Here is a 72089-nt window from a genome sequence, read left to right on the forward strand (position 1 = left end):
CCTTTCAACGAAATTTCGACAGCACGCCATCTGTGAATAGATCATTTTCCCAAACCATTATATCAAAAACACATGCATCAGATATCCTAGGAGCTTCTATAGCATGCAATTCACAAGTCACTAGATCAGCCATGCAGGTGGCATTCCATACAAGTATGCATATTAGTATTTCAATCAATAATTCATATGAAATAAAAACCATCCATAAAAGAAATGTTATCATTCAGTGCATTATGGATAGTAAGTTGCAGTGCAGTTTTGATAAAGGCATATGGACATAAAATATGATTATGAGAGCATTTAATAGAATCATGAATTTATAAAGATAAATGCTCCCCCTCAGTTAAGCACTTTAGATATCTTATGCCTTCTTCATTTTCTAATTTCTTAGCCAAGAGCCCTAAATTTTCAATAATTCAAACTTGGCTTTGAATGCTTTGGCTTAGAGGACTAAAAAGTCATAAACAATATTTTTTTTAGGGTCATAAGCCTACTACACCTATTTTTTTATAAATTTCAATATATGAGAGGTTCAAGTTCAAATGGCTTTCAATCTTAGCTGCTCATGCATAGGTTTCTTAGACATTGATGAACCCATCTAGTTTAAAACCTAGTGCAATCATCTTAGACATCCAACACATTTTAAAGCTTTAAATGATTTATTTAAAGAAGAGAGCTTATTAAAGGGTTGCACATAAATACGCTTGATATTAGTTCACTATTGAGTTTAGGAGAGTATTTAGGGGACGTAGGCCATAATTTCAAATGATTTCGTGCTAGCGAATATGTCCTGACTTTATCCAAAGAGCATTTAGGAGTATACGATTTTTTACCATAGCTCTTTGGTGATTGGAATGTATCCTTTAGATATGATTACGATTTGGTGCAATGATACAAGCCAGTGAATAGATGAAACCTTACCAAATATGATCGTGATTTGGTAAAGATTTCTATGGAGGAGAAAGTGATTCAAAATTAGGGAATGTTTACAATTTAAGAACAAAGGGAATATTTTAATTTTACTTGATGAAAAACTTGATTCCCTTAGTGGATTCCTCTAATTTTGATTACTAGAAGGATGTCTCTTGATAAGCACTATAAGGTTTGGAATTTATGAAAGACAGTGCTAATAATCAGAGTGATGACTTGGCTTTGATCAAGGCTTTCATGCCCAAAAATGAGTTTAGGATTAAATGATATATCGTATGAGATGGATTTCTAAAGCTCAACTTTGTGCTATGGACAAGAGATGATTAACTTAAGATTTTCATTTTAGGCATGAATTAAACATTAAGAATTATTTGCCCAGCAAAGATGCCTTGTCCATTTGGAAGTGGATTTATTCCAGCATGCGTATGAGATTCGAATCAAGTTATTGTTGACCTTACAAGGCTTAATATTTTGTTTTAATGCTAACAAACAAGCATAACTTAACATGCTTTGTTAAGTGATGTATTTTCAGGACTTGATGATGAATGCAAGGTTAAAGAATTCATGAAAGCTTGTATTTCAAAGAAGGATGATCATATCAAAGCTTCAGGCATGGAATAAAACTTGAAGATCATGAGAGCATTGATATTAAAGAAAAAGTTTCAAGAATGAAAGCCCAAATGATCAACATGGAAAGCTCAAAGAAAGATGAAGCAAGCTTAAAGACCTCAAGGAATTCAAGAATTGCAATTTTGAAAGAATCTATAGGAAATTTCATGTAAGTACTTCAAATAATTTCAATATGGATACATAAAACTCTTAAGTTAGTTTATTAGACCTAGATACCTTTTAACATACTTGGAAAATATTTTTATAAGGTCAAAAATTATTTCAAAAAGGTTAAAATCATTTTTGGAATGAAAAGCACCAAAAAGAGGATTTTCCAAATGTTGTTAATTTTTCTACATCTGCATGGAGGTGCATTTTTCTCTATCGAAAACTCTTTATTTTAAAAAATGTTCAACATGAAAGTTGTACGATTTTCTCTTAGCTTTCATTTGATACCACGATCATCAAATTTTGACTTACACAGAAAATTTTATGACCAAAAAATAGAAGAGTACTCAAAGCTAACAGCAACCAGTAGACTGCTTGAAACAGGACAGGTGCTTGGGTGGTCAAGCCAGGCGAATAGCTGTGTCCTGGTAGGCGACTGCCACCCTACTGCACCTACTGCTCCTTTAAAAATAACATGGCAGGCGACTGGTGGATTGGGGCAGGTGACTGCCACGAACATAATTTGAAAAAAACCTCAATGGAAACATTTTTTAAATGGTTTGCTTAGGGCTCAAACTTTGTAAAAACTTGGGGGATACTCCAAGTCACTTGGGGACTAAGTTACATACTTTTTAAAGTCTATAAATAAGTCTCAAATATCATTGAGTCAACACACCAAGAATTCAAATTCAGCAAAAATTCAAAATCTCTCTCCATTGCTCTCAACACTCAAAGGCACTTTCACTCTCATCTTGTCTACGAAATTTGCTGAAGTCTTGCTGATTCTTTCACCAGAATTGTGCTATAAATTCTAAATATTTCAAACATTGAAAGAATTAATCGGTGATATACTTCATTGAGCTTCAAGTTAATTTCCATATTGTTATTTACTTTGAAGTATATTAGTTTCTAAATTGTTGTACTAATAAGCTCTTTGTCTGAGCAAGTTTTTGTACACATCTATTTGATTTTTATCTTGTAGATTGATGATTTCAAGGATTGTTTGGAACATTGGCTAAGCAAGGGGATATTGCTTAGAGAGGAGGGCTCTAGCCTATTTAAGGAGTGACCGAACGAGGAGACATCGTTTGGAGAGGCGGGCTCTAGCCTAGTGAAGGAATGATTGAATGAGGGGTATCTCTTGTAAAGGTTTTGTTCCACCTGTCAACGGAACAGGTTTAGTGAATCCTTTGGTGGTTTGCCAAAGGCGAGGACGTAGGCTGGGTATAAGCCGAACCTTGTAAAAATCTCCGTCTCACTCTTTGTTTCCCTATTCTTTATTTTCAGTACATATTTAAATTGCGTAGATGGTTTAAATTTAAAATCATATAAACTACAGAAATTTGGGAATCAAGTAAACCTTAAAGTTTGATTTTGATTTGGGTTGCGAAAACCGAAAGGGAGTACATTGGTTGAACCATTCTTTGCAGAAACCATAAGGGAGTACGTTACTTGGCTAAACACCCCAAAGACAAATTAACTTAAGAGTTTATTTGAATTCTGAAGTTTGGAAAGAGTAATTGGATTTTATATTAAACATCATATTGAAGAAGAAATTTCATGTATACAGGGCTTTGTTCAAACTCATATTTACTACAGGGCTGAACACAACATGAAAGCTGAAAGTTACATATACTAATCTTGAATGCTTCCATCAATCTTATAGCGCTGAAGTGAATTTATATTTGGCAATCAAATTGGTTGTGTTGGTTTGGAAATTGTGATTAATTGTTTGATTGTTTTTACTTTCAAAGTGTGGTTGAAGATTGAATGTTTAATTGTATTTAATTGTGTTGTTGATTGATTGTTCTTGTTTGATTGACAAAATAAATAAACAAGTCAAAGAATTGGTTAAATCACAAAAGAAGTTAAGGACTTTAAAAGAACTAAAGAGAAAGCTTCAAAAAGCCAATTCACCCCCCCTCTTGGGAAGCTATTCCTAATTTCAATTGGTATCAGAGTGGGGTTATAGTAAATCTTAACAAGTAACTATAGAAAGATCCTAATGGCTCACATAGGCGTAGCCCCCTTTAGAGAGGGACAATCTTCAACTAGGCCTCTTGTCTTTTGTGGTTTGAACTACACATTTTGGAAAAAGAGGATGCAAATCTATCTCCAAACGATGAATTGGAAAGTATGGGAAGTTGTTATAGATGGAGATCAAATTCCCACTAAGATAGTAGATGGAAAACAAATCCCAAAAGAGAAGAAAGATATGACTGATTAAGATTATAAAATGTTCCAAACAAATTCAAGTGCTATAAATGCTTTATATTGTACCTTGGATGCTAATGAATTTAATAGAGTAATGGCCTGCAAATCAGCTAAAGAGATATGGGATAAGCTAGAAGTAACATATGAAGGAACAACGGATGTTAGGGATAATAGGGTTGATATGCTTACAAGTGAATATGAAGCATTTAGAATGAACCCAGATGAATCCATATCTAGCATGTATACTAGGTTTACCCACATAATCAATTCCCTAAATGTCTTAGGAAAAATTTACACTACTAATGAGATGATAAGAAAAATTCTAAGAGGTCTTCCCTCCATGTGAGAACCAAAGGCTACTACTATTACGGAAGGAAGGAATATGAAAAACACATCCTTAGATAAGCTGATAGGTTCTCTCCTCACATACGAAATGACATTGAATGAAAAGAGTGGGAAAACCAAAGCCCAAAAAACAATGGCCTTCAAAGCCTCAAAAGAAAACTCTAGTAGTGAAGAGATGGATGAAGATGAAGCAACCTTTACATCTAAAAAGCTAGCAAAAATCCTTAGAAGGAGAAACAAATTCAAAAGAAGAAACCAAGACTCCAAATCAGATGAAATAGATATTGGTACCAAGAAATCTAAAGAAAAAACCCCTACTTGCTATAATTGCAATAAAATTGGACATATAAAACTAGAATGCCCACTATTAAAGAAAGAGAAGGCCATGAATGTAAGAACCCAACTTTTGATAATGGTTTTTAAATATTTAAAGAGAGGGGCATTTTGGTAAAAGAGCAGGCCTTTTCGACGAAGCCAGTTTTTGTCAAAGAAGTCTTTGTCCTTGTCATTGATGAAATTCAATGACTCATCGATGAGGAGAAGCCGAGGAGTTTTAGAAATCGGGAATATTAGGATTCATCGACGAATTCCCCATCTCATCGATGAGAAGACTATAGGGCCTCGTCGATGAAGGCACCATTTTGTCGACGAGTTTGCCTAGGTCAAAGGGCTATAAATATCATTTTCCTTTACTTCTTTATTAAGAAACTTCAAATATCTCTCTCTTTCTCTCTCTCTCTCTCTAGAACTCTCTCTACACTTCTTCTCTCCAGATTTCTTCGCCGATCATTGCTAGAATCGTGAATCTGAAGTTACCACGAGGATCGTGGAAGGATTCTCTACAAGTTCTACGGATTGGAATCCCGTTTCAGAGATTTTTGGGTTTCAGCGTAAAATCGAGGTAAGGCTCGGTTTTCAATTCTGATCCTGTAGTTTTGTAGGAAACAGTCTTGTGAGTATATTCTATACTGTGATTTGTAGGTTTTGGAACTCGGTTCGCTGTTTAGGGGCCTTGGAGTTCAGGATTTGCTATTCGGGGAAAAGGTAAAGGGAACTATGTTTATATTGGTTATTTTTGAAATCGGACTTGGTGAAAATGGGGTTCAGGGTCTTGTGTGTGTTTTGGCTACTCATTTGGGGGGATCTAACGGGGAAAACTACGGATTTTTCATTATTACGGTTTTGGGAAAAAGGGGGCGACAAGCTGTATCCCTGGTTTTGTTGAAAACCAATTGTATATGTTGATTTATACTGTGTTATAGGGATGGTCGTGCCTTGACTTGTTTAAATTGTATGTGCTTGGAAAATTATGATTTTAGATTACTAAATAGGTGTGGTTTGTTTGGTTTTATGAGCATGCGTATGTTGTATTTTTGTGAAATAAGAACAGGGTTCCGAATTGTTCCAGATTTGAAAATCTGACTTTTGCCGAAGAGTGTGCAATACCACTAGATTGGTCGGCGTTTGCCGAACGGTATGAAATATCACCAGATTGCCGGTGTTTGCCGAAAGGTGTGAAATATCACCTGATTGCCGGCGTTTGCTGAAAGGTGTGAAATATCACCAGGCTGCTGACGTTGGCCGAAGGGTGTTAAATATCACCAGATCATCGGTTTTTACCAAAGGGTGTGAAATACCACCAGACAGTCTGGCTTCGAGTTGAAGGGTGTGACGACACCAGATTGTATTACTTGTTTTTGTGAAATACTGGAACTGGTTTTGATTGTTTTGACTATTGAGCTATGCATGTTAGTATGTTATGATAACACTTATATGCCACACACCGATATAACCCATGTTCTTCCTTACTGAGAGGCGTCTCACCCTTTCTGTACGTACATTTTTACAGGTCCTTTAAGTAACCGGAACTAGCATACCTGTGTAGGGAACGTAGTGGCTGGTGTACTGCGGTTAGTGCTTAGGGTAAGTGCTGGGACTGTATTTTTGGTGGGTTGCCATTTTGAGATGAATTTGGATACCCGTTTGTACGTTTTGATAGAGTCCATGTCCCGCTTTTGTATAGACTTTGGTATGGTACTACATATGTATATATAGAATGACCTTTTCCATTGTGTATATGATTGTGTTTGGATGTGTTTAGGGTGCCTGGGAACCCCATGGGGTCAGACCCTCATCCTTTGTACTGTATCTATGGTTTATTTGTATGATACAAGGACAGGTTAGGTTACATTTTCACCCTTAAGTCCCATTTCGGGTTCAGGGCGTGACAGCTTGGTATCAGAGCTAATTAGGTTCTTAGGTCTTGTAGAATTGGTTAGGCTTAGCTGTGAGTATATACCAGAGTATAGGATGTTGGATATGGGTAGTGTTGGTTGTTAGACCAGGAATTATCTACGGTATTCCGTATTTTTCCTGGGATGACGATTCCAGTAAAATTAGGGCAGATCATTGATGACTTTCGTGTTAGAGTGATAGGACAGACCTAGACCTGACAGGAAATAGTTAACACGATTAGTGTATATCATTGTGTTAACTGTATGAGTTATAAGGATACTGATAGATTCCTATTGTGATACAGCATGGAGCCAAAGGATAATGACCTAGGAAGTGGCTCCAAGGAGATTGTGAGTGATGAGTCTCCTTTTGTGCCTCGAAGTTTGATGAGGCATGTGCTACAGGAGATCGGGCGGAGTGTGAGGAGATGCGAGCGCTCTCCTACTATTGCAAGGTGCACCATTGAGAGGTTCACACGTATGCATCCTCCGACGTTCTTTGGAGGACCTGACCCAACGATAGTAGAGGATTAGGTAGAAAAGATTGAAAGGATCTTGGAGGCGCATTGCACGGATAGGCAGCGAGGCTTTTATGCCACCTTCAAGCTATCTGGGGAGGCGGGTCAATGGTGGACTGCAGTGAATTTGCTAGAGAAGTAAAGAGGTGGTCCTGAGGAGATGACGTGGAGCCGTTTCAAGGAGGTGTTCTTTGACAGATACTTCCCGGCTTCAGTACGTAGTGCGAAGGCAGATGAGTTTTCTGCTTTGACTCAAGGGGGTTGGACGGTGCAGGGGTACGCGACTTGGTACAGAGAGTTGTTCCGCTTTGCACCATATTTGATCTCAAGCGAGTATGAGAAGACTCGGAGGTTTGAGAAGGGCTTTAGGAAGGATATCCGCAGACTGGTGGGTATGCTTCAGATTTGTGAGTTCTTGGTGTTGGTGGATAAAGCTACGGTAATTAAGATAAGTATCCGAGAGGATGAGGTGTATCATGAATTGAGGAAGAGGATATTACCTTCTGGTTCTCAGACAGGATCTCGTCAGGGATCATGGAAAAAAAGAAACAAGGGCTCAGGGTACCATCAAAATACTGAGCGCTAGGATTCTCAGATGAGCCAGATTCGTGGACGTTGTACTAGATGCCACAAATGGCATGAAGGTGAGTTTCGGTCATTTGGAGGTAACTGCTACAATTGTGGCCAGTTAGGTCACATGTTTCGTGATTGTCAAGCACCAAGGCGAGACGTGCCTACATCTAGTGTGAACCGAGGGAGCAATACTTTGGGGAACTATTCAGACGAATATAGCTCCGGCTAGAGTATACTCTCTTACTCCAACAAACACTGAGCATGTAGGGAACGTGGTGATAGGTACCTTGTTGTTACTTTCAAATAAAGCTTCTGTTTTGTTTGATTCAAGTGCAACCCATTCCTTTGTATCTATGAATTTTGTGGGACGGTGTGGGTTTGTGACCTGAGTCATGAACGAGATGTTATATGTTACTACGTCATTTGGGAGTGTATCATTCTATAGGAAGATGTTGGAGGATTGCTCAGTAGTAATTCAGGGGAAGCTGCTATCGGCAAATCTTGTGGTGTACGACATGTTGGGGTTCGATATCATTCTGAGGATGGATTGGTTGTTCTCCAGTTACGTGGTGATCGATTGTTGTAGGAAGGTAGTAGTGTTTAGACCACCTGGGGAGCAGGAATATGAATTCGTGGGATTGTGTGTGCGTTCGACGCCACAGATTCTATCGGCACTACAAGTGAGGAGGCTACTCTTGGACGAATGTCAGGGGTACCTAGCTTGTATGAAGGAACCACCGCGGGATGAGTTGAGGCTCGAGGATATTCGGCTAGTCAGCGAGTTCCCAGATGTGTTTCCAGATGATTTACCCGGTTTACCTCCGGATCGTGAGTTGGAGTTTGCGATGGAGTTGCTACCTGGTAAGCCACCGATCTCTAAAGCTCTGTACTGGATGGCTCCAGAAGAACTTTGGGAGTTGAAGGAGCAGCTATAGGAATTACTGGATAGCGGATTCATTCGACCTAGTGTTTCACCCTGGGGAGCTCCAGTATTGTTTGTGAAGAAGAAAGATGGGTCGATGCAGATGTGCATTGATTACCATGATATTAACAAGGTAACAGTGAAGAATCACTATCCTTTACCTCGTATAGATAATCTCTTTGACCAGTTGTAGGGGATGCGGGTCTTTTCGAAGATCGATTTGCGGTTAAGATATCATCAGGTGAGGGTCAAATCGGAGGATGTAGCGAAGACGACTTTCCAAACCAGATATGGCCACTACGAGTTTTTGGTCATGCCTTTTGGGTTAACGAATGCTCCGACGGTGTTCATGGATCAGATGAACAGAGTTTTCCATAAGTACCTAGATTGGTTCGTAATGGTATTCATTGACGACATTCTGGTATACTCGAGGAGTATGGAAGAGCACGTGGAACATTTGAGGTTAGTGTTACAAATTTTGCGGGAGAAGAAGTTATATGCTAAACTGAAGAAGTGCGAATTCTGGTTGAGTCAAATTGCATTCTTAGGCCATGTGGTTACTGGGGATCATATATCAGTTGATCCTAGCAAGATTGAAGCTGTGGTCAACTCGGTAAGGCCGAAGAATGTGCAGGAGGTTAGGAGTTTTCTGGGACTGGCGAGTTACTATCATCAGTTCGTAGAGGGTTTCTTTAAACTGTCTGGACCTCTGACACGATTGACCAGGAAGGGAGTCCAGTTTGAGTAGACTAGTGATTGCGAGCAGTTCTTTTAGGAGTTGAAGCACCGGTTGGTTACTGCTCTAGTGTTGACCATTCCTTCGGGGGATAGTGGGTTTTTGATTTATAGCGAAACTTCTGTGAAAGGCCTGGGATGTGTGCTCATGTAGCAGGGTAAGGTAGTAGCTTATGCCTCTCGGCAACTGAAGGAGTATGAGAAGAACTACCCTACGCATGATTTGGAATTGACTGCTGTGATATATGCACTAAAGATCTGGCGACACTATCTATACGGGGTGCAGTGTGAGATCTTCACTGACCATAAGAGTCTCAGGTATATCTTCACACAGAAGGAGTTGAACATAAGGCAGAGGCGGTGGCTAGAGTTGATTAAGGACTACGATTGCACGATCAGTTATCACTCGGGAAAGGTTAATGTGGTAGCTGATGCGTTGAGTCAGAAGTCAGCGCCTATGGCTGTATCTGCGGTTGTAACTCAATGTCACATCAGACGGGATTTGGAGAGCTCAGGTATAGAGTTGGTAGTTGGTGATCATCAGGCTTATCTTGTTGGCTTGGTGATCCAGCTGGCTTTGTTTGAGCGTATAAAGGCCACGCATGCTAGTGATGCAGAGTTGGTAGAGGTTAGGGAAAAGGTACAGTAGGGATTGGCTATGGAGTTTAACCTCTCTGAGGGAGGTGTGTTGAGGTTTGGGACCAAGTTGTGTGTTTCAAATGATGATGAGATCAAAAGGACAATTCTTGAGGAGGCGCATCGTTCTCTGTATGCGGTACATCCAGGTGGTACAAAGACGTATCGAGACTTGTGCGAGACCTTCTGGTGGTATGGTATGAAGAGGCATATTGCTCAGTTTGTGGAGCAGTGTCTAACGTGTCAGCAGATGAAATTGAATATCAAAGGACGGCAGGGCCGTTGCAGCCTTTGCCTATTTCAGTGTGGAAATGGGAGCATATTTCCATGGATTTTGTGACTGGATTGCCACTAGCGCTTCACGGGCAGAATGCTATCTGGATGATTGTGGATAGATTGACGAAATTTGCTCATTTCATATTGATGAAAGTTAGCTATCCTTTGAGTAGGCTAGCAGATTTGTAAGTGCATGAGATTGTGAGAATGCACAGAGTACTGGTGTCCATTGTATCAAATCGAGATCTGAGGTTTACTTCTCGATTCTAGGTGAGCTTGCAGGAGGCATTGGGGACGAAACTTACTTTCAATACAGCATTTCACCCCCAGACTGATGGACAGTCGGAGAGGACGATACAGATTTTGGAAGACATGTTGCGAGCATGTGTGTTAGACTTTGGTGGTAGCTGGATACAGTTTATGCCACTTGTAGAGTTCACTTATAATAACAACTTCCAGTCTAGTATCGGGATGGCACCGTTCGAGGCTTTGTATGGTTAGAGATGTCAATCTCCTTTGTGTTGGGATAAAGTTGGTGAACGTCAGGTGTTAGGACCTGAACTCGTGCAGCAGACGTCTGAGAAGGTAGGTTTGATCTGGGAGAGGATTAAATCGACTTAGAGCCGACATAAGAGTTATGCAGATGTTCACCGCCGTGAGTTAGAGTTTGATGTGGGAGGTAAGGTATTTCTGCATATTGCTCTGATGAAAGGGGTGATGAGATTTGGGAGGAAGGGCAAGCCGAGCTCGAGGTATATTGGACCATTCGAGGTACTTGAGCGAGTGGGTTCGGTAGCCTGCAAGATTGCATTACCTCCAACACTTTCGAGGGTCCACGATGTGTTTCACGTATCCATGTTGAGGAGGTACGTGTTGGATCCTTCAAATGTTATTAGTTATGATGAGTTGAAAATTGGGGATACTTTAGTATATGAGGAGATACCTGTTCAGGTTTTGGACCATAAAGTTTAGAAGCTTCGTACCAAAGAGATACCATTAGTGAAGGTATTGTGGCGAGACCACGAGGTTGAAGAAGCTTCTTAGGAATTGGAAATGGAAATATGCCAAAAGTAACCACAGTTGTTTTGAGCACTTGTACATGATCCTACTGTGGATTGGGATAGGTGGTTAGTCGTCGGGAGTGTGTGTATCGTGAACTTCTGAGACTGTTGTATATATAACCACGGTATTCTTCCGCCATAAGTGAAGGTATGTATGTGTATGTGTATGATGGGGCTATGCTATAATGGTTGCTAGTTTTTCTCTAGAGTGATATATATATGTGTTTGATTGTATGTATGAGCCTATAAATGAGAGATCGCAAATTTCGAGGATGAAATTTTTGTAAGGAGGGGAGATTGTAAGAACCTGACTTTTGATAATGGTTTTTAAATATTTAAAGAAAGGAGCATTTTGGTAAAAGAGAAGGCCTCGTCGACGAAGCCAGTTTTCGTCGATGAAGTCTTTGTCCTTCTCGTTCATGAAATTCAGAGACTCATCGACAAGGAGAAGCCGAGGAGTTTCGGAAGTCGGAAATATCAGGATTCATCGACGAATTCCCCGTCTCGTCGACAAGAAGACTACAGGGCTTTATCGATGAAGGCACCATTTCGTCGACGAGTTTTCCCTGGTCAAAGGGCTATAAATATCATTTTCCTTTACTTCTTCATTAAGAAACATATCTCTCTCTCTCTCTCTCTCTCTCTCTCTCTCTCTCTCTCTCTCTCTCTCTTTCTATACTTTTCTCTCTAGATTTTTTCGCCAATCGTTGCTAGAATCGTGAATCTGAAGTTACCACGAGGATCGTGGAAGGATTCTCTACAAGTTCTACAGATCGGAATCCCGTTTCGGAGATTTTCAGGTTTCAACGTAAAATTGAGGTAAGGCTCGGTTTTCAATTCTGATCCAGTAGTTTTGTAGGAAACAGTCTTGTGAGTATATTTTGTACTGTGATTTTTAGGTTTTGGAACTCGGTTCGCTGTTTAGGGGCCTTGGAGTTCAGGATTTGCTATTCCTGGAAAAGATAAGGGGAATTGTGTTTATATTGGTTATTTTTGAAATCGGACTAGGTGAAACTGGGGTTCACGGTCCTGTGTGTGCTTTGGCTACTCATTTGGGAGGATCTAACGGGGGAAACTACGAGTTTTTCATTATTATAGTTTTGGGAAAAAGGGGGTGACAGGCTGCATCCCTGGTTTTGTTGAAAACCAAATTTATATTTTGATTTATACTGTGTTATAGGGATGACCATGCCTTGACTTGTTTAAACTGTATGTGCTCAGAAAGCCATGATTTTAGATTACCAAATGAGTGTGGTTTGTTTGGTTATATAAGCATGCATATGTTGTATTTTGGTGAAATAGGAACGAGGTTCCAAATTGTTCCAGGTTTGAAAATTCGACTTTTGCCGAAGAGTGCGCAATACCACTAGATTGGCCGGTGTTTGCCGAAGGGTGTGAAATATCACCAGATTGCCGGCGTTTGCTGAATGGTGTGAAATTTCACTAGATTGCCGGCGTTTGCCGAAGGATGCGAAATATCACTAGACTACCGGCATTTTTCAAAGGGTGTGAAATATCACCAGATCACCGATTTTTACCAAAGGGTGTGAAATACCACCAGACAGTCCGAGTTCAAGCCAAAGGGTGTGACGACACCAGATTGTATTGCTCGTTTTTGTGACATATTGGAACTGGTTTTGATTGTTTTGACTATTGAGCTATGCATGTTAGTATGTCATGATAACACTCATATGCCACACACCGATATAACCTAAGTTCTTCCTTACTAAGAGGTGTCTCACCCCTGCTGTACGTACATTTTTACAAGTCCTTCGAATAACCAGAACTAGCATCCTGGTGTAGGGAGCGTAGTGGCCGGTGTGCTATGGTTAGCGCTTGGGTAAGTGCTAGGATTGTTTTTTTGGTGGGTTGCCATTTTGAGATGTATTTGGGTACTCGTTTGTACATTTTGATAGAGTCCATGTTGTGTTCTTATATGGAATCTGGTATGGTACTGCATATGTATATATAGAATGACCTTTTTCACTATGTATATGATTGTGTTTGGATGTATTTAGGGTGCCTACGAACCGCACGGGATCAGACCCTCATCCTTTGTACTGTATTTATGGTTTATTTGTATGATACAGGAACAAGTTAGGTTACATTTTCACCCTTGGGCCCCATTCGGGGTTCTGGGCATGACAATGAAAGCCACTACTTGGGATAGTACAAGTAGTTCGGAGAATGAAATAAGTGACCAAGAGGTTGCCTACACGTGCTTTATGGCATGGGATAATGAAGAAAGCTCCTCAACTAAATTTTCAAATAATTCTTGTAGTGATGAATCAAGTGATGAGGGTATGCTATCTTATGATGAACTTCAAAATGATTTATTCCAAGTACATAAGATGTTGATCAAAGCAAATAAAAAAAATACTTCATTAAAGAATAAAAATGAAAGTATAATGAAAGAATTAGAATCCCTTAGAAATGTTGAAAGAGAGAATGAAAGAGAAAAAGGATTCTAGGATCAAGAAAATAGAACATAAGTATGGATCAGTAATGAAAGAAATAGAATCCAAAAATCTTACTGAAAAAGAAAACAACTTGAAAATCAAGAAACTAGAAAGCAAGAATGAACAAATGATAGAAGACCTTCGTTCCCTATCCTCACCGGTATATGAGAAAGATATGTATATTTCTGGATTAGAGGATAGAATAAGAAAATTATCTCTAGAGCTAGAGAAATCATTAAAGAAGGTTGACAAGAAAGACATAGAGTTAAATGATCTCAAGAATCAAATCAAAGATAAGGATAAAATTATTTACAACTTTACCAAAGGAAAGGAAAACCTTGATAAGATGATTGGCTCACAAAGAATGTCACTAAAAAAAGAAGACATTGGTTTCAATGGAGTTGAAAATAAAAAGAAAACAAGTCTTTACATGGGTTGTTTCTCAAAAGCCTCCAAAGATAATGCAAGAACATCCCTTAATGCTTACACTAAGATCATATGCTATCAATGTAAGAAAAAGGGGCATATAAAGTTTGAATGTCCATTTAAGAGAAAGAGTGTGAAAATTAAACAAGTATGGAGAATTAAGGAATCATCCCTTATTAAACCAACCGGACCCAAGAAAGTATGGGTACCGAGATGATAGACTAGTTCATAAATATAACACTTCATGGATTAAGTCATTCCCTTTGAAAATTGAGAAAGTAACTTAATTCATGATCAACAAACAAACTAGTTAAAATAGAAAAACTTAAAGATGAGTTTAAGATAAGTTTGAGAATGAATGCCTATATGAGATGCTATATGCTTACATGCTTATATGATATGCTACATGATATGCTTTACTTATATTGAAAATTTATGGCTCACTATGTTGAAAATTTGAGCATGAGATTATTGAGTATAAGCATGAATTTTGATATGAGATTAATTCTTGATCATGCATGCTATTGATGAATTATATGGATAGACGTACTGCTTTTTATACTGATATCCATGAGTTATGAGAGATAAAATGGTTATATTGGTATCCATGAGTTGTGTATAATGTGATAATGACTTTGGTATCTATAAAGTCTTTGGTATCCATGAATATTTTTGGTATCACATTTTAAAAATTTTAATTGCTATCACAATTTTTTTTTTTTTTTTTTTAAAAAGCTCATTTGGTATCACAATGTAAAAGATCAATTGGGTTTTTAAGCATAACAAGAATAATTATTTCTATGAGCATGGTATGACATTGATGATATGAGCATAATATTGATATTTGATACATAATGTGAATCAATGTTTTGAAATATAGGATGATGAAAGCAAAATTGATAACAAAACTGAATGTATTGAATTCAGGGGGAGTGTTATGTCATATTGCTTATACTATGATTGTTTCCCTATTAATCAATTCAAAGAATTTTCAATTGGTATCATGAATTAAATTTTCAATTGGTATCATGAATTAAATTTTAAATTGGTATCAATTCTCAATTGGTATCATGAATTTTAAATAGATATCATGAATTCAATTTTAAATCGGTATCATAAAATCAACAATTGAAATCTTGAATATTGTCTAAAGGAAAAAGCTGTTAGTAATGAAGTTAAAGCTCATATACTTGAATGTTAACACACACTACACATGCTATATTGAAAAATAATAAATTGAGTGTGTTCATATGTTTGATACACATGTTTGATGATACGCTCAACATGTGATTTTACTTGAACTTAATCATTTTTTTTCCTTTTTGATGGATGTCAAAAGGGGGAGAAGTTTTAAAGCAAAAATTAAGCATAGTTTGCAAATTGAAAAAACTGAGCATGCACATAATATATATCAAAAGGAGAAGTATTTGATAGTGATGAGCATGATTGAAAAAGAGGTTTTAAAATTGATATTGATCTTGCAAATATTGTCAAGATGATGCTTATTGAAATGGGGAGTCTTTTTAAGGCTCACTCCAATTTTTGCTTCTTGTTTGTCATCATAAAAAAGGGGGAGATTGTTGGCCTTACAAGGCTTAACATCTTGTTTTGATGCTAACAAACAAGTAGAACTTAACATGCTTTGTTTAAGTGGTGTATTTTCATGACTCGATGATGAATGCAAGGTTAAAGAATTCATGAAAGCTTGTATTTCAAAGAAGGATGATTATATCAAAGCTTGAGGCACGGATTAAAACTTGAAGATCATGAGAGCATTGATATTAAAGAACAAGCTTCAAGAATGAAAGCCCAAGTGATCAACATGGAAAGCTCAAAGAAAGATGAAGCAAGCATAAAGACCTCAAGGAATTCAAGAATTGCAAATTTGAAAGAATTTATAGGAAATTTCATGTAAGTACTTCAAATAATTTCAATATGGATATATGGTTGTCATCTTAGAACAATAAGGTTTCAAAAAAATTTAGAAAGTTAAGCCCTTAACCTTTACTTTGAACAATTTAGAGGAATGACATAAGTCATGTAGAGACTAACGTCCCATTTAAGCAAATATTGACTCATTCCTTTTCAGTTCAAAGCAGCATGCTATAACCAATATTTTCATATTTTATCCAATCATTATGATATAAATACGTTAAGAAATTGGATTGGATATATTACTTGACATTTCATATTGGCTTGATTTTCCAAGAATCCTAGTATACAAACTAGTGTATAGTGGATGCATATACTAAGTTTTTACATTTTAAGCCCAAACCACTTCCTAAGCCTTTTAGTCATCACTACCCCTTATTCTAAGTAATCCTAAGTTCTAAGGAAGAATAATGTGATTGTGTAATACCTATTGGAACCCATTCTTCCTTTGGTTCACAGGGATTTGCTTTCATTATCACCCATATCATCCTTTTATCCAAGTCTCTAGCACTTTTAAAAAGACAATTAAACCAGACGTACCCTTTCCTTTTATAATATAAGCATTCTTTGATTTTATGCAAAGGATTTTGCTTATTAAACCTGTTTCAACTCGATAAGGCATGAAACTGACTATGGGAATTAAAAGATGAACCCTTTTTGAAAGATTTATTTTGTTTAACTTTTAAGGGTTTCTTTGAATTATCCTTTTCACTAGTGGGTTTGAAAATCATTTTAGAATGCTCTTCAATTTTTCTTTCTAAGCAGATGATTTTCAAAACCTTCACAAGAATTTTCTTTTCTAGGATGGCATGATACTCTTTTATATTTTCTGATTGTTTTGTCAACTTTTTGTTTTCATTTTTCAAGAAGGTTTTATGCTTGGACATCCAAACTAGAAATTTATGTATTTTAAATGAAGTCTTTTCTAGTTTGTAGTGAGGAGGCATGCTAGCACAATTGAATTCATTGCATGATTCAGCATAAAATTTTTCACAATAATTATCACATGAATCACTACATGAATTATCACAAGATCTAACAGATGATTCATCACAAGATATGTCACAATATTTTTCACGAGAATCATCGCATGCATCATTAATAGAATTATCAAAATATTCGATAAATGATTCAGCACATGATATATCACAACATTTGACAGAAGAGTCATCAATTGAGGTTGAGTGAGAATCATATACCTCTTTTTCTGTCAATATTATTACCCTATGATTTACCACATTCTAATTATTTGAGCTTGTCAATTTCAGAGTGTCCTTCTCCTAGGTCTCTCCATATTTCTTTTCTAACTCCTCCCAAATATCCCTTACACATTTATGTGCCATAATTTCATATAAAATATTAGAATCTAAAGCACAATATAATGAGTCCATGGCATATGAATTTGCATGCATTAAACTAGTATCATTTTCATTCATTTACATACAAATTCCTTTAACAATAACTTACCATGCTTTCCAGTCCATAGATTTTATAAATATGCTCATATTTATTTTCCAGGCGATAAAATTTTTGCCACAAAATATTGGAGGCCTAGAAAGGGATTGTCCCTTACTAAATGAGGATACACCAATAGAAGCCATTATGATCTTTAGCACAAGCAGTTAAACTTTTTACAATGAGACTCTGATACCAATTGATGTGAATGGTGTATTCCCAAGATGGGGGGGTGAATTGGGTGTTTCCAAAATTCCTAGGTCAATTTGCCCCTATTTAAAATTCACAATCAGTATATCGCAACCTATGGTATTTTCTATGCAATCACAAATCCAACAAGTATTTAAAGCATGTATGTAAAGCAATCAATACAGTAAACAATTAAACATACATGTGCAAAAATATAAAGAGTATCGGGAAGAGAAAGCAGGCACAATATTTGTTATCGGGGTTCGGCCAATCTTGCCTATGTTCCCACCTCAAGCTAACCAGCAAAAAAATTCCACTATTTGCTCACTTAACCGGGTGAAGCGACACCGTTTACACTCTCCTAACGGGGCAGAGACTTCCCAGCTCAATTATAGGGTTAAGCCACAACTAGTACTCCTTACGAGGCGGAGTCACCTCAGCTCAATTATAGGGCTGAGCCATAACTAGTTCTCCTTACGAGGCGGAGACACCTCAGTTCACTTTTCGGGCGGAACCAAGCCATACACACTTTACAGGATGGTGCACCTCCTAACTCACCTAACCGGGTTAGAGCCAAACTGGTACACCTGGAATACAAAGATACCAATTTTTTTGTACAATAGAAATGCTTCTCAAAATAAGCAGATGTGTACAACAATAAAGCTCTAGATGCACTATCGTATGATATGAAATATGCTCAGTAGAGTATGTGAGATTTCTTCAATAATATTTTTGCAAACTCTGAAAAAGATGTATATGATAAAAAACTTCAAAGATTTGAACCCAATAAAATATTTCTCCAAAAATTTTGTGTTGACTCTATGAGTCAAATCCTATTTTGATAATGACAAATCACTTGGTATTTGATTTGTGCATTGAGAATGTGAGCAGGAACATTACTTAGCATGCACGGAAGGTGATGAAGTCATGGAAGCCATTGGAATTAAAGCATATACAACTTGGCACAATCCATGGAACTAAAAGAGTAGAAGAGTGAAGATGCAAGCGTCAAGTTCAAGGTCATCATGGGAATGAGTATTTAGAATTGATTATAATTGCATATTTTATATGATATAGCTAGAAACTCAAAATAATACCTACACAAGAATCTCATGAAAATATTATATGGTTAAATATGGACTTAGAGACCTTATTTTGAACCCCGAAAAATGTTTTATAAGAGATCAAAGCAAGAGAGCAAAATTGATTTTGAAACTGAAAATAAAAATTCTGAAGTTAGTATGCTCAGATGTCTAAGGTGTACCCTCAAAATTCTGAAGATGCAACCTCAGACGGTTGAAGATTACCTCAGACGTATGAAGAATTCCTTCAAAAGACTAAAGAATTAGTTTACTCATATGAAGATTTAATTATTGAAACACGGAACAGGAAGAACACCTTCATACGTCTAAACCCTTAGTTCATTCATCTGAGCTGAGACTTTAGAAGACTGAACCCACAATTTAGTCATCTGACCCTATGTTTAGACTATAATTTTCAGTGCTTTAAGGAACATCGGACATTTGAACCCGAAAGCTCAGTCGTATGAACCTACAGAAATTTTAAAAGTCTGAAATTTAGTGAGAAAACACGTGGGTTATTCACTTAATCCACTTGATCCAACAGTTAAGACTTAACGTAAGGTTGAGATTACTTATAAAAACAACCTCTAAACCCTAGTGCCTCACTTTTGGCATATCATTGGGAGCCTTGAAAGTATACACAACTCTGAAAAGCATTGAACACATTGCTAAGCTCTTTCCTGTGATTTCAAAGCATTTACATCATTTCTAAGCTTGGGCCATGTTGATTTTCAAAAGGAGTTTCAGTGAATATTGTGCAAAAAATTTGGGTATTGAGGTTTGGATTTTCGAGGAAAGGTAAGGGGGTTCTATTTATGTCGGTTATTTTTGAAATCGGACTTGGTAGAACTGTGGTTCACGATCCTGTGTGTGTTTTGGTTACACATTTGGGGAAATCTAACGAGTAAAATTATGGCTTTTTTCATTTTACAGTTTTGAGAAAAGGGGGGCATTGGGTTGCATCTTTGGTTTCGTTGGAAAATCGTGAATATATTGTGAATATATATATATATATATATATTATGTTATAGGGATTGCTGTGTCTTGACTTGTTTAAACTGTATATTTTTGGAATATCATGATTTTAAATTACCAAATGGGTGTGGATTGTTTAGTTATATGAACATGCATGAGTTCTGTTTTGCAGCAATGAAATAAGAACAGGGTTCTGAATTGTTCCAGGTTGGGAAAAAGTATCTAGCTCTATATCCGAGGGTGTGAAATATCACCTGGCATGTTTGGCAAGAGTGTTCGGCTCTATATCTGAGGACGTGAGCCTTACCGGCTGATCACCAAACGGTGTGGATCCACTAGTTGTATCGGTACGATGGCATGAGAGCCTGGGGCTACGCCATGTGCCGGGGACACTGTGTAATGCAGGCCAACTTCAGGGCGAAGGGTGTGATGACACCTAGTTACTTGATCATATGTGTGTGTGTGTGTGTGATGAGCACTATACTGTAACTGTTTTTTGTGAAAATAATGGAATTGTATTGAACTGTGTATGTTTTATGTTATGATAACACTCATATGCCACACACCGATATAACTTGATTCTTCCTTACTAAGAGGTGTCTCACCCTTATTGTACGTACATGTTTTTTAGGTCCTTCGGGTAACCGGAACTAGCGTCCTTGTGTTGGGAGCGCAGTGGTCGGTGTACTGCGTGTAGTACTTGTGTAAGTACTAGGACTATATCGGGTTGTCATTTTGAGGTTTTTCCTGGCACCCAGGTTTATGGTTTGTGTTATAGAGCTCAGACTTTTTTGTATAGACTCTGGTATGGTACAATGTATGTATAGAAAAAATAATTTCCACTATCTATATGTCTTGTAAATGAAGATGTATAGGGTGTACGGAAACCCTATGGGGTCGGACCCTCATTCATTATTGTATCATTGGTGTTTTGTATGATACAGGGATAGGTTAGGTTACTAATTCACTCCTGGGTCCCATTATCGGGTTCGGGGCGTGACAGCTTGGTGTCAAAGCTAACCAGGTTGTTAGGTCTTGTAGACTTGGTTAGGCATAGTTGTGTATACATACCACCGTATAGGATGTAGGAAATGGGTAGAGTAGGTCAAGGGTTGTTTTGTTACTAGACAGGGACTCATTGGTGGTGTTCCGTGTTTGCCCTAGAATGACGATTCTAGTAAAATCATGGTAAACCATTGATGATTTTCGTGTCAGTGTGATAGGACAGACCTGGACCCGTCGGGTGGTAGTTAACATGATTAGTTGTAAATGATTATGTTAATTGTACGTGATGTAGGAGTACTAATAGATTCCTATCGTTTTTCAGAATGGAGCCCAAGGACAACAACCTACGAAGTGTCTCCAAGGAGACTGCGAGCGATGAGTCTCCTTCCGTGCCTTGAGCATTGATGAGGCAGGTCATGCAGGAGATTAGGCGGAGTGTTAGGAGACGCGAACGTTCTCCTACTATTGTGGGGTGCAGCATTGAGAGGTTCATATGCATGCACCCTCTGACATTCTTAAGAGGACATGATCCAATGATAGCGAAGGACTGAGTTGAGAAGACCAAGAGGATTCTGGAGGTCTTACACTGTACAAATAAGCAGAGGGTCCTCTATGCTACCTTCCAGCTATCTCGGCAGGCAGGGTGATGGTGTACTGCGGTGAGTCTGCTGGAGAAGTAGAGAGCCGGTCCTATGGAAATGACATAGAGCCGTTTCATGGAGGTGTTATTTGAAAGATATTTCTTGGCCTCCACACGTGACACTAAGGCGGATGAGTTTTTTGCTCTGACTCAGGGAAATATGACGGTGCAAGGGTATGCTGCTCGGTATACAGAGCTATCTCGTTTTGCGTTGTGTTTGATCTCAAATGAGTATGATAAGACTCAGAGGTTTGAGAATGAATTGAGGAAATACATCCGTAGGTTAGTGGGAATGTTGTAGATTCATGAGTTTTCAATTTTGGTGGATAAGGTCACTGTGATCGAGATCGGCATCTGGGAGGATGAGGTGGATCAAGAACTAAAGAAGAGGCCAGTACCTTTTGGTTCTTAGTCTGGATCTCATCAAAGATCATGGAAGAAGAAGAACAAGGGCTCGGGTTACAGTCAGAGTACCGAGCATCAGAGTTCTTAGGCGAGCCAGTCGGGTGATCGTTGTATCAGGTGCCATAAATGGCATAGCGATGAATGCTAGTTGTTTGGGGGTAACTGCTATAACTGTGGCCAGCCAGGTCACATGGCTTGGGATTGTCATGCACCAAAGAGGGGTACGCCTACTCCAAGTCAAAGTTAGGGAAGTAATCAGGTATCTCGGGGAACTTATCAGATGAACACAGCTCCGGCAAGGGTATACTTGCTTACTCCAGCAGATGTTAAGCATGCGGGGAATGTGGTAACAAGTATTATGATGCTGCTTTTAAATAGAGCTATGGTTTTATATGATTCGGGTGCGACCCACTACTTTATATCTACTAACTCTGTAAAACTATGTGGGGTTGAGACTCGAATCATGAATGAAGAATTGTCTATAGCTACACCATCTGGGAGTGTATCGTTTTGTAGGAGGAGGTTAGAGGACTGCCCAGTGGTAATTCAAGGAAGATTTCTACCGGAGAATCTTGTGGTAAACGACATATCTGGGTTCGATGTCATACTGGGGATATATTGGTTATCCTCCAGTGATGCTGTGATCGATTTCCGTGGAAAGGTGGTAGTATTCAGACCTCTTGGGGAGCAGGAGTACGAGTTTGTAGGATCGTGTGTGCGTTCGACGCCACAGGTCCTATCGGCATTATAGGTGAGGAGGTTACTCTTGGATGGATGTCAAGGGTACCTAGCTTACGTAAGGGAACCGCTGTGGGATGAGTTGAAGCTTAAGGATATTCGAGTGGTTAACAAGTTCCTAGCTGTGTTTCCCGAAGACTTACTCGGTTTACCTCCGAATTGTGAGCTAGAGTTTGCAATATAGTTACTACATGGCAATACACCGATCTTTAAAGCTATGTATTGGATGGCTCCAGCAGAACTTCAGGAGTTGAAGGAGCAGTTGCAAGAATTACTAGACGAGGGCTTTATCCAACCTAGTGTTTTGCCTTGAGGAGCTCCAGTGTTGTTTGTGAAGAATAAGGACGGGTCGATGCGTATGTACATTGATTACCATGAGATCAATAAGGTGACTGTGAAAAATCATTACCCATTGCCTCGTATCGATGATCTCTTTGACCAGCTGCAGGGGACTTAGGTATTTTTGAAGATTGACCTACGGTCAGGGTATCATCAGGTGAGGGTTCGATCTGAAGATGTTGCAAAAACTACTTTCCGAATCAGATATGGCCACTACGAGTTCTTAGTCATGCCTTTTGGGTTGACGAATGCTCTGGTAGTATTCATAGATCTGATGAACATGATTTTCCAAAAGTACCTAGATCAGTTTGTAATGGTATTTATTGATGACATTCTGGTATACTCGAGAAGTTCGGAAGAGCATGAAAACCATCTAAGGTTGGTGCTATAGATTCTGCGGGAGACGAAGTTGTATGCCAAGTTGAGGAAGTGTGAGTTCTAGTTGAATCAAGTCGCATTTTTAGGCCATGTGGTGTCTGAAGGCGGTATCTCAGTTGATCCTAGCAAGATTGAAGTTGTGGTCAACTGGGTGAGACTGAAGAATGTGGAAGAGGTTTGGAGTTTTCTAGGACTGGTGGGTTATTATTATTGGTTTGTGGAAGGATTCTCTAAGTTATCTGGGCCTCTGTCTCAATTGACTAGGAAGAGGGTAGAGTTTACGTGGACCAGTGATTGCAAGCAGTGCTTTCAAATGTTGAAGCATCGACTGGTTACTGTTTTAGTTTTGACCATTCATTTTAGGAATGACGATTTTGTGATTTATAGCGACGCGTCTTTAAAGGGTATGAGATGTGTGCTTATGTAACAGGGTAAGGTAATAACGTATGCTTCTCGGCAACTGAAGGAATACGAGAAGAATTACCCTATGCATGATCTGGAATTAGCTGCTGTTGTTTATGAACTAAAGATTTGACGACACTACTTGTATGGTGTGCAGTGCGAAAGTTTCACTGATCACAAAAGCCTCAGGTACTTTTCACACAGAAGGATTTGAATATGAGGTAGAGATGGTGGCTTGAATTAATTAAGGACTACGATTGCACCATCAGTTATCACCTAAGGAAAGCTAATGTGGTAGCCGATGCGTTGAGTCAAAACTCGGAACATTCTACGGTATCTATAGTTGTAACTCAACATCACATCAGATAGGATCTGGAAAGCCTAGGTATATAGTTGGTGGCTGGTGATCGTCAGGCTCTCATTGCTAGTCTAGTGATCCAGCCGACTTTGTTTGAGTGTATTAAAGCCACGCAGACTAGAGATGCGGAGTTGGTTGAGATTATGGAGAAAGTACAGCAGGGGTTGGCTACGAAATTTAACATCTCTAAGGGAGGTGTGTTGAGGTTTGGTACCAGGGTATGTGCTCCAAACAACGACAAGATCAAAAGGACGAATCTAGAGGAGGCACATCGTTCTTTGTATACAGTACATCTGGGTAGCACGAAGATGTATCGGGACTTGAGCTAGACCTTTTGGTGGAGTGGTATGAAAAGGCAGATTGCCCAGTTCGTGGAGCAGTGTTTGACGTGTCAACAGGTGAAAACTGAACATCAGAGGCTGGCAGGGCCATTACAACCCTTAGCTATTCCAAAATGGAAATGGGAGCATATTTCCATGGATTTTATGACCAGATTGTCGCCAGCACTTCACGGGCAGAATGCTATTTGGGTGATCATGGACAGATTGATAAAATCTGCTCACTTTTTACTGATGAAGGTTAGCTACCCTTTAAGTAGACTAGCAAACTTGTACGTGCATAAGATAGTTAGAATGCACGAGGTACCGGTGTCCATTGTGTCAGATCGAGACCCGAGGTTGACCTCTTATTTCTGGAAGAGCTTATAAGAAGCACTAGGGATGAAGCTTACTTTCAGTATAGCATTCCACCCCCAAACTAATGGACAGTCGAAGAGAACAATACAGATCTTGGAGGATATGTTACGGGTTTGCGTGTTAGACTTCGGTGGTGGTTTTATGCCACTAGTAGAGTTTGCCTATAACAATAGCTTCTAGGCCAGTATCAAGATGGCACCATTCGAGGCTTTGTATGGTCGGAGGTGTCAGTCACCTTTGTATTGGGATGAGATTGGTGAACGGCAGGTGTTAGGACTTGAACTCGTGCAGTAAGCATTTGAGAAGGTGGGTTTGATCCAGGATAGGATTAGATTGGCTCAGAGTTAGTAGAAGAGTTACGTGGATGTTCGCCGCCGTGAGTTGGAGATCGAGGTGGGGGATAAGGAATTTCTGAGGATTGCTCTGATAAAAGGAGTGATAAGATTCGGAAAGAAGGACAAGTTGAGCCTGAGGTATATCAGACCATTTGAGGTTCTTGAGTGAGTGGGTCAAGTAGCCTACAGGATTACACTACTCGTAGCACTCTCAAGGATCCACGATGTGTTTCACATATCCATGTTAAGAAGGTACGTGTCGAATCCATTGCATGTTATTAGTTACGAGAATTTAGAAATTGGGGATACTTTAGCGTATAAGAAGGTACTCGTTCAAATTCTGGACTGTAAAGTTCAGAAGCTATGTACCAAGGACATACCGCTAATGAAGGTATTGTGGCAGAGTCACGTGGTTGAGGAAGCTTCTTAGGAATTGGAAGTAGAGATACGCCGGAAATATCCAGAGTTGTTCTGAGTGTGAGTGTATTACCCTCCTATGGTATTGGGATAGGTGGTTAGTCATTGGGAGTGTGTGTTATTGTGAACTCCTGAGATGGTTTATGTATGTAACCAGGTATTCCTCTACCATAAGTGAGGGTATGTATGTAATATGACAGGGCTATGTTGTAAGTTGCCACCGGTTCTTTTAGAGTCGAGTGTGTTTTGGTTGTGTGAATGAGTTCATAAATGAGAGATTACAAATTTCAAGGACAAAGTTTTGTGAGGAGGGGAGGTTGTAAGAACCTGAATTGTGATATATGGAATAATAAGTAAGAGAAGGGTAAAACGGTAAATTGAGCATACTTCGTTGATGAAGCCAGAATTCGTCGATGAGGGCCCGTCTACTGTTATGCGACGAATTACAGGTGCTTGTCGACGAGGAGAAGCTGAGAGGTTTTAGGAAATTTGGAAATCTCAGACTCGTCGACGAGGCCATCACCTCGTCGACGAACTCCCTTCGTTGACTCGTCGACAAAGACGCCGCCTCGTCAACGAGGTTGGCCGAGTCAAAGGTGCTATAAATATCTGTTGGGTTGCTTCTTAGCTAAGAAATCAAAAATCCCCTCTCTCTCTCTCTATCTCTCTCTCTCTCTCTATAAGAACTCAAATTCCACTTTTTCTCTCTCTAGATTTCTTTGTCGTACGTTCTTGGAATCGTCGATCCGATGTTACCACAAGGTTAGGGAAGGATTCTCTTCAAGATTTGTGGAACGGATCTTCATTCCAAGAAGTTTTAGGTTTTGGCTTAAAATTGAGGTAAGGCTCGGTTTTCAATTCTATTTTGGTAGTTATATAGGGAATAGAATTGTGAGTATGTTCTGTGCTATGGTTTATAGGTTTTGGGAACTCGGTTCGCGATTTAGGGCCATAGAGTTCGGGTTTAGATTTTTGGGGAAAGGTATGGGGATTCTGTTTATGTCGGTTATTTTCGAAATCGGACTTGGTAGAACTGTGGTTCATGGTCCTGTGTGTGTTTTGGTTACTCATTTGGGGAAATCTAAAAGGTAAAATTATGGCTTTTTCATGTTACAGTTTTGGGAAAAAGGGGGCATTGGGTTGCATCTCTAGTTTCGTTGGAAAACCTTGAATATATTGTGATATATATATATATATATTATGTTATGGGGATGGTCGTGCCTTGGCTTGTTTAGACTGTATATTTTTTTAAAAATCAAGATTTTAGATTACCAAATGGGTGTGGATTGTTTGGTTATATGAACATGCATGAGTTTTTTTTTGCTACAATGAAATAGGAACAGGGTTCTGAATTTTTCCACGTTGGGAAAGAGTATCCGGCTCTATATTCAAGGGTGTGAAATATCACTTGCCATGTTTGGCAAGAGTGCCCGGTTCTATATCCGAGGGCATGAGCCTTACCGGTTGATCACCAAAGAGTGTGGATCCACCAGTTGTACCGGTACGATGCCATGAGAGCCTGGGGCTACGCCATGTGCCAGGGACACCGTGTAATGCGGGCTAGCTTCCAGCCAAAGGGTGTGACAACATCAGGTTACTTGATCATGTGTGTGTGTGTGTGTGATGAGCATTATACTAGAATTGTTTTGTGAAAATACTAGAATTGTATTAAACAGTGTATGTTTTATGTCATGATAACACTCATATGCCACACACCAATATAACCTGATTCTTCCTTACCAAGAGGTGTCTCACCCCTATTGTATGTACATATTTTTTAGGTCCTTTGGGTAACCGGAACTAGCGTCCTTGTGTTGGGAGTGCAGTGGTCCGTGTATTGCATGAAGTACTTGTGCAAGTACTAGGACTATATCGGGTTGTCATTTTGGGGTTTTGGCTGGCACCCAGGTTTATGTTTTGTGTTATAGAGCTCAGACTCTTTTTGTATAGACTCTAGTATGGTACAATGTATGTATAGGAAGAACAATTTTCACTGTGTATATGTCATGTAAGCGAATGTGTATAGGGTGTACGGGAACCCCATGGGGTTGGACCCTCATTCATTATTGTATCATTGGTGTTTTGTATGATACAGGGACATGTTAGGTTACTAATTCACCCCTGGGTAACATTACCGGGTTCGGGGCATGACAATTGTAATCACGGTTCGGGTTGTCAACCAGGAAGGAGGAAGTTGTGCCTCTTGTAAGCAATGAAGTAGGAGGGAGTTGTACGTCATGTAAGCAGTGGATTGTAAATAAGGCTCCGTTCTGGTTAAAGGAGTAGGGATTTAGTGGAATCCTTGAGTGGGTTGCTCAAGGCAAGGACGTAAACCGGGTTGGCAGAATCTCGTAAAATCGTGTTTGCCTTCTCTCTTCCTTTAACTTTTTAATATCTTCTTGTATTTCACTATCAGTTTTTGCATGTTTGTATGTTGGTTAATATTACATGCGCTTGATAATTAATTGGGTATAATTGAATTTATAGAGATAATAATTTGAATTAATTTCAAGCCCCTGCCATTATTTTGTTAAATATTGACATAGGGATAAGTGGTAAAATAAACTTAAATAATTTTGAAATACCCAATTCACCCCCTCTTGGGATAACACCGTAATTCACATATTTTTCAATGAAGAATTGTAGGAGAATCTAGAGTTTGGTCTCAAATGATTTTTTCCCAAATAAATATATAAGATGTAACACCCCGAACCCGTAAACCCGGTCTGGTGCGTTATACCTGATTAACCGTGCTTTGTGGCACCCTGAACCCGCCTTGTGGGACCTGAGTGCCACATCATTCATTTTCCTGTACCTGTTACTTCATTAATAACTACGCAGCGGAAAACATAACTACAGTTCTCTATCAATAATATACTAGAGTTTTCTACTTCTATCTACATTCTATAATAATCCATTCAACCATCTGCATCCACATATATACGTATCTCCAAAATCATAACCAACAACTTCTTGTATTCACAACCCAGAAGACTTAAAACATAAAACATAAATCATAAAATATTTACATTCCAAAAATATCATCAAAATTATACTCTTTCCCTTTTATATAACCCAAAAATATTGTAATAACCTCAAGCTCTCTAAGCTCGATCTCGTGGAAGTCCTGAAAAAGATAAATTTGCATTCAAGGTGAGACACATCTCAATAAGGGAAGAAAAAAATATATTAAATCAGCGTGTGGCTAACATGAGATTATAATCGACATAATATTCAACATTTGCAGATCTTTAACATAATTTCTGAAATCATTTTCCAAACCTAATCAATCACATGCAAGATATTTTACCCATGAGAGTACTCAATGATTGGGGTGATTACTCGCTTATGCAAGTAGCACCCCTCTGCTCTGATACTTTAGGCAACCCGAAGGTCACAACTGAAGCATACCAAGGTACTCACCTTACTCAGTAAACCCTCAAGTGAAGAAGTAATCTTGTACTCACACAGTTCATCCAAAAGTTTAGTAGCAAAGGCTCCCTAGAATAGGGAAATCTACCCGCTTATACAAGTAGTTTCTCCTTACCCTAGTACATTATGCAGCCTACTGCTACACCTGATACTAACCAGGGCACTCGCGCCTTTTTTAGCAAGCCCTCGGGCGAAAAGTTTGCTCCGCCCAAACGTAACATGTTCTATAAGCATTAATAATGATACTACCATAATATATTATTCTGTCTGTCATTATTCTATAATTGTCATATTTTCATGTTCTCAGCTTTGACATTGCATAACATTTCAATTTATGTGACTCTTTCCCATTTCACATCGTTCACATTTCACATTTCATTTCCATTTCATTCTCATTCTCATTTTCATTTCATAATATACCCAACATTTTTCAACTGTTTTTGTGTTAGTCCCAGCATCTTTCAGTAGCTTTCGTGTTAGTCCTAGAATCTTTCAGCTACTTTTGTATTAGACCCAGCATTTTTTAACTATTTTTGTTTCCATGGTTGCATTAACACTCACATGCAACATATTTCATATAACATAATTCCACACAGAATTCTATTTACTCATGTCACACTATTTAGCAATAAAATTCATATATATTTCCTACAAAATAAGCCAACCTACATTTAACATTCACATACTATAAATATACCTTTAATTTCTTACATAATTATCTTGAAAAATATTTCACTTTCTTCAGTCCATTTTCACTTATACACAACTAATAAAACGACCCTAGGCTCAGAAATCATAATTTAAACGGTTGGCATTAACCATAAGAAAACGTAAACATATACATAAATTATCCTTTTTTTTTTATCTATTTAATTCATAAAATCTTGGTTTAATATATATTCCCCTTTACTTGGTTTCTTGAACTATGCCAACAAGGACCCCGAAAAGATGTCTGCGGCGCTCCTCCGAGCCCTGATTTAATAATCCTAGTTCAATTAAATCAACCTAAATAAAACACTATTTTAACATTTTCTAGGCTCATAAATTTCAAATAAATAATTAAACTCTTAAATATAACCAATTTACTTAATTCCCCAACTCCCACTCTTGCTTTGGAGCGGTGCCTAGGGTAACCAAATTGAAAATTTACTCCGACTAAAATGACGACGATTGAGACTAGAACCCCGTGGCGGTGCCCAATCGTCGATTTATCTGAAGATCTAATGAGAAATTGAGTAAAAAGTAAGGGTTTACCTTTCCCCAGAAGTGATGCCTATGCTACTTCCACAAAAAATCCGCTCTGATAGAAATGTCGGTGGTAGAGATAGGAACCCAGTGGTTTCTTCGGTTTTATGATCGGCCGAATATTAGCCGAGAAAATGAGGAGAGAGAAGAGGAGAGTGAGGGGAGAGAGAGGGAGAGAGAGAGAGAGAGAGAGAGAGAGAGAGAGAGAGAGAGAGAGAGAGAGAGAGAGAGAGAGAGAGAGAGAGAGAATGGCGTGAGACTGAGGGAATGGTTCTAAAATCAAAATTGGATTTCAATCCAATTTTGATTTTGATTCTTACAAAGGAAGTATCCCCCCCACTAACATTATTATTTTATTATTATATATAATATCTACTTTAACTTATATTATATACTAACCTTATATATATATATATATATATATACATACATATATAACTTAATATATATATATCTTTATTTAAATTTTTCATTTCTTTTCCACACTATTCTTTTTTATTTGTTTATTATTATTTTATTTATTATTTTTCCTAATTATTTTAATCATTTTAATTTTTCAGGTCTTTATATTCTCCCCTCCTTAAGGAATTTCGTCCTTGAAATTTTACTTACTAATCATCCTTTCACATTACTTGAATTCATTACCCATTGACATCTAACACAATTCAGCACATATATGATCACATAAACTTCTCAATCATTCATTGTCAAACTAAATCATTATTATCTTAAACATAAACCCATACATGCTCCTCTAGCATTCTCTGGTTTATGCTAAATCAACAAGCAAACTCGTGTTGGACCACCTCTGCCAAGTGGTATTGGCTATTTTCCTCGATCTTGATTCTGTGCAGCTACAACATATAACGGTTCCCGACATATCTTCTTAATATGCCCCGGTTTACTGCACCTGAAATAGCCAGGAGTTTGAAACTAGCATTCACTCCTATGCCTCTTATTACATGTCTGGCATATGAGGTAAGACTGACTATCCTGATAACCGAGATAACCCCGATCTCTTGCCTCTTGCCTTGAATCGACTGCCTCTTTCCCTTTCTTTCTTGATCCCTGACTAACCTCAGCTTGAAAACTAGATGGTGCAGACCTCTTCTTATGCTTTGTAGGCTTTGTGCTGCTCTGGATGCTCTTTTCCAGCACTGAAGCCTTATATACTAAATCTGAGAAATTTTGGACCTGAAATCCCACCACCAACTCGTAGATTCTGCGTCTCAGGCCTTTTTCAAATTTCCTGGCCTTCTTGACCTCGTTCGGGATCAGAAATGGAGCGAAGTGTGATAGCTCCACAAATTTCGCTGCATACTCCCTAATAGTCATATTACCCTAAGTCAGGTTAGTGAACTCTTTAATCTTTTTCTCTCTGACAGATAAGGGAAAATACCTATCAAAGAACAGTTCCTTGAATCTCTCCCATGTGAGAGTTATCTTTACCAATCTATGCTCCTCTAGTAGCTTCACAGAAATCCACCAGTGTTTTGCATCACCAGTCATTCTAAATGCAGTATAATAGACCTTCTACTCGTACGTGTAGCTAAGTACCTCCAGTATCTGTTCTATTTGCTAAACACAGTTTTTTGTAGTCACTGGATCAGGTCCTCCCTAAAAAGTAGGAAGGTTCGACCTCATAAACTCCTTGATACTACTGCCCTTATCTGCAATTGGACAGTTCTTTTCTCTAGAATCCTTTCTCATTTCTACCCTAACTTATTGGGCCATACCCCTCAACATCACAGAGGTATCAATATCCTCTTCACTCAAAGTCTCCGAGTCATCTCTTCCTTTAGCCCCTACATCCTCATCCCTAGGATCCATCATGAAAATAGGACAGGAAAGAGTTAAGAATCCCATATCATAACTTTAACAACACAATCATTAAATTTAAATCCAATATACATCCAAGTTCTCCATATACGGACCAGTCTCAAAGCTCAGAAAAGAAATCATCTAAGGTTTACTGTGGATTTTCTGAGGCCGTTGACTGTTTCAGAAAAATCACATGAAATCGTTGACGTATTTCCGCCTCTAAACTACAAAAAAAAATCTTATACTTCTCAACACCTAACCTACCAATTTCCCATCCTCATCCTAACTATTTCCTATACTCTGGTATAAATCATTCCTAAATTTAAAGAATCCCAAAACCTATGGCCCTAATACCAAAATGTAATGCCCTAAACCCATAAACCCGGTCCGGTGCGTTATACCTGATTAACCATGCTTTGTGGTGCCCTGAACCTGCCTTGTGGGACCCGGGTGCCATGTTATTCATTTTCCTGTACCTATTATTCCATTAATAACTATGCAGCGAAAAACATAACTACAATCCTCTATCAATAATATACCAAAGTTTTCTACTTCTATTTACATTCTATAATAATCCATTCAACCATTTGCATCCACATATATATCCAAAAACATAACCAACAACTTCCAGTATTCACAACCCAGAAGAATTAAAACATAAAACATAAATCATAATATATTTACATCCCAAAAATATCATCAAAATTATACCCTTTCCCTTTTCTATAACTCAAAAATGTTGTAATAACCTCGAGCTCTCTAAGATCGATCTTGTGGAAGTCCTAAAAAAGATAAAATTGTATTCGGGGTAAGACACATCTCAGTAAGGGAAGAAACAATATATTAAATCAACGTGTGGCCAACATGAGATTATAATCAACATAAAATTCAACATTTTCAGATCTTTAACATAATTTCTAAAATCATTTTCTGAATCTAATCAATCACATGCAAGATATTTTACCCACGAGAATACCCAAGGATTGGGGTGATTACCCGCCCATACCTTACTCAGTAAGCCCTCAGGTGAAGAAGAAATCTCATACTCACACAGTTCATCTAAAGGTTTACCAGTGTAGGCTCCCGAGAATAGGGAAATCTACCTGCCCATATAAGTAGTTTTCCTTTAGCCTAGTATGGTATGCAGCCTACTGCTACACCTGATACTAACTAGGGAATTTGCCTTTCTTAGCAATCCCTTAAGCGAAGAGTTTAACCCGCCTAAACGTAACATGTTCTACAAGCATAAATAATGATATTACCATAATACATTATTTTGTCTGTCATTATTCTGTAATTCTCATCTGTTCATGTTCTCAGCTTTGACATTTCATAACATTTCACTTTACGTGGCACTTTCACATTTCACTTTTCATTTCCATTTCATTCATTTTCATTTCATTTCATAATATACCCAGCATCTTTCAGCTGTTTTTGTGTTAATCTCAGCATCTTTCAACTGTTTTTGTGTTAGTCCCAGCATCTTTCAGCTGTTTTTGTGTTAGTCTCAGTATCTTTTAACTGTTTTTGTGTTAGTCCCAACATCTTTTAGCTGTTTTTGTTTCTATAGTTGCATTAACACTCACATGCAGCATATTTCATATAACATTTTCATTTTAGCACATTTCATGTATAACATGCATTTCATACTTATAATATGTGGAACTCTAGAAAATGTTGGTGACTGAAAAATTTGTTGCATTTATCGTCAAGGCGGAGATTTGTTGTTTTTTGTCCCATATTGGTAGAATAGTTCCACATGAGTAGAAAAAGTTATTTTGAATTTTTTCGTTGTTTGTCACACATTAGTGAGAAGTGTTTTTCGGACTTGTGGTTGAAGTTATATAAAGAGTTCAACTCTCCATTTGTAAAACACACCTCAAAGTTGTACTTTGTCAAGAAGTAGTGGATTGATCGTCAGCGCCCGAGGACGTAGGTAATTTTGTACCGAACCTCTTTAAATTCTTGTCTTGTTCTTTTTACTGTCTTTTATTATTAGTTTCTGCATTTGCTTTAGTTCTTTATATTTTCAATAGCATTAGTTGTAGTATTGGTGTTTGACACAAGTGGGGTGCCCGACACAACAAAAAAGATGAAAATTTGACATTACATTTTTATTATTGAATCAAAGTTAAAAATAGATGAATGTACAAAGTTACAAAATCAAATGTCCTTAGCTGCATTCTTTCTTGAGTACGCCATGGACCTTACAGTCCAAATTCTTGATGAGGGAAATAATCTACAGCATTGCCAAAGTAAAATGGGGATATCTCTTTCTCCTCCCGCGCTTGCAGAAAGTATATATACATCTGTGTTGCCAACTTTCTCAACCATCAGAATCAGTCTCCCTGAATGGTAAAGGAACAGTCTTCACTGCCCTAAACTTGCCCACATTGTTCAAATGTTCATTCTCCAACCTATTTAATTTCACAGTACAAATATGTCAGAGTTAGAAGATCATTCATGTCTAGCTCATTGCCTTTTGTTCATCCACCAGGAACTCATTTGGCTATAAAAGTTTTTATAAAATAGATTGATCAAAAGAAGTCTTGGTTTAATTTCTCCTGCTTGCCATTTAAGTACCTGTAAAAATTCCAATGCCCGCGCCGAATAACCTCTAAAGAAGCCACAAGAAAGTCCAGGGACCGTGACTCAAACATCCCGATGTTGAATCGGGTTACTGTCTCAACCCAAGCAACCCTCAAAACCAAATTCAAGACCTACAATTCCATGCCTCACTTTGAGTTCAAAACTTTTTCTTCCAAATACAATTGAAATATTAGCTAGAAATATTGTAATGTGTGCAATAGGGAAAGAGAGAGAGAGAGAGAGAGAGAGAGAGAGAGAGAGATAAGGGAGACAAGGAGCTAGAGCTCACAATGGAGATGTAATAGATGCCTTTTTTCTTTAGAATCAAATCATCCCTAAGCCATGGGTTCCTGGAGTTTGGGTGAAGGAGTCCCCAGTCTTTGACAAAGTCCCAGTACAATTGGTAAAGTGTAGCAACGACAGAAGTGACCAGAACTATGATCATCCACAACTGGGTTGGCTGTCGTGCATACGTCAATCGAGCGCCCGCAGCCACCATGGCCGAAACATACTTCCCCAAGTTGGCCAAGTGATTCGTGTCACACTCATCGAACCATCGTCTCGCGCACTAGTGATGATAAATACAAATCAAAGGACTGTGTGTTAGGGGAAATTTAATTTATAGGCTCAAATTAGGGTTTTGGTATAAGTCACGAAGGAGTAATTTTGAAATGCTTACCTGCATGGCACGCCAATAATATGGCAAGAAGGAGATAACATAAGCAAGCTCCCTGTATGGCTTTCCAGACTTGCATGTTTCAAATTGGTGGGTTTTAAAGCTACCAGCTACAAAGTAGCAAGCTGTGGATTCTATGTGCCTCAACAATGGAATCTACGCATTGAAAATGAATACAATTAACAATAACTAGCAATTATGGGTTCATGCTAAGTAATGGCAATATGGTGAATTTGAAGAACTGACAGCTCATTTGGTACGTACATAGGAATGGAACATAAATGAGAGGAATGAAATCAAACTTATGACTTGATTTTATCATACTCTCCACTAATTCAAAATTTTATTTTCTTTTCCTATTCCATTTCGTTATGTAAACCAAACATACTGTGATAGTTTGATAGTTTGAGTCTTAAAACTGGTACCTGGCTAGTGAGTTGGTCAGCCATAAAAAAGTCTACCATCAAAACCTGCAAAGATGCATAGTGTTTCAGACCCAAAAATACTTCAGAGATTGATTGCTTCCTATATATCACTGTGCAGTACAATAGCTCAAAAAAATTACCTTATAAAAGGGAGAGCAAGCGATGTTGCGTAAGGTTCGTATGAAGCAGTATCGAGTTGGGCGGTAGAAGATGTTAAATGGGCAAATGAGGAGGGCAATGAAAAGCTAAAAGCAACAAGTGAAAAATGGGCAAAACTGTTCGCATCAGAATCCCGTGAAGAAAAGAATGAAGGGTTTGGAAGTGAGATCAAAGGGCCATAAATTAATATTCACTGATTACCAGAAGGAGGAGTCCAGGAATGACATCAACTTGTTGGGGAGAAAACCCAGCGTCACGTAAAATGAGGTGGGCAACCATGGCTCCAATCACCATGGTCATGAAGGAGGTGCATATGAGGAATGCATCTCTGTATTTGAGAGCTGTGGTGGGAGAGAATTCAAAGATGAAGTTGTAGTTGATCCTTGTAGTCTTCCACATCAACACGTTGCATCCATACATGAATATATGCAAGCTTAGCAATGCAAACATGCTGCAACGTATGCAAGATGAGTAACATTAATGACCATAAGACATATTCATAATGCATAATTTTTAAAATTGATCTGTACAATACTTTGTTTTCAACCCTTCATCACGGCACACACTATGTGCATCAATGCATGTTTGACCACTCCAAACTTTATATTGAGCTATAAAAGTGTTTTAGAAATTCAACATTGTAATTAGTTGATCGAATAAACTATGTATCTATGCTTGGAAAATATAATTATTAAATGGTAACTTGCATATGCTAACTTTGGATAATCTTTTGGATTTTGCATTGTATTGGATTTAGATAAAATATAATATAAAATTGTATTGAAATTTATTCAAATCTACCCAAATCCAAATTCTTAGTCTGAAATCCATGCACCCAAACGCAGCATAAGTATTTTTTTTTTTTAATTCTTAAAATATGAGGAGAAAAAAAAATAGAAAAAAAAAAAAAGTGGGCAATATGGGAATAGGAAACTTTAAAAAACTAAAAATTTAAAGAAAGAAAGAAATAAAGAGTACCTAAAAACAGGGTATACAACTTCCATGTAGGCTGGTTGATTAGTTCGGATGGAAAACAATCCAGTTAAGTGTGCCAAGATTGCATACACACAAAATAGAGTCACAAAACAACCTGTGAACAGCCCTGCAAAATGGGGCAACAACATTAAGATGAAACCTTAGTAATGATTCTTGTTGGTTGTACACACGCACATAGGAATTTAAGTGTAGAGATATAAAGGGCCGGGGTAGACTCGTTTGTTAGGTGAATTGGCCCAGTGCCCAAAAGGTCTCAAACACCATTTTTTCTCACTCATATATATATATAGGGATAGAGAGACAAGCACATTATTCTAGTGACTGAGCTCGTTAACTCGTGACATTATGGGCATTTGACCAATTCACTAGAATGATAGGTTTGCTTGTCTACCCCGTTAAACTTGAATATTAAAAAAAATTAATTTCAAATGAAAAGCTATAACCCCTTCAAGTTATAGCTCTAGTCCACTAATATTTAGTGAAGTTTACTTGAATAAATGGGTCAATGTTGCATGATGTTTATTTGATGCTAGCCCATTCAATTAAAAGTTAACACATGGAGATTCGAATTCATTAAATTTTCGTTATTTCCTTACTAGAGGATAAAGTTTAATGGAAAAGTCAAAAATAAGTTCTCATTACAATTTTTTGGTTTGAAGGTGTTGTACATTCAACTTAATCTTAATTATGATTAATGTCTAGATTCATGTTAAATATGACGTATCCTTCTAATAGTTTGAGTTCTCATAATAAGTTTAGAGTTTTTTTTTTTTTTATAATTTTATTTTATATTTTTATAATACCAAAAAATTAAAAAAAAAAATTTGAAGAATGGACACCACTGCTTTAATTATTTCACACATAAGTATTGTGTGCATACATTTTGATGTGCTATTGTTTGTGGCCAACTTTATATTATTGACTATTGTTGACTTTAGATGATTCATTGTGATTACTTTGTTTGGTGTTTGACACACCCTTTCCACTCACTTGCCAAATTACTGGCCACAAATTAATTTTTGTGTTAAAGCACTATGATACTTTGATTAACTAATTAAAGGCCAATGTGATGTGCATGTGCTCCAATGATCTGAGCCCATTTTCAATGTTGCAACCATTTTTAAAAATGGAATATATATATATATATATATATATATATATATATATATATATATATATTTGACTTGTTTAAGTTTTGGGTGGATGAAATTTTTTGTTCAAATAAAGGAATATTTTTTATTATATATTTTTATCCATATTAAGTATATTAAAAATAAAATTTTATTAAAATATAGTTAAAAATTAAAAGAAAATTAAATATTTATAATGTATTAAATTCATTTTTTGTTCATTGATTTGTTATATATTTTATTTTAATTTTCACTGTTCTCTTAATAACTAAAATTAAAAGAGTACCTGCTTTCCTTTGTTTTTTTTTTTTTGTTTTTGCTTAACTAATATTTTCTAAGTTTCAAATAGAATTTCAGAAATTTTCTATTATTGGTTACGAACTTGAATCTGTAGTTATTTAGGTTCTTTTGGAACTCAGAAAATATTGAAGGAAAAGAAAATATCAAGAAATTTACATTTTCATGTTTGGTTAACGAAGAAAGTAAGGAAAAAATATATATATCAAATCCACAAATAGAATTTTGATTTTAGGTATTATTAATATTTAATTTTTTAAAAAAAATTAAATCATATTAAAACAAACTTTCATTTTAAAAATATTTAATAGAGAATGAAAATATAAGGAAAAATGAGCTTCCTCTTTATTTTTCATTCCAAAAAAAAAAAAAAGGATAGAGAGAGATAGTACCAACAAGGAAGGTGACCATGTGAGAATCTTTCTGCTGTTGGGGTCTTAAGAATTTCATTGCCTTTTTCCTATCACTGTTGGCGAAGTGCTTTGTGAATATGGACTCCACTTCATCCATTAGTCTCACCACCTTACCACATCCAAAAATATATTTAATAAATGTTTATAGTGCTACTTATTCTAATATAAAAACACTATAAAATTAAGAAAACAAACAATGGTCTAGTTTTTAATTGAAACAATCTTTGAAAATCTGATTCCTCCCTTCAATACGAATCGAAAGTACTAATTAAGACATTACACTTACGGGAGCAACTATTCCGCTCCTCTGACTAATTTGGACCTTCATGTTAGGAGTTACGAGTTTGAATTTTGGACATGAACTTATATAAATTTCAATAAAGTATTATATGAATTTGCGCTGACTTTCGTTCAAATTCAGACAAGTTTAAAATCTATATTTCCAAACATTGCTAAGTATTATTTAATTAAAAAAAATACTACCTCAATACCTTATCAGAACTAATGAAATGGGATCTCTTTACTGCTTTCAGGTAGTTTGCTGATGCTTGTTGGTTTGATACCTGTTTGCCAAAAATGAACAATCCAAAAAATAAGAAAAAAAATTCTAGTACAAGCTGGTTGATAAGTTCATAGTGCGCGCAAAGATATAGTCTTCTCTAATATTTAAAATGAACATACTATAAAATAAATGAAATAATATCCCATTAGATTTAAGGGATTGTATTTTTATTTTCTAAGTTTTATCTTTAGAGTATATAAATTTTTGTGTTATGTGGTGGAATTTAAATTGGAGATTAGAAAAAGAATAATTGCGGGGTGTTCCAATTTTTTTGTTACAAGTATCATCTCCAATCTATTTCATTTGTAAATAATTAGTTATAAATATCGAACAAGCTTATGCACGGAAGATGACCATTTTGAAACTACATATAATGTGAAGATATAATGCCACTATAGATATACTAAGTGTATAAATCAGAATTAACATGATTTCATTATATGTATATATCTAATATTTTTCTCCAGATTCTAAGGACCGTATGTATGTGTACTTTAAATTACGATTTTTAAAATTATGCAAATTTAGAATTGAGTTTTTGAAATCAAAGAAAAAATAATTGTGTATTTTAATATACTTATATATGTATGCACGTGCATGTGTATATGATATTTGAGGATAGCCCATTTTGATGGATGCAATATAATTATGAAAACATTGAAATGCATATTTGAAATAATACGAGACTTTTGGTTTATATACTAGCTAGCTCGTCTTGGTAAAAAAGGCATTATTGTTTAGACCTGCATGAAAAAAAAATTTCACTTTTTTTACAAAATGACTTTAATTGTAATAGAGACAACAAAGTTGAATTTCTTTTTATATAATGCATTCTTTATTTTTAATCAATAAGAATATAAGAGTTTTATTTTTGAGTCGATATTTCCCAAGTTTTTCAAAAGTCGAAATGGACTATTTTTATTATATGGATTTTGCTCAATAAAATTCACACCGAACTATAACTAAACTCAGCAATTTATACAATGGTACCAGCAAACCTTATCAAATTTCTTGAGAATCTTCACAAATGCCACCATATTCAACGAGCTGACAAAAATAAGAAATTCATTAGAGTTGGTTAATTAACTTTCTCATGGGTTGTTTATAGTCTTTCTCATCCCAATTCATCGTGGTGTTTCTTTAGGCTCACACAATCCCTTGTTTGAGCCTCGTACAAGGTGAATCTACCTGATTTCTAATATCTATTGGAAAGACCACATTAGACTAGAACAAAAATAATAATAAAATAAAAACCCAAAAGGCTAGCAAATCTATGCATTGTGCAAATTAAGGTAGAGCATGAGCTTTTCAAGGTCGTCTTCAAGAAAATGTCATTAAAAAAGTGACCATTAACACTTACGTGGATGGGATTTTCATGAAATGTGCATATTGTAATGATAGTAACCTTCCAATACATTTGTTCATGGGAGGAGAAGCAATTCTAAAGTAAATAAAAGATGTCTTCCTTTCTAAAAGAAATTTTAAATTTCTTAAACTGATTTTTTTCTTCTTGTCCTTTTTCAAAAAAGAATTTTGAGTGAGAATGCAAGTTAGCTAGCTAGCGAGGGATTATACTAATGGTGAAAGGTTACGTGATGAGAAATGATGAGTTGCTTGCCGTTTTGAGCCTCACAAAAGGTGAATTTGCTTGATTCTTAATATGTAATGGAAAGACCATGTTATACCAAGATGGAAATAATTATAAACAACTCAAAAAGACAAGCAAAATCATGTGTTATACGCGCACACACAAACACATGCATAACTTGACAAATTAAATAAAACATAAGTATTTCAAGGTTACGTAGAAGAAAAATGTGATTAAAAAAGCGACCATCAACATTTATATAACGTGGATGATGACTTGTGTATAACCGCTTATATATATATATATGCATATGGACACTACATGTACAAGCCCTTCTATTTTGGGACTTTCCCAACTATCATGAATGTACATATATGGTAACAATGTTAACATGCCAATACATCAATTCATGGGGAGGAGAAGCACTTCTAAAGTAAATAAAAGATGTCTTTCTTTTCAAAAGCAGATTTGATTTCCTAAAGTGAATTTTTTTTATGTCCTTTTTCAAAATAAGAATTTTGAGTGAGAATGTAAATTAGCTAGCTAGGCATATTCTAACGGTAAAAAGTAAGAGATGACAAATAATAATTGTGAGCTATTTTGTGCCCTAATTAAATCTAGTAAGTTGTAGATGCAATACACCTAAACAAATATAATGACACTATCTTTTAGATGGTATGCATCACTCATCTTAGTTTTAGATCTCCACCTATAAGTTTTAAGGTCAATCTAAATATATCATGCCCATTACATGTGAATAATCTTATGTAAAATATTTTCACAATTCTTAAAAATTTAGATATTTTTAAAAAATTAATAATAAACTATCGTAATTAAGTTTGTTTACTAATAATAATATCATCTCATTTATTTATTTTTAATCAGATACCTTTTGGTTAAGTTCAAATGTTAAACTACTTAATATAAAATTTTTAAATGTATATAATCTTGTCTAATTTTCATTGAATTTAGTTCTTTTAGAAATACTTTATCTCACTTTTAAAAGATAACAATGTTTTTGTTTATGAAATAATTTATCTATTTTTATTTCTATATATGAAATGTATATATATATATTGTTCATTTATTTGGTTTTTTTAAAAAAATAAATGGAATTTTATGATTTTAAAAAATGAAAATAGAAGAATAAAAATTATTTTCCACAACTATAAGGCTTCTTTTGGCATGAGCAAAATAAGGTGAAAGAAAATAATACTGAAGTAGTACCTGTAAGTTTTGAGGAGAGCAAGGCCTTTGTAGAGTTCCACAAAGGCTCCTCTGATCATCTTTTCTGCACACTGTATCTTCTTTCTGTTTATGAAATCTGCCGACCCCCCTTGATTATCTTTCTTTGGACTATTTTTATTATTATTATTATTGTTTACGATTAACTCCTCCCACAACATGGATGTCACCGCCGTTATGGTTCGCGCCGGCGTCGTCGCCGGAATTTCGATCCTTGTCATCCCAATCCTCCCCATATTATGCCCACTCCTCGTCTTCGCTCTCGCGGCCGACGCCGCCAAATTGACGCAGTTCCTTTCATCCGCCGCCGCCGTTCCGTCCTCCGCCGGTGCGATGTTTCCAGGTGTTCCGTTGGGCTCCCCGGGGCTTTCTGCAATTTCTTTTTTTTAGCATTGTGTATCTAAATTCTTTTAAGTGTACATTGTATTAAATTGTCGGCAACGAAACTTACTGATCTATTCATCTTAATTAGAGAAATTTTAGCTAATCAAAAAAATTAAAATCATATCTAACTTGCGAAATAACTTCTTTTTGCGATTTGTTTCTATCTTTGGTATCTCAATGCTGAAAAATTTGTTCAAGTGCGGACATAGTAGGCAAGGGGTGTGTGGTTAATTATACAGATATGGACACGCATTGTGCGCTAAAAGCCCATGAAAGGCAGTGGAAAAAGCAGACACCATCTGATCTCAGTGTCATTAATTTTCTGATCAGAACAGAAAGTGGGTATGGCTTTATGGAATGGAGTACTACTGCGTGAGGTCATATATATACAAATATAATTAAATATATCCCACACGTTAAGATCTGCAGGCCGCACTTTATAACCAAAAGACCATGGCTACCTTTAATATTCCCACGCCACCCATTTACTATTATATGATATAATAATATGAATCTCTCTCTCTCTCTCTCTCTCTCTCTCTCTCTCTCTCTCTCTCTCTCTCTCTCTCTCTCATGGATGTATCACCTTTTGTGTTAATTATTTTCCTCTTTTTAGGGCAATTAGAAGAAAGCTCGGCCACTGTCCATGCATGTTTTCTTCAATATTTGGAAATGGAGCTTACCTGTGCTCTGGCACAACGGGTACATTTTCTTATGTATAAAGGAATAGGGAGGAAGTGCGAAATATCTCTCCATCTATTTTTATTTCTACGAGCAAATTTTAAACTTGAGAGGGTCTAGGACTATATCGGTATAAAATGATAAATGAATTATTATTATGATTATTTTTATATAAATTCGGTTGTGTGAGTTTTGAGTAGGTTAAAAATAAGAAAACTTTAAAATATATGAATAATGATACGACTTAAGACCAATTTAAGGAATACTCATGATTTTTAGTATGTGAAAGGCATTTAATTTTTCGATAGTTTCATCGAGTGATATATATTCTAAATAAACATGTATATGAATGGAATGAATGAATTTTTCAGTTAATATATTTAATGAAAATATCACTTGACCTAGACAATAGTCATAATCCAATCTAGTCCCACCATTCATAGACCACTATGGAGTGCATTTGCCATAATGCCCTTATGAACACTAATACAAGTGGACTAACCTGAGGTGTAACCGAAGCTTCGAGTAGATGATGAGTAAGAATGATTGGGAAAGATTCCTGCAGTAGACTTTCGGCGTCGATCGGATAAAATTTGTTTGAGGTCTTGAAGGGTTTGAAGTTGCTTATTTAGAATCTCGGCTCTCTCCAAAAACTCACTCTCCTTGCTCCTGTAAAACTTATTCACTTTGTCCACCTCTACATCCAGATTCTCAAAAAAATATCCCACCTGCACCCCAATATTTCTCTACCCAATCAATACACCAAATAGCCAATAAACTAACATAAATAAGAAAGGAAAAGTAGATTGTGACTCTTTTAGAGCAATCCATGCATGTACATAAAATTTGCAACTCATTTATCACGAAAAGTTGTGTAGTTTTAAAACTGTTAAAATAGTGTAAACTAACCTATGTAAAACTCATAACCCATCTATCATGAAGTGTCGTATACTGTTTGAAACCATTAAAATAATGCAAGCGAGCTCACGTGTGCTAATCACGAGACTTGTACTAAGTATGACAACTTATGATTATTAGGTTACAAATACTACTTGAGAAGTCAAAATCAAATGTTTCATGGCAAGAAATAACACATTTTCCTCTCATAAATTAAATTTATGATGACATATTATGCATGTTTCTATTTACCAAATGTACAGATTTATCAAATTTTGCTAGTTATAAGTCATTAATAGCTAAAAACAAAGGGGGCTTCCGATAGCTAGCCTTTCCAATAATCTTTCAAGCATGTATTTTTAATTGGAAATGGTGTACTATTTTGAGCCCTAGACAAATCATTAGCAAATTTGATGTGAAGGATTAAAAAAAAAAAAAACACACACACACACACACAAATGAGCATCTAGTCAAATTGGGGATATGTGTTTGTAAAGTTAGCGAGTGAGAAGGGGCGTGTATCATTTTCTTAAAACAAGTGAAAGGTTAAAAAGTGTGACGTACCTCATCTTCTTTAGAAAAGAACTGACGGAGTTCAGTTTCATGCAGATGCTCTTCTTCTTGTTCATCTTTAGGTTCTCGCTCTTCATCGGCAGCGTCTGTAGTACTTTTTGACTTCACCTGCAGTGAAATAATTTCTACCAGGTTTTAAGCGTTGTCTTTTTTCATGTGTATTGGATTGGTTCTTTTTGGTTTTTGTTGTTTTCGAGGGGTGTATAACGTTTGTGCTTTTCTGTTGCTCACGATGATTTCATGCATCACACAAATTAACCAACCAAACCATTTCCATGCTTAATTTCGTGACACAATGAGAGACTACAAAACGCACATATGCTAATTAAAGCCACCTAAAAAGTTAAGGGACTTGTTTATTAAACTCGCGGGGTTCGTTCTGGCGTCATACCTTTTTCTTCAAATTAAAATCAATTAAGAACAGAGAAAAACGAGAATTTGCAACTCATTAATTATAAACTGCATGCCATCTTAATAAATTAATTAGCTGCATGTTCTTAGCTAGCTAGCTCTCTAGCTAGCTAGCTCTCAAATCTTTCAGCAAAAGAGCTAAATACTTTATTTTTTCAGTTTGTGGGTAGAAAATCTTTAAAACTTTTTTAACTTTTCAAATATCTCAGTGTTTCATATTTAGAGGTTCGGGACATGGTAAAAGAGAAAAAAGAGAGCTCCACTCATCAGAAAACTTTAAGAAAAATGAGCTAATGAAACACGAAGACCGTAGGAGAATGAGTGAATGCATGCTTATTAGTTACAACATTAAACTCTGTCTATGCATTTATAAATGATTTTACCTGCTGAATGATGTGATCTGAAGATTTGTGTTGGGATTTTTCAGAGATGTGTGTGTGGAGAGAGCGAAAGGGATGGAGAAGAAAGGAGGAGGGGAAATTGAAGGAGGGCTTAATTGGGTGGGGGGGTTTTGATGTTGAGAGCTTGATCTTCTTAATGTATTTCTTCAGCTGCCAGTAATTCACAAAGGCTTCCTTCCATTCTGGGATTAGCTGTGCTTCCAGCTCCTTCGAAAACTTCACCATCTCAGCTCTCTCTCTCTAGATTTCTGGGTCTGCTCAGAAAACCCACAGCCCCATGAGTGATCAGATATATGGACAGGGAGGGAGAAGCAGCTAGAAATGAACTTATATATACATGTGTGGGTGGAGAGAGAGAGAGAGAGAGAGAGAGAGATGCTTGTCAAACTTTTTTTTTTTTTTTTAATTTAGATACGAAAAATGCTTGTCATTGTGGTCTTACGTTTGAAAAGGTTAGCGAGAAGCAGAGACATAAACACGACTCTTGTTGTGTGGGCCCGTTATAGTTTTGGGGCATGGTGAATAGAAGAAATTATTGGGAGCTCCCCCGTCCCTGTTTCTTAAATTACATACTTATTAAAAGTTGACCCCTCTGATATTAATTAATATAACTAATTTATCATATGTCTAATATTTAAAATACAGGTAGATGGACACGCAAAGGGGTGGTCCCTTATATAATTTCTCGATGAATGAGATGATTTTTTAAGATGCGGATCGATAGACTTTAAAAAAATATTAATAATATTTATCATTTAAAATAAGTATTTGCTCATAGAAGTGATTTTTAGGTTACACAAAAAAAAAAAATACTTAGTCAAAACAGTATTTTGTTGATTTTTTTTTTTTTGTAAAAGAAATAGTGCATGCAAGCATGAATTTGATTGAGTCCATGATTTGAATTTGAGTGGATTTTAATAAAATTAATAAGCATAATTTGATTTACATTTTATCCAAATCAACACAAATCCATATCCAATGTCCACATTCCAAACTTCTAAACCTCGAATAAGTGAATTTTGATAAATAAAAAAAAGGGGGTAAAAGATGACCTTTTCCACTTATAGGTGAATAATAAGTTTATAAGTGGTGATCGTATCAAAGTTTTAATAACTTATGAATACCATATACATGCTTTTCAAGTATCATGGTACCGCATTCATGTTTTTCAAAAACATCTTCCATCTTTGTTCTTCTTCTTCTTCTTCTTCTCTCTCAAATGGCTCATGCGTAAGGTATGTGGTTCCTCTACCAAATGTCACCTCTCACTACAAAAAAGAATACTTTTAGTGACAATTTAAAACCGTCACTAATAATAGAAAACTGTCACTATAAATTATTGGTGACAACGTAGCAATGCTTATGGATTAGTGACTATAACGGTCGTTTCAACTCACTATTAGTGACGATTTTGGAAACCGTCAATACTAATGGCCTATTAGTAATGGAGCTTGACCATCACCAAAAGTATAATATCGTCACTATAACTGACACTATTTTTGGGCTTAAAATCGTCACTAAAGATATACTATTAGTGACGGTCTCAAAATCGTTACTGTTATTTATTTTTAACGACGGTTCGGAAACATCACTATTGTCCTACTTTTGGCGACAATTTTACAGTCGTCACTATTGCTCTACTTTTAGTGATGATTAGCAGCAGTCACTACTCAAACACTTTTAGTGACGGTTCTAGAACGATCATTACTACCCAACTTTTAGTGATGGCTGTAAAATTGTCATTAAAAGTTTCTAATCAATTTTTTTTTTCACAAAATCACGAATTCCTGTGAGAATAATTAATCTTCATCACACTTCATATTGAACCATAATTGTAGATCAATTCCTGTAATTGTTAAGGAAATAAAAAATATATATATATATATATATTTATGTTACAATATGTATACATCATATATATATATATGGTCTATTCAGATAAAAAAAATACAAAAAAATGTCCACATCGTTATCATCGTGCTCGTCATCATCCTCATCATCATTCAATAAGTTTGCTTCTAAGTGTCTAATTTTTAGCCACTGAGGAGATTTTAGGCATTGTCAGCTTTGGCACGTCCACCTCAATGTCACAGAAGCGTCTGAACTAACCCCATGGCCACTTGGTTTGGACCTCGCTTGCTCGACTTGGACACTTGAGTAATAAGTATAGATCTAGTTGCTTGTAATAAAAGTTTGCTTCTAAGCGCCTAATTTTTAGTCAGGGAGGAGTTTTTGGGTAGCGTCAACTCTGGCACATCCAGCTCAATGTCACGAAAGTATCAGAACTTACCCCACTCAGTTCCAACATCGTATGGCCGACTTGGATACTTGAGTGGTAAAATCAACTAAGTATAGATCTACTATTGCTTGTAATGTAAGTTTGCCGTTAAGAGCATAATTTTCAGCCAGGGAGAAGATTTAAGGCACTGTCATCACCGACACGTCCAACTCAATGTTATGGTTGTGTCAAAACTAACTCCACTCGATTTCGACCTCATATACCTGACTTAGAATCTTAAGTGCTGAAATCAATCAACTAAGTATAGATCTACTATTGCTTGTAATGTAAGTTTGCTTCTAATTGCCTAATATTCAGCCATGGAGAAGTTTTTAAGTACCTTCAACTCCAACACATCCAACTCAATGTCATGGAGATGTCAAAATTGAACTCATATACCCGACTTGGACTCCTGCGTGTCAAAATAAATTAAGTATAGATCTACTTACAATTGCTTGTAATGTAAGTTTTCTTCTAAATGCTTAGTTTTCACGCAGAGAGGATTTTTTAGGCACTGTTAGCTCCAGCATGTCCAACTCAATGTCATAGACATGTCGAAACTGACCCGACTCATTTTGGACCTCATATTCCCAACTTAGATACTTGAGTGTTGAAATCAACTAAGTATAGATCTACTCATTTGTATTCTAAGTTTTCTATTAAGCGCCTAATTTTTAGCCTGGGTGGCATTTTTGGGCACCGTCAGCTCTAGCACTCCCAGCCCAATGTTATGAATATGTCATAACTAACCCCATTTAGCTTGGACCTCATATGCCTGATTTGGACACCCGAGTGCTAAAATAAAATAAACATATATCTACTTTATTGTATTCTAAGTTTTCTTCTAAGCGCCTAATTTTCAACTGGGGAGGCATTTTTGGGCACCGTCAGCTCTGGCATGTCTAGCTCAATGTTACGAATGTTATCGAACTAACTCCACTCAGTTTGGATCTCGTATACCTGACTTGGACACCTAAGTTCTGAAATCAACTAAGTATAGATCTACTTGCTTGTAATGTAAGTTTGTTTCTAAACGAGTAATGTTCAACCAGCGAGAAGTTTTCAGACATCATCAACTCCATCACATCCATCTCAATACCAAGAACGTGTAAAAACTAATCCCACTCAGTTTGGACCTCGTATGTTCGAATTTGACACCTAAGTGCTAAAATCAACTAAGTATAGATCTACTTGCTTGTAATGTAAGTTTGCTTCAAGTGTGTAATTTTCAATCGGAGAGCAATTTTTGGGTTCCGTCAGTTTCAACACATCCAACTCAATGTCACGGATGTATTGGAATTGACCTCACTTAGTTTGGACCTCGTATGCCCAACTAGGACACCTGAGTGCTAAAATAAATAAAGTATAGATCTACTTGCATGTTTGTAATGTAAGTTTGCTTCTAAGCACCTAATTTTTAACCGAGGATGAGTTTTTTAGCACCATTAGTTCCTCCACATCCATCTCAATGTCACGGATGCGTCATAATTGACGTCACTTAGTTGGGACCTCGTATGTTCGGCTTGGACACCTAAGTGTTGAAATCAAATAAGTATAGATCTACTTGATGGTATTCTAAGTTTGCTTCTAAATGCCTAATTTTCAGTCGGGGAGGAGTTTTCAAGCACCGTCAACTCCGGCACATCCAACTCAATGTCACAAACATGTTGGAACTTACCCCACTAAGTTGGACCTTGTATGCCTGAATTTAACACCTGAGTGCTTAAATCAAGTAAGTATAAATCTACTTGCTTGTAATGTAAGTTTGCTTCTAAGCACCTAATTTTTAGTCAAGGAAAAGTTTTTAGGCACTGTCAGCTCTGGTATGTCCAAATCAACATCACGAATGTGATGGAACCAACCTCACTCACTTTGGACCTCATATGCTTGACTTGGATTCCTGGGTGCTTAAATCAACTAAGTATAGATCTACCTAATTGTTTGTAATGTAAGTTTGCTTCTAAACGCCTAATTTTTAGCTAGGGAGAAGTTTTTTCTTACCATTAGTTCTGCCACGCCCACCTCAATATCACAGATGTGTCGGAACTAACTCCACTCATTTTGGACCTCGTATGCCTAACTTGGACACATAAGTGCTGAAATCAACTAGGTATAGATCTTCTTGATTGTACTATAAGTTTCCTTATAAACGCTTAATCTTCAGCTAGAGAGGAGTTTTTGGCCACCGTCTACTCGCCACGTCCAGCTCAAAGTTACGGACATGTTGGAACTAATCCCACTCAGTGTGGACCTCATATTCCTGACTTGGACACGTGAGTGCTAAAATCAACTAAGTATAGATCTACTTACTTGTAATGTAAGTTTGCCTCTAAGCACCTAATTTTCAGCCAAGGAGGAGTTTTTGGGTACCGTTGGTTCTGACATGTCCAGCTCAATGTCACAGATGTGTCAGAATTGACCCCACTCACTAATTTCCTATTTAATATTTTGCCTAACCATCCTAATGCGCACAATAATCATCAAAACCAATAGTAAAGCCTATTAAAGTTGGTGGATGATGGTGAGTTATGTTGCATGGTTTATCCATGTACTCATTAAAGGAGCGGGGTTCAAAGGGGTAGACTTTTAGATCAAATCTTAGCAACTTACTCTTGCAAAACTTTTATTTGCAAAAGTAAATACTTGACAAGGTCTTAAAAAAGTGTGCCCTAACCCTCTGAACATGCCCTCAGGGAGTGACGTGGATAAACCATGCAAACCTATAGGCATGGCATAACTAATCATCGTCCTACTTTTGAAGGCTTTACCATTGGTTTGGATGTTTTTTGCACGTATTAGGATGGTTAGTGAGTGGGGTCAGCTCCGACACGTCTGTGAGAGTGAGGTGAACGTACTAGAGTTGACGATGTCCATCCCTATTCAGATCAACATTGGCCAAGTGGTAAGTTATGCCCAACCTATAGGTTTGAATGGTTTATCCAACCTATAGGTTGGGCATAATTTACCACTTGGCCAATGTTGATCAGAATAGGGATGAACTCCATTAGCTCCGACACATCCACCTTGATGTAATGGACATGTCGGAGTTGACGGAGTCCATCCATATTCATCCCTAACCTAACCTATAGGTTAGGGCTAAACCAATGTTGAGGAGAAGGTTAATGTGCAAAACATGAATTATCTTAAAAAATAATCACAATCATGTTCACATGCACCTAACCAAAGTTATGGTCATGCACATACACATACTTACATGCATACTAACCAAAGGAGGAGCCACCTACAGCATCTCCTTGACGTTGGTAGAGCATTTCATCAATCTCCACTTTCTAGCGCATCATGGCATTAAGCCACTACTCCATATCCTAGTTCCTCTAGACAACCTCCTGCGGCTACTACGCCATAGCCGACTCACGATGTGCAACCTTTTGACGCACTTCCTTAATCTCAGCAGGATATGCAATATGATCTATCAATGCTGATGCTGGGGCTATGTTTCCACCCCCCGAAAGACCTTCACGTAACCCCCTGGTCGATGCCCAATAACCTAATCACAAATCTCATCATCTATAGGTCGCTGACTACCCTTAGGAATGTTTACATCCCTCATCTGGACCATCCTCTCCTACTTTCATTTATAAAAATTTAGAAAATGATTAAATAACAAAGTAATTATAGTTTGTTGAATTCAATAATGAACTACATATTATAACATACTAACATGTTTGCTTTGAATACCCTGGCACCACTCCCCCAACTTCCTTTGATGTGTTCTCTAATAAAGACTAGAGTTGCTCTTTGGTTGTCCAGTGATTGGATCATGCTATATTATCATATCAAACCTTATATTAACTACTTTATATGTGTAACATTTATAATGTAATACTATGCCAGTTTTATAGAAATTATTCGTCTATAATGCATAAATAACCTTGACCGACCACAATGCGTTGCATCTAATTTGCTTCGATTCTCAGCATTTATTCGCCATATTTCCTACATAAAAGATTTAATGAGATAATAATCCACATCGATACTGAAAAGTAATACTAATTTAAATACACCTCTTGGTAGTGAGGTCAAAAAAATGTTGACACACCAGCTCCCAATCTTCATGTGAGATCTTATTGAATAGGTGTCATTTAGCTTCATTTTCCATCTTCTTAAAATATTTGTGCATGTTATGCCAATAACTCTTAAAACAAGCACACAAGTTCCTATTTACCACTTTTTTGACATGAGGGTCGGTAAAAATGTCAATATCAAAAGACACATGTATATGAAATACATATAGAATGTTGGAGAGTAAATAAATAAAGTATATTAAATTGAATAGAACTTGTTGGAAAGGTTACCCATATGCACTCATACAGAACCCAGTGTTGCTCCTCAATCAACTGTGGCCAACTATGGCAAGTGATTGGAGTAAATTTTTGGCATATAATGCCAACCTCGCGTACCTAGGTTTGGCACCAATCATCCATTAATGTCGTGTAGCTGATAGGAATCTCTATCCTAATATGCTCTCTCGTCGGCTACAAATGCCTCTGGAGCCTGGTGTTTTTTGCTGCACCACGCCTAACCACATCTGTGATGATGCCGATGTTGAAAATAGATTTTGATGATTCATAATATATATATATATATATATATATATATATATATATATATAACCATATATCTAAGACAATCAATTTATTAAAAAAATTAAAGAATCATAGTCTTACCGATGCTGCTCATGTGGGTGCACAAATCACCCTGGGTCTCCCCAACTAATGGATGCACATCAGCATGGATTGCCTCTGGCTGTGTTGGTGACGCATCGGGATGGACATGCTCCGACTGTATCGGCGCCTCTGCATGGTCCTAACTAGTCGTACTGGTTGGCCTACACCTTAACTGTCTAAGACCTCCTGGTGCCATGTCTACATTATAGATACATTGAATAAGATAATTACATATTAAATGGAATTATAGTAAATATATTATCAATTATTTATCCATATTAGATATATGGAACGTAATATGACAACATAACATGCTTACCCCTATAAAGTGTAGTTTGATTACAAGTCCTGAATATCGGTATCATCATCACTTTCTAGTATCTCTTCTTGCTCAGTATAGTAATCCATCACTGTTTCATCTTCTATATCACTTTCATCATTGTTCATGAAATAAACATGTACATCATCAATTTCAATGTCATTAGTCCTTATGTCTTCTGTTATGGCACCACCCCTATTCTATGATATAGGACCAGCTCCTTCCTCATCAACATAATTGTCACCAAGCGAGGCCACATTCGAATCAAACTGAGTTGTTGCATTGACAGATGGCTCAACTTGTTGGAAAATATCCTCGATTACATTCTCCTTCTCATATGAGACTTTTGTTATATCATACAAACTTCTGCGCTGAAAATTGCTACATCATAAAAATTACCTCTCAATTGGATACATCGACCAATATTACATTGAACCTGAAATTATGGCCTCCCTGGTAAATGGACGACTAAGTAGACCATAACATCGAAGAATGTTAGTGGAAATATTTTCTCAAGCTTATATAGTATGATTACAATGTCCTCATCTAACCATTGAAGTATGTTTAAGGCCAATTTTTTTTAGCACATGTGTTGAAAAAAATTTCAAACTCAATCAACGTTGAACGAACATCATCAGTCAAGTATGCAAAAAGGAAAACTGGTAGAACCCTTTGAAGAAGGACACAGCAGACATGAATTTTCATTCCTAACATCTTACCCTCCTTCGTACTTATGCATTGAGATATGTTATATTCATATCCATCAGGGAAATTCATTGACTTCAACCAATCAAGGAAAGTATGTTGTTTCATCTTTCGACAATGTTTAGCATGCTGATGGCGTGAGAAGCTTGTGCCCATCATGAATTAGGTGCAACTCAGGACGTATTCCCATCTCTTTCATATCTTGGCGAGCATTTGCAATGTTCGTTGTCTTCCCATTTATATCCAATAATGTACCAATCACATTCTCACAAATGTTTTTCTCAATGTGTACAACATCCAAGTTGTGGATGTTTATCTTTCCAGTATGGCAACTCAAAAAAGATGCTTCTCTTTGTCCAATTTAACTCAATCTTAGTAAATTTCCTTTTTCTACTAGGTGTTTTTCCAAAATTTCACATTTCTTATCAAATTCAACTAGTTTAATCTCTCATCTGCACTTAGTCAATTTGGTTGCAACCTTCGTTTAGGTTTTTCATTAAAGCTTCTATTAGAACGAGTCCTCCAAGGATGCTCAGGTAGTAGAAAATGATGATGAAACATAAATCATAACTTCTATTCATGTTTCAAGGATAAGGATCCAACATCCTTATTACACAATGGGTATGTGAAACATACTTTTGTGTTCCACCTCGATAGATTGCCGTAAGCGGGAAAACCATTAATTGTCTACAAAACTGCAACATACAATCGAAATTTTTTCTCAGTTTCCACATCAAGCGTCTACACTCCTTTTTCCCATAGTTCTTTCAACTCATCAATTAACGATCTCAAGTAAACATCAATATCATTACTGGGTGCCCTCAGTCTAAGAATAAGCAATGAAATGTGAATGAATGGTTCTTTCATACATTGTCATGGTGACAAATTGTATAATATCATCATAACTAGTCACATGTGGTACATGTTCTTCATGTTACTAAAAGGATTGAAACCATCTGAAGCAAGGCCAAGTCTCTAATGTTGCGAGGATCACCAGAAAACCACGGATGCATTTTATCAAACTTGGCGCAAGCTTGCAAGTCCGCTAGATGGCTAGCGATGTTTTCTTTTTGAAGACGTTTCTCTTTCTACCATCTCATATCTGCATCAATCTTTCTAGACATGTATAATCTTTGAAACCTTGGTATCAATGGACAGTATCATAAAATATTTTTGGGGATCTTTTTACCCTTATTGTTATTAGTTTTATACCTCGATTCACCACATTCTGGATACTCGTTTGAAATTTCAATTTCACCTTAAAAAAGTATGTAATCATACCTACATGCACGTATTGGAGTGTAATTGAGACCCAAATCATGCATGTGTGTATTTACCTCATAAAAAAAAATTTGGAAGTATTTCACCATCAAGAAATGCTGCCTTAATTAGCCTCAAATTCATGTTAAATGCACTTTGAGTTTGACGATGCATTGTCCTTGAATGAAGCAACTTTATCAAAAACTCCAATTTTAAAAACTTTTTACAGTTTTAATAAAGTGGCACTCGTGCATCCCTCATGACAAGATTAGCAAATGGTTTACTAAGTTGATTTAACTAACTAGGATCGCAAGGTATGCTACCTACTAAACTAGATTCAAAACTAGTATGCAACACATTGCCTTCCTCCATGTCCACTACATTCCCCATTTGCAAGTCACATAACATTTCGATTAACCCATCCGAACGTGTATCACCACCTCCTATGTTAGCCCCTTTATCTTCATCTTCATTATCATCCCTTAGAATTTTGTAATCTTCTTCATGAAACACCCATCTTGTGTAGGTATTGTCCATTCCATAGTTTAATAAATGTTTTTCAACCAAATCAATGTGTTGAAAAGTTATGTTTTGGCATTTCTTACAATGACACCTTATTCTACTGGATTTGTTAGCACGAAGACCCGCGAACTCTATGAAATCATGTAGCCCTTTAGAGTATTCTAGTAGAAACCTACCCTGAGTCTTCATCGAACTCTTTTCCATGTTCATTAATTAGCCTATAACATGTTCAAGTAAATGACGTTGATTGTATTCTCATAATGTTTATGAGGCATGCATTGTGAATCCTAAAATCAACCATCTTTTGTCTAAAGGGTACAAATCTTATCCCATTCAGGAATGAAGCATTTACATTGTAGTCTATCGCTCAAATTCCTTGATCATACTCATTCTAAATTTTTGCAGCATCTCCCCATGGCTCTCCAAGTACACGAGATAGGGAAGTGAACATGTAGCTATTTTTTCATCATTTTCAAATTGTCATGACACCCCACTATGGACCTAGAAAACATAAGCAGAGACGCTCTCGAAATATGTAATGAGAATGAATAAAGAGTGAACGATGACAACAATGTAAATACAAATTCCTAAACTGTCCACACATTGAAAAATTCAAGAATTGTTGAAATACAAACATCACTAATCTTAAATGAAAAAAATAATTAACATGTTACACTGATAATTAATCTAGATAGTATGGCTAATAATCAATTGAATATTAATTGATTTGTCTCGCATTTATAATAAGACATGAATGTATAGTAATGATTCTTGAGTGGGTCTAAGCTCAAATGAACACATGCATTTATTGAATGAAAGCATAAAAAAAAATATGATTTTTTTTTGTTTAAATGCATTTTAATGTTTTTTTGTTGTACGTATATTAATATATGCAATTCTCGATTATGCAGCAATGCACAAACAATGGTTCCTGCTCCCTAGCTTTATTGCACAATGTGTTTTGTATAGTCATTAGACATGGTTAAAGTAGGAGTCTCCCCAGTTTTTTCTTACTCTTTATTTGAATTTTATGCTACTTTATCCTGAAATTTATTCTATCCTACTCTCTTTTTTCTTTCTTTCATCTTTCGCTTCTCCTTTTGCTAGCCCGCTCTGCTGCATAGTAAGAGCTATAAGCACAAGGAGATATTTCCCATTCTTTAATTTCTCTACTACTTTATTTGTTTTTTAAACTTTTCATTATCTTTACTAACTTAGTTCATATAAACATGACACATACGCATGTTGAAGCTCCAGTGGTAGTTTGATTTTCATGTATACTCTACTAAGTATATATCGTTGTTTGCTTTTATTTGCCATATTATATATTTTTAAGTTGCTTTTATTCTTTTCAATGTCATTCAATTTTTTATTTTTTATTTTTGTCAGTAATGTTCCAATCCTATGCTGTGTTTCACCTAAATTGTGTGTAGTGAACCCAAAATAAATAAATAAATAATTAATTAATTAATTAATAATTATTATTAATATAATATTATAATATATAATATATATAAACTATCATGAAGGATCTTGGAAAAAAATTTCTTGAGAACAAGAATAGAACCTCCTCTGCTGCGCAGCCCTCTCTCTCTCTCTCTCTCTCTCTCTCTCTCTCTCTCTCTCTCTCTCTCTCCTCCGACCACCTCACTCTCTCTCTTCGATTTCTCTTCGTCAGTAAGCCGAATTAAAAAACGAACACCACCACGGGGTTCTAGAGCCGATCCTCATCAATTTAATTGGAGCGGATGTTAAGTTTGGGCTTCCTAGGCACCACTTCAAGGCTAGAGTAAGGATAATGAAATTTTTTAGAATTGGTGTATTCCCAAGAGGGGGGGTGAATTGGAAATTTTAAACTTTTTCTCCTAGGTGAATTTATCCAATGGCGATATATGCATGACCTAGGGTCTGTCTATGTAATTTCCAAATGCGTAGATAAAAATGATGTGGAAATTAAATAAACGCATCATTCACACCATAACATACATATGCGGTAAATATAAAGTACAGAAATATAAACAAGGCACACAATATGTTATCGGGGTTCGGCCAACCGTGCCTACGTCCCCGCCTCTAGCTCGCAAGCCAGAGGATTCCACTAATAGCTCACTTATGGGTGGAGCGACACCGATTACAACTAGTTGAATTAGCACAGGGCTGACCTCAACCTTAACCAGGTCAATTAGCGGGGCTGACCTCAAGCTACACGCCTTAATAGGACGACGCACCTAGCTTTCCTAACCGGGTCTAAGCCAATCCCGGACTATTCCAAGGCTAGTCTCCCTCTTCAGGCCTGTGCCTGGAAATACAACAAATGTGTATATAATCAGATGGTACAGTGATTGTGCTTTCGTGTAAAGCAGATATGTACCCAAATACGTGCAATTACATACACCACAAATGATATAATATGTAAGCTCAGTGTGGTCTAGATGGTTCAACTCTCAAAAGTATTTTCTATTAGTGTAATGCATACGTGAGAGTGTCAAACAAGCAATCTTTGTATCACAAGACATTCAGCCAATAAGTTTACACAAAGATGTCGAGTCTCAAGTATTTCAATCAGCAGGATATCTCAAGCATGTAAGTATCAATTAAAGTATATGCTTGGATTGCAAAATGAGTTCAACCTTTGTATTCAACTAGAGATATGAATCAATAAATATTGCAACAAAGATTTTTCTCACACAAACAAATATCTCTTTAAAATATTTATCAAGATAAAGCACACTAGATATTTGAAGGTATTTTGAAAGTATTTTGCAACCAAAAACAAAGTACAATCTTCTCAAGATCTTGCAATGAAGGTGCAAGCTTGGAAGATCTATCAAAGTCTTCTTAAGATAGACTTATCAACCAAAGTTCCCTAAGAATATTTAGGTTTTACTCTCAAAAAAATCGTGTCAATCAAATAGAACAATGGAGAGCAAACCTTTCCAAACAAACACTCAATCCACTTACTAATGATGTTAACGCAAATAGAAGGTAAGCATAAGTGAATGAGGCTCAACAATGAGTAGTAGAGGCTTTTGAGTTTTCAGAGAATTCTCCTCTCATCAAGGTAGCTAATCCCATTATCATTTTCACAAAATGATCTCACATATATAGGCATAGGATAAAATATGACCATTGGGGACCTACTGGGTATTATTAGAGAAGTTTAATGATGTTTTTAGCATTTTAACCCTGTTTAAAAAATATTTAACTACGGTAAAATTCAGGGCAACCCGAGAGGTCCGGTCGACCAGAAATGTTTTGGTTGACCAAGGGAATTTTGAACTAATGGCTCGATCGACCAGGAGAAGGAGATTTTTCAAATCTCCGAGGTTCGGTCAACTGGGCCATTTTGAACTGGCTGGTTCGGTCGACCAGACTGTTGGGAATTTTCCTAAGGACCCTCGGTCGACTAGCTTGTTGGAGTACAAAAATGGTTCGTTCGACCAGATGGTCAAAATGTTAACCAAAGAGGGTTTCGGTCGACCAGGGCTTTTTGAACTACTTGGTTCTGTCGACCAGGGCCTTGGTCAACTATTGACCCATGCCTGGTTCGGTCGACCAGGGTTGAATGAACTGCCTGATTCGGTCAACCGAAAGTGCACCAAGTGTGCATTTTGGTCCCGTTTTGAGACATACAGACCCTATTCAAGTGCCTAACAAACATATGTGCAAATTTATGTGTCCTAGGGTCACTTGGGGTCCAATTTGAAGACACTGAAAAAGTATGGTGTCGGTCGACCAAGGGAAAACCCTAAGGTCTTTCTAAGGTCATTTCTCACTCACGATTTGTTTAAGCTTACGTATTATCATGCATGTGATGTGTGTGAGCTTATTACAAACCAAAGCCCTAGTTACTATTATAGACCAATTAAATGAAATATATTACAATGTTGAATAGAAATTGGTCTTCAGGCTTTGTTTGCTTTGTGCACATCTTAATCTTAACAATCTTAGTTCGCACACAAAACCTTAAAAACCCATTAGTTACAATGTGTATTTGTCATAATCAAAATCGGGTGTGACCAATAAGGTCAACAAAATTATATCAGTTAATTATTTTTAAAGTTTAGTAAGTTATTGGGAGTGTGTGGGCCTAGGAAATGTGAATATGGTGTTGACCCTATAGGTCATATCCCAATTTTGATAATGACAAATACTCAGATATTTGATGGCTTTCAAGTGTGTGTGCAGGTTTATATTAGCAGATACACTTATGGCACATGAAGTAAAGCTTGAAGACCTTGAAGATCATTTTTATTGTATGTCATTGTTATTTAATTTGGGTCTGTAATAGTAAATAGGAAAAAGGTTTGTAATATTTAATGCATATCATGCATATAAAAACTACAAAGCTCAAAGGCCTTAAAACGACTCTAGGTCCCTACACATCACTTGAAAATCAAATGACCTTAGAGATCACCCTTCGATCGACCGACGCCGGATTTTTTCAGTGTCTTAAATAAGACCTAGACTGACCTTAAGATTCCCTATAATTTATAAAATATGCCCTATCTTCTTAAATTTAATCATCATTTGAATAAAGTGTATATACAAAGGGATTAGAACCAAAATGCATTAAAAATGCATGTTTGGTCGATCGTACTTTCACAATGAAAATCTATCGGTCAACCAAATCAGTCACCAGGTCAATAGTTTGACCATAGCATGGCCAACCAAACCATGCCTAATTCAAACCACCCAGTTGACCGAACTCTCTCCCAGTCAACAGTTTAACCACAAGGTTGACCGCACCTATTGCTTAAGTCAACTACCTGGTCGACCAAGTTCCCACGTGTGTTTGTCCAACTACCTGGTCGACCGAACCACTCAAAATAAATCCACACGGTCTACTGAATTGTGCAAAAATGGAAAAATCGCCTTGGAACCCTATTGTCTGGTCAACCGAACTTCCAATCCAAATTTTTCCTAGTCGACCGAACTTGGTCACCTGGTCAACCGAACCTCACCTTCGTTCGACCGGTGCTCTTAGGTTGCCATATTATTTTTACCACGTTTAAAATTTTTAAATGGGGTTAATTGTGTTAAAATGGTTTAAAACAATCGTAATAATACCCTATATGTCCCCAACAGCTATAATTCTTCCCATTTCTATATATAGCCTTTTATTGACAAAATTAAGGAGTGATTAGGGTTTTAGATTAGCAAAAAATTCTTTAAAAATTTTATTGGCCAAAATCTTCCCTACTTCCATATTCTTCACACTCAAAGCCATATACTCTTCCATTAATCATTCTATTGCAAAACCCTTTTGAGAGAGAGTATTTTGAGTTGTTCCATATAGTTCCTATGTGCTTATACTCTCATATAAGGGCATTGATTTTTTATTTTTGTGAGAGTAAGCCTAGAGGTGTTCCCAGTAATTTAATTCATAAATTCATTTGTGAGAAACTTTCTTAAACTTGTGAGTCTTTGCATTCTCATCGCAAGACTCAAAAGCTTGTCTTGTGTTGGGAAGAAAAATATTTTTGACAAAGCTTGTTTTTCAAAAATATCTCTTGTGCTTGAGCTTTTGAAAATCTTGTTTGAGATAATTAATTTTCATATTGAAGGTTAAGCAAGGATTTCTCCAATGATTTAATTTGATAAATCTTGTGTGGCAAAAATCCTCTAGCTAAGTGGGTCTTTGCACTGTTATTGCAAGACTCATTTGGGCTTGTATTTTGTGTGTGCAAAAATCTTTTTACTAGATTATTTTTAAATATCTCCTTATGCTTGAATATTGAGAAAGTATTGTTTAGAGATATTTAGAACACCTTTGGTAGTAATCTTTGAAACCCTAAGCTTGTGATTGAGATATAGCGATACATAGTTTCAAAGATAGTTCTAGAATACACTCTTGTGCTTGATTAGATAAAGTTATTATTTTGAGTGTTGATTGCACACATAGAGCACCAAACTTATAGTTCATACATCATTGAGGTGCATTGATTAAATTGATCTTATTGGTACATATCAGCTTAGTTTAAGAAGCATTTCCTTGTACGCAAAATTTTATACACATTTTTTGTATTCTAGGCACGGGGTTGAAGAGGGAGACTAGCCTTGGTAAATAGTCTCGGACTGGCTTAGACCTGGTTAGGAAAGCTAAGTGCGTCATCCTGATAAGGCGTGTTGGTTGAGATATGCCCCTTGAATTGACCTGGTTTTAATCGGTACCGCTCCACCCATTAAGTGAGCATTAGTGGAATCCTCAGGCTTGCGAGCTAGAGGCGAGGACGTAGGCAGAGTTGGTTGAACCCCGATAACATATCATGTGTGCATTTTATTTTTCCGTAATTAATTTATCGCACGTGTATGCTATATTATGAATGTCGCGCATGATTTACTTCCAAACGTTATATTTATCTACGCATTTGGAACTGTATAGACAAACCCTAGGTTGCGAATACACTACTGTTAAATTAGCTAAACTTAGGAATAAAATTTAAAATTCCAATTCACCCCCCCCTTGGGAATACACCAACGCTAACATATGGTTATTGTTCTATGGTAGAATTGATTAAATTAGGGTTTATGAATACAGGGTTTTGTGCAAACTCCGCAGGCATCATGTTAGGTTCCTCGCAGGAATATTTTTAGTAATCAGGTAAGTGAAATAAATTATGTTAAGCATTTTGGGAATCTATTGATTAATTTGAAGCATGAGAAAATGATAATGTTGTGAAGGATTTGCTAACGTATTCGGTATTTGAAAATACTGGTTTTGGAATATTATATATTTATCTAAGCAATTACTAATTTATGGAATATTATTTAAAATTTGTGTGGCATTTGTATTGGTTTTGTTACCGTATATTTAACATGTGAAAATATTTTATAATGAGATGTAATTTATACTGGCAGATATTGTGAAATGATTGAATATGATTTATAATGACTCATGAGAAATGTGATATATACATACATTATATTTTTTATACTGAAAAATGTGATATATATATATATATATATATATATATAGACAAGATATTTTTAATATTGAGATTACTGTGAAAATTTTAGAAATGAGAACCCTAATGGACCAGTGATGTATTTGAGAGCACGGTACCATTGCTAGGAAATGAGTTAGTGCAACTAGTCTACTTGGTAAGAGTGTTGGTATTGGAAGTCGATTGGACTTGCAGAGAGATGTTGACCGCCCCTGGGTCCGGACCAGGCTGCGGTGAGCCAATCGTATTACAGATGTGGTATGTTTTGACTTAACCTGGTAGTCCAACCATGGCTAAGTCTCATCTTCGGGCCGCACAACCCAGTCATGTGGGGTGATTACATGACGATGATATAGGGATGTCCATTCAGTTTGATTCCTTATTATAGACATGATGGAACTACGTTTACAAACATGTTAGGCTTCGAACCCTGGTGTAATGCCCCAACTCACCACGTGGGGCCCGAGTGCTACTTTAGTGACGTATGTGTACCTGATACCTTAGTTAATACATAAATGCAACGAAAATAATGAAAAATTATCCAATATACATTACCAGAGTGCCAAACTACTTTTATACACAAGAGTCTCCAAGAAAATCCATATTACAACTCATAGCACTATACAAAAAGAAAACTCAGTCTACACCCACTACATACATAAACTAAACGGCTAGCTCGGCCCCTTTAGCCTGCTAAACATGATTCTCGGTGTTTCATGAAAAGATAATTTGTACATTGGGGGTGAGACACTTCTCAGTAAGGATAACTAAGTCAAAATTAGTGTGTGACCAGCATGAATTTTAGTGTATATAGAAAATAACCAGTTTTTCTTTAACCAAAAATAACATTAAAAAATATATAGTCATTCTATATAGATGAAAATATCCTTTTCCTTTTCACAGTATAAATCAGTTCAGTAAATATCTAACACCATTTACATAAATTCACAGATATGCATATAAGACAACTCTTTGTGACTAATGCAATTTACTTCCCCCATGGCACAGGTTGAGCGACTCGAAAACTAGACTAAGCCCAGGTGATCAGCCCAAAACAAAGTCAAAATATCATCCTCTGCAAGTACGTCTGCAGGCCTCCACAGTCAAGTTGTAGGTCTGACGCCTTTACTTCAACCTCACGCAAGCAGTCGGTTGAGACCCCCTTACACTTCTATCCAAAATAGTGTGCGTGCACATGGTCTAATAATCAATCACTGGCAACAGTACCGTGCTCACAATACACTGGTCCCCAGGGTTTCTAAATCATATCATGCAATTTAAGCAAATAAAATAGTAGTATAAATCAGTTCATTTCAACTACCATTTAATAAACACCCAGCCCCTAGCCGTCAGTTACACCCAGCTCATAGCCATCAAATAAAATCTGGCCATCAGCCATCATATAAAACCCGGTCCCTGGCCATCATATCATATTCCGGCATTATTCATAAGTAGTTCTAGTATGTTTCACAAACAGTTCCAGTATGTTTCATAACCATTCTCAAATTTGGTTTCACGATAAACTATAAAATCATTCACCTGCCACACAATTTCAATATTTGAAAACAGTCCAAGAGACAACCAAAGATACACATTATTTTTAGTTCGTAAAATAACTCAAATTTTCCACCGTTCATAATATTCAAAAATATTGTACCATATATCCTAGGTTTGAAAAATCTCTGTTGAACAGTTGGTTTTCAACATAATTTTTGAACTCTAAATAAATAAATATATAACAGTTTAATCGGTTTATATTTAATAAAAATCCTGACTTAATTGAATCCCCTTACCCGAATCCTGAAAAGTTTGGTAAAAATTCCAACCTACGCTTGGAGCGTTCAAAACTCCAAACCATGAAATGACATTATCCCCAATAAAATCAACTCAACCCCACATTTATAATTTCCTTAATATTCTTAGGCTCACAAAATTCCCAATAACCATTTAACAATTCCTAACCCTATAAACTCCAAATAAATAATTAAATTCCCAAAAACAGAAAATTTTCTAAATTTCCTATATCTTATCCTAGCCCTAGAGTGGTATCTAGGAAACCCAAATTAAAATTTCACTCTGGTTAAAATGATGACAATTGAGGCTAGGACCACATGGTGGTGTTCGATCGTTGATTTGACTAAAGATTTAAGGGAAAACTAAGAAAAGGAAAAGGATTTACCTTGCCCCAGGAGTGGTACCTATGTCACTCCTATAACAAACCCACTCCGGTAGGAATGTCGGTGGCGAAGAATGGAACCCGGTGGTATTTTCTATTTTTTGATCGGCGCCTATTTGGCTGACGAAATTGAGGAAAGAGTGAGAGAGGACAAGGAGACGTTCAGGGGGGGGGGGGGTCTCTCTGGAATATATATATATATATATATATATATATAACATTAGATAATTATATCATATTATTATATTATATTATATTTTATATAATTATATTATATTATTTAATTATTTTATTTTATTTTATTTTATTTTATTTTTTAGACTTCCATGCATATTAATTTTCTAGAGCGTTACACCAGGAAAACGTATTGAGCACGTACATATTTTTGAGAAAAATATATGGTTGCATATGTATGTATATATATGGATATGGGTACAGATTTCACGATTACACGGCTATATTATTTGTTAAATGAACGTGTTTTGATTCATTTAAACTCATGTTGCTACACACTGACAATAATTTATTCCATCTTATTGGGAGGTGTCTCACTCTTTAATATTTTAACATTTCAGGAAATCCAGAGAGACGCGCTTAAATAGCTCTAGACAGGACTAGTAGTTGGGTTGGAAGATAATGCTGATGAGACACTAGTAAGTATATGTATATGGATTTTCTTAGCAGTACCTTTGCAACGCCCCAAAATTTCTACCATATTTTTTTTCCTTTTCATATTTCTCTGTTACCATAACTCAAATAAAACATGCCGCGGAAACATATACATAACCCCAAATACAATACCAGAGTTCTAGAACCATCATATCATACATATACACATGTCTTCCCAAAAACAAGGAAATATTACAAGCCAAGGTACTACTAAGCAAATCCATATACATATACTTACTAGTGTCTCACCAGCACTATCTGCTAACCCAACTACTAATCCTGTCTGGAGCTCTCTAAGCTCGTCTCTCTGGATTTCCTGAAATGTTGAAATATTAAGGGGTGAGACACCTCCCAGTAAGATGGAATAAATAATTGTTAGTGTGTGGCAACATGAGTTTAAATAAATCAAAACACGTTCATTTAATAAATAATATAACTAAGTAATCATGAAATAAGTACCTATATATATATACACACATTTGCAACCATATATTTTTCTCAAAAATATGTACGTACTCAATACGTTTTCCTGGGTTTGAAACTCAACATGTCTGTAAACGTAGTTCCATCATGTTTGTAATGAGGAACCAATCTGAATGGACATCCATATATCATCGTCATGTAATTACCCCATATGACCAAGTTGTGCGGCCTGAAGACGTGACTTAGCCATGGTTGGCCTACCAAGTTAAGTCAAAACATACCTCGTCTATAGTATGATTGGCCCACCAAAGCCTGGTCCCGACCCAGGGGTGGTCAACATCTTTCCACAATTTCCATAGTAATCTCAATATTAAAAATATCTTGTCTGCATATATCATATTTTTCAGTATCAAAAATATCATGTCTATATATATCACATTTCTCTTAAGTTAGTATAAATCATATTCTATCATTTCACAATATCTACCGGTATAAATTACATCTCATCATAAAATATTTCCACATGTTAAATATACAATAACAAAACCAATACTCATGCCACATAAATTTTAAATAATATTTCATAAATTAGCAACTGTTCAGATAAATATACAATATTCCAAAACCAGTACTTTCAAATACCGACTACGTTAGCAAATCCTTCACAACATTGTCATTTTTATCATGCTTTAAATTAATCAACTGATTCCCAAAATGTCTGACATAATTTATTCCACTTACCTTATTACTTAAAATATACCCGCGAGGAACCTAACACAATGCATGCGGCGTTCGCACAAAACCCTGTATTCATAAACCCTAGTCTAATCAATTCAAACCCAGAACAATAACCATATTCATATTTCCTAGGTTCACACACTCTCAATAACTTATAAAACTTTAAAATTAATTAACTAATATAAATTCATTATCCTTACCCTAGCCTTGGAGTGGTGCCTAGGAAGCCCAAATTTAAAATCCGTTTTGATTAAATTGACGAGGATCGACCCTAGAACCCTGTGGTGGTGTTCGTTTTTCAATCTGCCTTACCAACGGAGAGAAATCGAAGAGAGAGAGAGTGAGGTGGTTGGAGGAGAGAGAGAGAGAGAGAGAGAGAGAGAGAGAGAGAGAGAGAGAGAGAGAGAGAGAGAGAGAGCTATGCATAGGGGGAACTGTTCTGTTCCCTGAAAAAAAAAACTTTAGATCCTTTAGGATGATATATATATAAAATATTATAATATTATATTATATTATATTAATAATAATAATAATAATATATTTATTTATTTACTTTTGGAATCACTATATATGCTCCCCTCATAAAAATTTCGTCCTCGAAATTTGCTAATCGTTATATATTACAATCTCTGGTAGGAATTACTAAATTATTTACCAGACTCTAGGAAGAGTCGGCGGCCACCCACTTAGCGACCTCGTCCCAATTTTATTAATAACCCTCACTTATGGTGAAGGAATACCGTGGTTACATATATGGGTTCTAGGAGATTACAAATAGTTAAATTAAAACTCCCCCAAAGCTTCTCAAAACTTAACCAAAACAGAAACATAATAACTATACAACTAACTATACAAACTACAATAACCCAAATTTTTACCTGAACTATCGTACTTATCTGATTAATACTGTGTCCTGCCAAACAAGTGTGGGTATCTCTAGTGCATTTTATCCTCTAACTCCCACGAAGCCTCCTCAACAGCGTGGTTATGCCAGAGTACTTTTACCAATGGGATGTTTTTAGTGCGCAGTTCCTGTTCCTTTTGATCTAGAATCTACACTGGCACTTCTTCGCATGATAGGGTATCTCTAAGCTTCAATGTAAGGACCTACTTATTTTACTTTTTTTATTGTTATTATTATTTTTTTATAATAAAAACTGATATAATAAATCTAATAGATCATAATCAACCTGAACCCGTGGGTATCCGGGATACATAAGAAACACAACACGGAAGCCTAAACAGTAAGAAACATAAAATCATATACATCCCAAAGTACCATTCCACACAATACCAGAGTTTACTACAACCATCATATAGATACACACATCTCAAAAGTATCCAAAATAGTCCTAGGGTCTCTAACAAAAAAATTTTCTGACCCTAACATATATTTACCCTTCAGAAAGGGTAGATCAGTTGTAATTATCTCTGCGGAGCTTTATTCGCTCTCCTATCTGGGGCTCCTAAAATATTCATATAATTTGGAGTAAGACACCTCTCAGTAAGGGAAATAAACTAATACCAGTGTGTGATAGCATGAGTATTTCCGTGTTATACATAAAAGCATACATAAGCATATTTAGTAAAACTGTCTATATCATTTTTGGGAAAAAACATGTATAATCATAGCATAGCAGAACATACTGGTTTTTAATCCATAGTTGACTTATACTCAATAAGTTAAGTTTCAATCCATCAACTAATAACACGTTATCAATGACAAGTGAAGGTCCGTTACCAACCTTACCAACTCCAATGATTTTACTTTTAGAGTTATCCCCAAATGTAACGAATCCTTCATCTTTGGATATGATAGATGCAAATGTAGCTTTATCTCCGGTCAAATGTCGCGAGCATCCGTTATTCATATACCACTTGTCCTTCAATGAGGACAATCTCAAGAACATTTGCAAGACATAATCTAATAACTACTTTTGGTACCCAGATTTTCCTGGGTCCATGGGGGTTAATACTAGATTCTCCTTTGACTTTCTAGACTTTCTTAATTTTATGTAACCCAATCTCTTACATTTAAAACATGTAATATTTCTATGATAGTCTTTAGTTGGAACATATGATTTTGACTCTCTTACAAAATATGTCATGTAAAGATGTCTCTATTTTAGATTCTCCTCCCCATTAAAACCAAGAACTTCCTTCTTTAGGGAATTTCTTTGAGCTCCTAGGAGTTTTTCAAAATTATTTTTACTTTCTGTAAATTTACAAATAATCTTAGATTTATCTTTCAATTTTTTTTCTAACTCCTCAATTTTCAAATCTTTGTCATTCATGAGAGATGCATGAGATTCATTTTGACTTTCAACTAACTTCAAAAATTCTTTCAATGTTAATTTCAAACCAGAATTTTTATTATTCATTTTCTCAAGAATTTTAAGGGTATACAAATATTCCTGATGCAATTCATCATAAGAAAGCATGCTATTTTCTAGAGGTAGTCCCCTAAGTATTATCCTGATCAACTCATAAGTAGGGTAAGATTTACCAAAAGCATTTAAAGAATTCGTGATGTGTGTGAATCTAGTGTACATGGATTGAACAGATTCATCAACAGTCATTTTAAATGCCTCAAATTCACTAGTGAGCATGTCTATCCTACTAACTTTTACTTAGTACCTTCATATGTGATTTCTAATTTTTCCCAAATCCCTTTAGCAGTGTTATAGGCCATCACCCTATTAAACTCATCTACATCTAGTGCACAGAATAGCAAGTTCATTGTAGTAGCATTTACTTGCACAGATTTCCAATCTTCTTCAGTATACTCATCTTCAGTTTTGGGTACATTTAATTTATCAACTAATTTCATAGGGACATGGTTTCCCTTGGAAACAATTTTCAACACTTCCTCATCCATATTTAAAAGATAGGTATAATTTACACCACAAAAAATTGGTGGTCTAGTAAACGAGTGTCCCTCACCGAATGGAGTTACACCGATGTGTGCCATGTGATCTTCTTACAAAATGAACAGTTGAGTCTATGTAAACCCTCTCTAATACCAAATGTTAACTTAGGTGTAATCCCAAGAGGGGGGGTGAATTAGGTATTTTAAAAACCTTTAAGTTTGTTTTACCACTTAATCCCTATTTCTATATTTAACAAATTAATTGAAGGGGTTTGAAATTAATTCAAATTATTATCTCAATAAATTCTATTTTACCCAATTAATTATCAAGTGTGTATAATAAAAATCAACATACAACCATGCAAAAGCTGATAATGAAATGCAATTGGAAATTAAAAAGATAAGGGAAGAGAGAAGGCAAACACGATTTTACGAGGTTCAGATAACCCGACCTACATCCTCGTCTTGAGCAACCCACTCAAGGATTCCACTAAATCCCTGCTCCTTTAATCGGGACGGAGCTTCCTTTATAGTCCTCTACTTACAAGAGGCACAACTTCCTCCTCTCCCGGTTCACAACCCGAACCATGATTACAATATAAAATTTCAAATCTGCAAAAACTCAATATTGCTTTTAACAAAACTAGTGAGTACAATGAAAAACCTAACACATATTCATATACTAAAACTTAAAGCTCAGTATGTATATAACATGGTCAATAAAATCTCTAAGTAATCTTTGGTTTAAAAGAATATGACTATTCTGCTTCAAATATTGAATCCAACCAAATGATCTCAATACAAATATGTAATTCAGTTTTACTCCAAAAATCTACATCGATCAGTTTTGTTCCAAATATCTAAACCACAATATGATCTTTGTAAATGAATATGTATATATATATATATATATATATATATATATATATATATAATATGTGTTCCAAAGATCAAAAACCTCATATAATATTCTTCAGAAAATATCCCTCAATAATATATATATTTGTGAGCTCTTAGGATATTTAATCAAGTGGTTTTGTAATATTGAAAATATTGAGTCTTTAAATGAATAAACACTTGAATCAAAAATATTCAACCATTGGCAAAACTTTTCTCAAGTAGTGATCTTTTCAAAACAATATATATATCAGTACACTCAATATCAATCTCTTAAATAATATTCATTGATAAATTTTTTAGATGAAAAACTCTTTGAGAATAAGTAGTAATAAATATTTCGATTTACTAAACCTCAGTACTAAGTTGAATGCACAACAATCGCTAAAATGTCTTTTGAAAATCAATGTAGCCTTAGCTCAGATTTGACGTATATCCTTTGAAATCCCAAGCAAGAATTCAGCAGTGTGTCAATGCTCTCCCAAGTTGTGCTCAACGTTCAAGACACTCAATCTCATGCCACAGGTTGAGGCACTAGGGTTTAAAGGTTGATTATATAGGTAATCTCAGCCTTAGGATAAGTCCTGACCATTGGATCAATTTGATCAAGTGTATAATCTGCGTGTTCTCTTGCTAAAGATCATATTTTTAAAATTCCCACAGGTTCATACGATTGAAGATTCAGGGTCAGACGTTTGATGTTCCTTAAAGCACTAAAAATTATAGTTTGGACATAGGGTCAGATGTCTGAACTTGAGGTTCGGTCTTCTGAACATCCTGGTTAGACGTTTGAGCTTACACTTCAGGCTTTTGAGGGTATACTGTCTATTCTGCATTTTGCAAATTAATTTTTCAGAATTTTGAACTAATTCTTCAGTCGTTTGAGGAAATACTTCAGATGTCTGAGACAAATCTTCAGACTTCTAAGGTACCTCTTCAGACATCTGAGGATACTCCTTAGTCATCTGGATAGACAATTCTCAGATTTTCAATTTGCTTTTTATTTATACCTTGCTCTCTTGCTTTATGTACTTATTAAAACATTTTCAAGGGTTTTGTAAATTAGGTTTCTATGTCAATCTTTAACCCTAGAAGATTTTCATGAGATGCATGAGTCTTAAGGTCAGTCTAGGGTATATTTTGAGCTTTGAATTAAAATCATATGAAATATGTAAATACATTCAGCTCTAAATACTCATTCCCATGACGATCTTGAACTTGATGCTTTCATCTTCATTCTTCTACTATTTTAGTTCCATGGACTGTGTCAAGTTGTATATCATTTAATCCTCGTGGCTTCCATGACTTTCTAACCTTCCGTCCGTGCTAAATATTGTTCCTATTCATAATCTCAATGCACAAATCAAATACCAAGTGATTTGTCATTATCAAAATAGGATTGGACTTATAGGTCAACAAGTACCATAGTATCCTGCTAAATTCATGGAGCTATCACGTTTTTCCCCATTTATGATTCTAGATGAATTCAGAAAGGCATTAAGGTTCGAGAGAGGGCTGAGATAGGAAATATATAAGCAGGTTTCGTTTTGAAGGTATGGGATTTTTCAGAGCTAGTGGATACCACCGTGGCAAAGACTAGTTGGTAGAGGGGTACAGGAGGACAGAGTTAGAGGAAGAGGCTCATGCCATATGGATTTCAAGTGAGTACTAGTTAGGGGTAGTGGAGGAGATACAATGTGGACCATCAGCAGGTGGAGGGACACTGAGTTCCTCAGGGTAATCTAGTGTCCCCTACTTACCCTCGATGCTGCAGGAAACATTCAGGGGAATGTTGGGTGAGAGCGGTGGTCTATTATCGATGCAATAGACCTGGCCATGTGGCATGAGACTGAAACGTGCAACTGAGCAATGCGCTTGCTCCTAGACCATACCGAGTAAACAACCAAGCACCTAGAGGCAATCAGCAGAGGAATACCGCCCCAGCACGGGTTTATGCAGTGACACCGAGAGATGCAGAGGCGGCATGAGATGTGGTGATAGGTACCATTTTTATTCTTTCATATAAAGCTGTTATTTTTTTGATTCATAAACGACACATTCATTCATAGCGCGAGAGTTTATTAAGTTATGTGGGTTAGAAGCTCAGCCAATGGATGTCGGTTTGTTAGTAGCTACACTGACAGGAGCTATAGTGGTGTGTAGAAGAATATTTAGGGATTTTCTAATTAGTATTTATGGGAGGTCTTTGCCAGCTAACTTGG

At 36.4% G+C, this 72089-nt stretch overlaps 2 protein-coding genes across 2 annotated transcripts; both read right to left on the bottom strand.

The window, feature by feature from the left end:
- Nucleotides 1-30953: 30953 nt before the first annotated feature.
- On the bottom strand, nt 30954-31463 carry LOC131151270 (uncharacterized). Its single transcript, XM_058102523.1, has 2 exons — nt 31159-31463; nt 30954-31038 (listed from the first exon to the last, which is right to left on the bottom strand). The coding sequence occupies exons 1-2, from the start codon at nt 31461-31463 to the stop codon at nt 30954-30956; spliced, it is 390 nt and encodes a 129-aa protein (XP_057958506.1).
- Nucleotides 31464-34040: 2577 nt separating this feature from the next.
- On the bottom strand, nt 34041-45681 carry LOC131152186 (phosphate transporter PHO1). The gene is made up of 15 exons (XM_058103902.1): nt 45359-45681; nt 44556-44672; nt 43597-43822; nt 42012-42399; nt 40195-40243; nt 39126-39197; nt 38614-38743; nt 36777-36900; nt 36000-36249; nt 35780-35884; nt 35640-35684; nt 35218-35370; nt 34828-35106; nt 34533-34669; nt 34041-34366 (listed from the first exon to the last, which is right to left on the bottom strand). The coding sequence occupies exons 1-15, from the start codon at nt 45599-45601 to the stop codon at nt 34276-34278; spliced, it is 2409 nt and encodes an 802-aa protein (XP_057959885.1). The 5' UTR covers nt 45602-45681; the 3' UTR covers nt 34041-34275.
- Nucleotides 45682-72089: the final 26408 nt, after the last annotated feature.

Source organism: Malania oleifera, chromosome 3 (genome assembly GCF_029873635.1).
Source record: "Malania oleifera isolate guangnan ecotype guangnan chromosome 3, ASM2987363v1, whole genome shotgun sequence".
NCBI lineage: Eukaryota > Viridiplantae > Streptophyta > Magnoliopsida > Santalales > Ximeniaceae > Malania > Malania oleifera.

Coding starts and splice junctions, on each gene's coding strand:
- LOC131151270 (XM_058102523.1), bottom strand. CDS start 31,463: ATGACTATTAGGGAGTATGCAGCGAAATTTGTGGAGCTATCACACTTC. Junction 31,039..31,158: donor AAAGAGGCAGTCGATTCAAG/GCAAGAGGCAAG, acceptor TGGCTATTTCAG/GTGCAGTAAACCGGGGCATA.
- LOC131152186 (XM_058103902.1), bottom strand. CDS start 45,601: ATGGTGAAGTTTTCGAAGGAGCTGGAAGCACAGCTAATCCCAGAATGG. Junction 40,244..42,011: donor GCTCTCCTCAAAACTTACAG/GTACTACTTCAG, acceptor TATTTTTGTCAG/CTCGTTGAATATGGTGGCAT. Junction 34,367..34,532: donor GGGCATTGGAATTTTTACAG/GTACTTAAATGG, acceptor GAAATTAAATAG/GTTGGAGAATGAACATTTGA.